Source organism: Rhopalosiphum maidis, chromosome 1 (genome assembly GCF_003676215.2).
Source record: "Rhopalosiphum maidis isolate BTI-1 chromosome 1, ASM367621v3, whole genome shotgun sequence".
Taxonomy (NCBI): domain Eukaryota; kingdom Metazoa; phylum Arthropoda; class Insecta; order Hemiptera; family Aphididae; genus Rhopalosiphum; species Rhopalosiphum maidis.
In genome coordinates, this window is record NC_040877.1 from 31,271,016 (window position 1) to 31,343,104 (window position 72,089).

The 72,089-nt window shown below is 25.2% G+C and overlaps 7 protein-coding genes across 8 annotated transcripts; 2 read left to right on the top strand and 5 right to left on the bottom strand.

Moving 5' to 3' along the window:
• Positions 1–10,285: 10,285 nt before the first annotated feature.
• Positions 10,286–20,274, bottom strand: LOC113555539 (origin recognition complex subunit 3). Of its 2 annotated transcripts, XM_026966538.1 has the most exons (16): positions 20,248–20,274; positions 19,206–19,355; positions 19,023–19,131; positions 18,782–18,954; positions 18,535–18,710; positions 18,067–18,226; positions 17,519–17,632; positions 17,290–17,454; positions 17,090–17,206; positions 16,899–17,018; positions 16,636–16,818; positions 16,323–16,565; positions 16,138–16,260; positions 15,675–15,745; positions 13,420–13,528; positions 10,286–10,347 (listed from the first exon to the last, which is right to left on the bottom strand). In XM_026966538.1, exons 1-15 carry the CDS (start codon positions 20,272–20,274, stop codon positions 13,423–13,425), a joined length of 2,037 nt encoding a protein of 678 aa, XP_026822339.1. In that variant the 3' UTR covers positions 10,286–10,347; positions 13,420–13,422. The 2 variants fall into 2 exon arrangements, with proteins under 2 accessions (XP_026822339.1, XP_026819456.1); XM_026963655.1 differs by lacking the exon at positions 10,286–10,347 and having other exon boundaries at positions 13,295–13,528.
• Positions 20,275–21,845: 1,571 nt separating this feature from the next.
• Positions 21,846–31,050, top strand: LOC113547744 (CLK4-associating serine/arginine rich protein-like). Its single transcript, XM_026952115.1, has 16 exons — positions 21,846–21,944; positions 22,006–22,103; positions 22,186–22,358; positions 22,422–22,649; positions 22,722–22,897; positions 23,079–23,152; positions 23,223–23,384; positions 23,518–23,658; positions 24,129–24,176; positions 24,239–24,337; positions 24,399–24,435; positions 24,618–24,693; positions 24,839–24,944; positions 25,007–25,114; positions 25,191–25,706; positions 30,470–31,050. Exons 1-16 carry the CDS (start codon positions 21,846–21,848, stop codon positions 30,489–30,491), a joined length of 2,163 nt encoding a protein of 720 aa, XP_026807916.1. The 3' UTR covers positions 30,492–31,050.
• An 885-nt stretch (positions 31,051–31,935) lies between these two features.
• LOC113561111 (T-box transcription factor T homolog 1-like) lies at positions 31,936–36,786 on the bottom strand. The gene is made up of 5 exons (XM_026948211.1): positions 36,507–36,786; positions 33,785–34,049; positions 33,106–33,237; positions 32,474–32,594; positions 31,936–32,388 (listed from the first exon to the last, which is right to left on the bottom strand). The coding sequence occupies exons 1-5, from the start codon at positions 36,656–36,658 to the stop codon at positions 32,153–32,155; spliced, it is 906 nt and encodes a 301-aa protein (XP_026804012.1). The 5' UTR covers positions 36,659–36,786; the 3' UTR covers positions 31,936–32,152.
• Positions 36,787–43,557: 6,771 nt separating this feature from the next.
• On the top strand, positions 43,558–45,307 carry LOC113549133 (mitotic spindle assembly checkpoint protein MAD2A). The gene is made up of 3 exons (XM_026950300.1): positions 43,558–43,830; positions 43,970–44,116; positions 44,800–45,307. The coding sequence occupies exons 1-3, from the start codon at positions 43,758–43,760 to the stop codon at positions 45,192–45,194; spliced, it is 615 nt and encodes a 204-aa protein (XP_026806101.1). The 5' UTR covers positions 43,558–43,757; the 3' UTR covers positions 45,195–45,307.
• A 1,770-nt stretch (positions 45,308–47,077) lies between these two features.
• LOC113549491 lies at positions 47,078–55,940 on the bottom strand. The gene is made up of 5 exons (XM_026950818.1): positions 55,749–55,940; positions 54,957–55,071; positions 53,527–53,618; positions 52,289–52,439; positions 47,078–47,893 (listed from the first exon to the last, which is right to left on the bottom strand). Exons 1-5 carry the CDS (start codon positions 55,812–55,814, stop codon positions 47,745–47,747), a joined length of 573 nt encoding a protein of 190 aa, XP_026806619.1. The 5' UTR covers positions 55,815–55,940; the 3' UTR covers positions 47,078–47,744.
• A 1,919-nt stretch (positions 55,941–57,859) lies between these two features.
• On the bottom strand, positions 57,860–61,892 carry LOC113549489. The gene is made up of 5 exons (XM_026950817.1): positions 61,591–61,892; positions 60,687–60,888; positions 59,623–59,714; positions 58,884–59,009; positions 57,860–58,621 (listed from the first exon to the last, which is right to left on the bottom strand). Exons 1-5 carry the CDS (start codon positions 61,657–61,659, stop codon positions 58,373–58,375), a joined length of 738 nt encoding a protein of 245 aa, XP_026806618.1. The 5' UTR covers positions 61,660–61,892; the 3' UTR covers positions 57,860–58,372.
• A 1,847-nt stretch (positions 61,893–63,739) lies between these two features.
• On the bottom strand, positions 63,740–68,062 carry LOC113549045. Its single transcript, XM_026950193.1, has 5 exons — positions 67,751–68,062; positions 66,048–66,219; positions 65,846–65,937; positions 65,598–65,759; positions 63,740–64,557 (listed from the first exon to the last, which is right to left on the bottom strand). Exons 1-5 carry the CDS (start codon positions 67,817–67,819, stop codon positions 64,315–64,317), a joined length of 738 nt encoding a protein of 245 aa, XP_026805994.1. The 5' UTR covers positions 67,820–68,062; the 3' UTR covers positions 63,740–64,314.
• Between the last annotated feature and the right edge of the window lie 4,027 nt (positions 68,063–72,089).

Consider the following 72,089-nt stretch of genomic DNA (forward strand, 5'->3'; position numbering starts at 1 on the left):
CGATATTGAGATTATAATCGAATGTATTTCACTCGATTTTGTAGACTTGTGGTACCTAAACAAATCTATATTTACCAGTAAAATTTCATAAATCGAACAATTTTTACATTAATGTGTGGCCTGTAAAACACGATTTTAAAGACGCACATGTTTTTCAATTTTTTTTTTAAATTTAATTTCAAACACTGTATACAATAAATAATAATAATATATTCGTTGAATTTTGTGTGTGCGCTCAATTTCCTATTCTTGCAAACGCACTTTATATGCGCGTAGAAATTTTATTCGAAATTTGGCACACATATTGCGACTCTATCCATGGTTATATGATACAATATATAAGTGAACGTTAGTAGTAAATTTCGAATCTAGGGCAAACTCTTTCAACCCCAAACTCCTCCGGGCAATCGATATTTTATTACATAAGTGAATATACAATATAAATTATAGGTATTGCATATCCAAACACATATATAAATATAGCGGATGATCCATTTAACATGAAACACTCATCATTCTTTCAAAAAAATATTAATATTTGTTTTTTACATTGTTTTAAGTCATTAAAAAACAATTTTTTTCACTATTTTTATCATTATTTTCATACATTTTTAATTCATTTTTCCAAAGCGTAATATTTTAAGAGTATTTTAATATATAAAAATTTAACTCAACGTTTAAACGAGTAGCTTGTGAATTCTTATAATTATTTAAAGTTTAGATGGACTAAGTGGTTTAGAGGTAGAGTACCTCTGTAAGATGATGGTTCACTAATGCGCTCATCTATAGTTTAAATGATATCAATACAAATAGTAAAAATATTATTTTTTCCAAAGATATTCTTTAATACTCGCTAAAAATTAAATAAAAATAATATTTTCAAGAATTTCAATGTTTTCTGAAATAATGAATATCTTGCATTAATCACCCTGTATATTGTGTATTATATTCGGTATTTTTATTTATCTGCCAAAAATAATTATCACTTGTATACTTGAATGGTCAAATAAATAGTGACTAGCTCACAATGAGCGAGATATGTTAATAATATTTTAAAAGACGTTCTATACTAAATTTAAAAAATATAAAATAATTCGGTGAAACTGTGATAGCCATAATATTATAACTTTATCTAAGAAAGAAAACATTCTCGCTATTCATTATGATTAGGTTACACACTATTAGTATATTACAAATTACATTGTAATGATTTTAGCATTATAATATTACACTATATTTATTGGTACCTACATGTATCATATCACCTATAAAAATGATTATAAATAGAACCACACTCATCACTCAAGATTACAATAGTATAGAAATTTCATATTTCATACTATCCATTAAAATATATAGGTATTGACTGCATTTGCCCACTACATCCTTTGATAAATGAGCGTAGGTATGTGTGTACCCTTGATTTTTATTTAATGTTATAAATATTTTATTTCACAAATCATCGAAACTACAAAGTATATAATCATAACGTAATCTACATAATATACAATTATATAATTGTATAGAGCAGGGATGGGCAACTTGCGGCCCGTGAACCTTTTTTAACTGGCCCTGTTACATGTTCCAATTACTTTATTAGATTTTATTTTATTATATTTATAAAACTGATATGATATTTATCGTTTATCGTGAAACATAGATATGAATTATCCGAAAGACTCGGGATATATTATTTAGTGCTATTTAATAAATTATGACTAATAATGCAAAACCTTTTCTTTTTCGAGTTGCACATCTTTGCTATACATAAATATAAAAAAGTTTACGTATATCTATGTATAAATATTAAATATATAATATATATATATATATACCTACATGCAAGGGGTATATAAATAATTTACATATATAATAAAAAAAAAATCTATTTATGCGCAACATTTTTGTTGGGTGTAAATTATATAAGTAAATAAACAAATTATATAAGCAATGTACGTGATATATGTGTATAAAATAAGGTAGTTAGTCATCACTTCACTAGTTACTGCGGAGAACACAGTGGATGTCAGATTCAGAAAAAATCCGTATCCAACACTTCTGGAAAGTATAGACACAATTTAACGGTTTAATTAGGACGCGTCCGTTAGATTATCGTTACAAACCGATTGTATGTCCTCGTAGTGACTACAGATTATTTCCGATAGTAATAATATAATACCGTTTTAAACTCAAAGTGATAAACAAGATGTATGTATCTATTATGAAAATAAATGTGGGTCAAATTATAGTAGTTAAGGTTTTTACAATTAGTATTTCGCCTTTAATACTATAATGGCTCTATTGACAATTTAATAACACAATTAGATAATTCGATTTTGATTACTAAACAGACATAATAATATAAATACCTACTTATATAACTATAGTTATATAGGTATAAGATTTTTACGCATAAACACATATAGTATAATATAATTATTAATTATTTAATATTAAATACAAGACCGACATTTCATTATAATGAAAATACTTTTACAACCTAACATAAAATAATTTGTCTTTCAATTAATTTCCAATAATTTTTCACGAAAAATACAAATAAAAACATAGAGTTATATAATTCAATACATATTAGCAAACATAAATTATGCAAATATTCTTGTGACGATTGAATCTATATTTGTGCAAATTAAAAACATAGCGAAGCATTTTTACTTGTCCTGTACCCAGTTTAAACAACAAGTATAAGTGGCTCAACTGTGGCGAATATAACATTTATATAATAGTACGATTTTAACTGTTTCGGGTTTTAAGTAAATATGATTATATAATTATCCTTTGCACCATTTGATACGTTTGGCCAATTAAGACCCTAGCTTTGACTATGGAGCATTTTTGAATTAAATATGTCAAATATAAAATCTTTTTAATGTAAAATACTTTAAAATATTTACTTGCATAATGCATATTAATTGTTATTGTTTTGAGTACTATCAAATCCGTTTTCTAGTTGAATAAAATAGAATATTACCAAACATATCTGAATTTCTGTGTATGGTAATCACAAAATAAATTAAATTTAAATATTTATATACGTATAGGTATATTTTTCAGAAAAGCTGACTAAAACTTGAGAACTAGATAAAAAAATACATTCTATTAAGTCCAAATACAATTTGTATTCTTTAATATTTTTCGGGGGTGTCCCGCTTGGAACAATTACCATAGAAATGGACTGGATAGAAAAATACTTTCCTCTCATAGATTATGTCTCCGTTTACAAACAATATTTATATCAGCTATTATATAAATTATATTTTAATATTAGTATATATTATATACACAGCATGCCATTAAAAAAAACTTTTATCGCAATGCATGGTGTAAAGAACGATTCTAATAAATTCATCAAATATTTTAGGAAAATAATTTATTTAAGTAACGCTAGTAATAGGTATTATAGCAATAAACTTAAATGTGGTATACGAATTAAATGAATAAAAACTTGTTTATATAGGTATATTTATTTTTTCATTTAACCATTTCATATTTTGGCACACTGTTTATGATTACCAGCTCCGTTTTCGTATTATCCGCAAATGGTAAATAATAAAGCGGTTAGGTTATTTTAATGGAAAAACGACTTTTCAAGAAACAACGCATAAACTATTCAAACACTGTTGTTTGTTGTATAGAGTTGCCAATCGGAATCCCGGGGTTATTGACCTCAATACCTTTGTCGGGAGAATCGAGAATTTTACTTTTATAACAAATAAACGAAATAAAAAATTATTAAAGATAGTTAATCGACTAACTTAACAGTTTCATACATCGATACGACGATATATCAGTTATATTACACTTAAGATAATTTAATTTCATATTAAACTATCTCGCGTGATATACTTATTTAAAAAAAAAAAAAAAAATTATATTATATTAACATTAACACGCGTCGTATTAGTTATTATAGCGATCATACAAATGAAGTATAGTACCTTAACTTGTAAGTTTTAATACCTTTGAAAATTACTATAGTGCCAATAATGCTAATATGACTGCAAGTCTGCGACCATTACTATAGGTATATTGCCGAATTTCGGAGTATTATAAAAACGATTTTGTCGTCACCTGATGGTAGGTACATGATAAATAATCATATACCTACTTATACGTAATTCGATATACAAGTATGTGAGAACGGGCAGCGGACGTAGAAATATTATTTCGAATACTTCGTAAATCGCTTGTGTTATAATATTATATATGCACAGGCGGCACGACACAGCACTTAATTCACAAAAGCATTAGTTATTATATGTACCTGTTACCGGATTTTAATTTGTACACAACGTCTGAGACAGTAACCTGCCGTTTGCCGTTGAATTACATGAATCATATAAGTGTGTTTTACGTATTTAATCATACGTCATGTGTATTATAATGATTTATAGGTAATAAGTATACCTACCAACTACGCATGTATAGTAAAAATTATGTTTTCAACTGATTGTGAAATACTTATAGCAAACTCAAAATACATTTTATCAGAAACTATTTTTTTATAATTACAATAAACCACCTAAATATAAAATATATCAATATATAATATATTTATAATTAATTTTAAACTGTTATCTCTAATTATGTTTGTTTTTAGTAGGCTCTTGAAGCCGTTTAAGTTGACAACTCTAAATTTAGCATAGTTCATTATTTATTCTGAAAACAGGATAAAACACTTGGACACTATATAGGTGTATAATTTGTGCACCTATTCTTCGCGTATCAAAGTTTTCAACCGGGTTGCTATGCATTTTTGCAAACATGTTTGAATTATGTGTTATTTTTTAATTGATGTCATATTATTATTATTATTTTATTATATTATACTGTTGGTTACTTATTAATATGAATTAAATTGATGCTAATGAATGGGTTAAATATTTTAATATTTTGACTGTATAATATTATTGAGATAAAACCTAAATTTAATAAGCAAATATTTACTAAACAAAATTATAGAATTAATGTGGAAAATAATATACCTACATTTTTCGAAAATAGAATGGTTTTATAATTGTATAAAGTATAAGACAGTGAAATATTCTTCATTAAAAACGGTACAATAGAAATTGCCAATGCCACAAACAACAAAACAGGAAATTATTACGAAATAATTTTTAACCATATAATAATGATCTTTAATAATAAAATTGTCAATTACTGGACTACAGACTGATATTAATACTAACGCCCAAATTTAATGAAAATTGATTACCTATATTTATTGATTAGAAACTGAAAATATTTAATACTTTAAATTTAAAAGATATAATAATTAATAATAATTTATTGTATCTAATTAAAATATATTTACACGTTTACCGGTGCGTAAATATTTAGGTATACTTATAGGTGAAAATAGGTGAGTAGGGACTAACAAAAAATATTATAATAGACCCTCAACTGTTCAACTCATTTCTTATGTAGCAATTAGCAACCTATACATTTTTTATATCGTAATCTAGAGCAGTAAAATTTACTTTTTTTTAAATATTTAATATTAAACAAACCTTTTTTATACATGCACGGTTTATCATGGAAATATCACAATTTAACATTAAAATTACATTTGCATATATTAGATAATTGTGATACACTCTGTATATATTATGTATTATAATAAGTTAATATAAGAGGAGTAGAGTGATAAATGATAATATAGATTACCTCACAGATCTAATGGTATAAACTAAAAACTACTAAAGTAAAATAAATATTAGTAATATAAAATGTTAAGAGTTTCTTATAAGTATCTTAAACAGTTAAATAATATTATTGTTCCATTTAAACTATTCTGATTTATTTTTTTTACAATAATAATAACCAGGACAAATATAAGGTTTTTGTTGCTACATACATCATAAAATGACGAAATTAATGCAATTATTATATAATTATGACATAAAATACGTATGATTTACAGACTGTATTTTGAATTTTATTGCAGACGTCTTGCGTAGGTACGACTATATTTTTATTTATAAACATACGATTTTTTTCCCCCCAAGCGAAAACTATTCTATAAACGTATCTATTCTGTCTATACATGTACCTACGGGTCGTTGATCTTGCGCAGACCGTACCACGCTCATCAACGAGGATGATAATGATGATGATGATAGTCATTTTTGGATTTTTCCGCAATGGACAGTTGTATTATGGGCGGAGGTTGGCGATGATTGAAACCAACTTTTCCCCATAAACGGTAGAATAAAAAGATTAAAATTATTCGATTCTGCGCGCGAGTTAATGACTTATGAGTTATGTATGTTATAATATATACCTACAAAAACGGTGTCTTGGATCCGGGCGTCACGGCAAACCTGTATAGAGCTTTTGCGGCCATTGACCGCGGCAATTCGCGCGGCACTCTGTACATCAGAAACCATCCGGTTGTAAATAAATATTATTATTATTATGAGTTTATGAGAATTATGTTAATGTTATCGGTGCGAAGGGAAAATATGTAGTATTATGTCGTCTCGCGTTCCGTCCGATGTATTACATAGTCAGTATCGTTACGCGCTGTGGTTGATTACTATTCAGATTTATGCGAGAGAATATTATAATATAAACACGATTCTTTGCGATTGATCATATTTCATGCGTGTATTGTGTTATTATTACAGGTATAGTAGGTAGGTATACCTATATAAAATTGGTATAGGTCCGAATCAACGCTTTTTTTTTAAATATCGATGTTGAATGAACTACTTCTGCCCTACATAATTCTATAATAATTATTATTATGTTTATATATTTACAAATGTCAGTTCTTTTGGTCAAAAAAACATCCATCTACACGACCACAGATGCAGTATTGGAAAGCTTGGGTATGCGTAGCTTTTCATAATTTATACCATTTGTTTATAGTTAGTTAGTTTATATTTTATATTAATAAATTAGTATATTATATTGTACCTACTGAAACGGAGATGAAGTTACTCAATGTAATTTGTATCGTAAGTTCTTTCATTGAAACTCGATCCTTGTATGAATCGTTTTAAAAAAAATTATTTTTGGATGAACTCGTATCTTTTATGATATCGTTTGTTTTTCACTACGAAACAAAATATGCGAGTTAATTGATATTATTAATTAAATAAACACTATATACTAGATATTATTTTATTTTTATTTAATTCAAATGTGTCCACGAAACCCCTGGATTACTTTCGCAGAGGCTCCATTGAGCACAGTCTGAGTACCATTGGTGTAGGGTGTAGGGTGTAGGTAACAAGAATTTTGAGTTATTGTTTTAGTGTTTTACATTTTTTATTTTTCATGTACCAATACACCATATAGATATTTTTACCAATAAATGTGGTAAAAAGTAAAAATTTGAATAGATATTTAAGTTTAACTTTACCTACATAATAAACTTATCATCGTTATACGTTAAATATTTTCCTGTTTTATACTTTATATTAATGAAAATGACGAAATAACTTTTACTTATTTTGATCATTGTTGAACCGTATTTTTACTTGATGACGTTATTACAGTAATACCTTATCATAAATTTAATTTAACATCATAATAGACGTATTAATATATACGCAATGGCAATATACTCGTATACTCACTGGATGATTTTTTTTTTTTGGTAGACACAACTAAACAATACAACTATATAACCCAGTATACAGCCGTGTTGGAACATAATAAATAGTAATTATATAATATAAGTATATAAATTAGTTATTATATTACATGCACAATATTGTGTGCTAGAGACCAGTAGTTTACGATGGCGGTTCATCATACAATATTAAGGTTACCGTAAAAACATAAATTATCATCATTAAACACACACATATTTTATAGCCGCATATAGTAACCGTAGCAGGAGATACAACAGTTATGCGAAAAGTCGAGGTAATATAATTATGACACCGCTGTCACAAAAACAACGTCACTGTGCGGTAGTAAATTACACGCGAGCTCGAATTTCGGTCAAAATAAATGGGCCAAGTGTATATGTCGGCAAAATCGTAATAATAATAATATGTATCGGGTCAAATGGCAAATGTTAATAAGTAAATAGGCGAGCCGTTTATTATACACGACGTGGTATGTATTTCGAAAACGACAATTCGCAATACGTGTTATAGTAACGGTCCACATTACAATGTCGCTTGTTACATTGTTGTAATACTATAATACTACATTAGGCATTAATGTCTGTATAATATATCGGGTATCATTTTTTATCACTAAAAACTTAACATCCAGTCGTCCATTAATTCAAAATATAAATTTTGGAATTATCAGTCATATATAATATTTTAAACTTTAAAGATTATTTTTTTTTTTAAATTTACATATTTATTAACTTATCGACTTAAATAAGGCTTTCAATATAGGTTTTATTTGAACTGGATTATAGTTTTATACAAATCTATGTACACACTTCACTAAGAAGTGTAAAAATATAAATTCTAAATAATGGTCGTACGTTTTTTCAAGATAGTACTTGCAAGGAGCTTATGAGCTGTGAATAATATACATTGATAACTGATACTATACGTCTTATCTTGACGTACATCCCTTGGTTTATAATGTTGGAAAACCGTTGACTCATATAGGTGGACATTTGATTGCATTTTTAAGGGGGCTATAATAATCCAATATAAAGTGACTTACTAGGGCAAAGCCCTCGCAACCCTTTTTTATACACGAGTATAACATATTACCTTCGATTTTTTTAAGGGGGGGCAAAGACCTCCTCATTCTTCCATAATGTCCACATATGCGTTGACTGTGGGATGATAGCTGACGGTCGAACTAGAATTAACGAGGCTCACAAATATAATATGTGTGTAAACTGATTACAAGACTCGTTTCGCCGGGCTGTCGTCGTACTGCACAACACTTTATGCACTCAAGAATGGTGACGTAAAAAACTATTTAATCAAGAATCGGACGGCGCGACCAATTTGATCGGCAGGTACCGTTTTCCTACTTTAAAGCCATAGGGTTCATAGCTATGTCGTGATCGTGTTCAAAAGTTGAGTTAAGCCCAACTCTGAACATTTTTTAATAGATCATAATTAGTAAATAATACGATAATTATACAATGGCCAGTCAGAATACGATAACAAATAAAAGTCACACGACACGACAGACGACATAGCTGTGAATACGACTTGAGGTATTATTTTTCAATGACGGTTCACATCGTGTACGGTATATCAAAGAACGGGTAGCCGTAACTATGATATTTTCTGTTATCGGTCAATCAGTTTTTAGAAAACACGATACAGACTTTTTCTCCTGTTCGAGTGTTTTTTCTGAAAGATGCCATAACTAAATTTATTATTTACTAGCTTCGTCGTTCAATTAAATACAAAAAACCTACGTAAAATCATCGTGTAATACGCTGTAGGTAATTATAGATATAACGGTTTTAAAATAATGTAAAAAGATGATTACACAAAAGGTATATCATATTATGGTCCCTTTGTTCATTATAATAACTTCTATATCAGAATGTAATATGATAAATTATAAATGTACAATGTACATACTATAAATTCATAATATTAATATAAAAATATAGGTATTTTTTTTTAATTTTAACAGCTCCGATGTATTGGCAAAATGTAAAAGGTATTTTTTTTCTAATTCTTTGTCTATGTACGTACTATATAATAAGCACCTACACGTTGAATACTTATCTTTAATTTTATAATGAAACTGCCACCGATTTTTTTCCGTGATTTACATTTTTAAATGAATTTTCATTGTAAACACTTATCAATAGTATTATTTAAATATTTTTAGCTTACAGCTCGCGATTATTGTTTAAGTGTAAGTATCTAATTCAATTTCAAGGTTTTTACTTTTATCTTTATTTTGAACTGTTGCCAGTCATTTTATATATGTTTGTAATATATTATATATAGTATATCTATATAATAGCCATCAAAATAAACAACAATGGTCTGTATAATATATAGATTTACAAAGTCCAAGTAAAATCTTCCATTGAGTTTTAGTGTTTACATCATATACCAATATATAATAAGATTTTATATCTGCAGCACGACGGCCTACTGAATAAATTAAAAACATTAAACACCAATTCTGAAATTTTTAATATAATTAAATCCTTCCTCTCTAATCGGTTATTTAGTTCGTATAAATGACACCAACTCAGGTACAAAAAAATAACAGCCGGTGTGCCACAAGGATCCAAAATTTCTCCTCTGCTTTTTAATCTGTACATCGCGGACTTTCCCACTACGTCAAACACAAAAGTTTCTTTATACGCTGACGATAGTGTTGTCTATTCAATCTCCAGTGACGTCAACATTGTCACTGAAAATATACAGAACCACTTAAACAAAATAAAGTGCTTGGCGAAAAAATGGAAAATTATCTTAAGCCCCTCAAAAAGTACAGCAGTATTATTCACACTTCGTCGCCCCAAAACCCCAACCACTCTAGAACTTAATGGTGACAATATATCCTGGTCTACAACAATAAAATATCTAGGCGTTACCTTAGATATAAAATTAACTTGGAATCCGCACATTTCTTCGAAATTACAACAAGGTTATCAACGACTTAAAATTCTTTACCCTTTAATCAACCGTCGAACCGCCTTAAGTTAAAACTGTTCTCTACTTCTTTTCAAACAAATTCTAAGACCATTAGTACTGTATGCTGCCCATATCTGGGGAAACTGTGCCAAAAAACCACATAAATAAAATTCAAGTATTCCAATCTAAAATATTACGCACAATATCCAACGCGCCTTGGTTTGTCAAAAATGAAGTACTCCACACTGACTTCAGACTCCCAATAATTAAAGACTACATACAAAATTTCATGATCAACATCTTTAGTCAACTTTAAAAATGCAAAAAGCGCAAAATATTTTAAACTCAGTGATAAGTCTACCCTTCGACGACTCAAGCGTGGACATCCTCATGATGCCCTATCTCAACATCAGTAATTCTACTTATATAATTTATTTTATTCTTATAGTTATGTCTTTATCCAGTTTTTTTTTTATTATATAAATATTAAATATACTCATAATGTAAATAATTTGTAAATAATTATGCTTTATCAATTGTATAACAGCTAAAATGTTAATTAATAATTATCAATAAATTGGATAATTCTGTCAAGAAAACTTTATAATAAAATAAAAAAAATATATATATATCTGCAGTTGCAAACAAAAAACTCCACTTAGGAATGAGTGCTTCTCCGAACACTACCGGTTCGGCGACATACTATTAATTTTATAATAAACTATAATATTTTATACAAAATATAATAAAATCATTGATAAAAACTATGATAACCTTGCTTGAATCTATTGATATTTTTATGAAAATCAAACGAAAACTGTGAATTTGCATCAGGCCCGTCAGGGTTATCCGTTTTGGGCTTTTGAATTTATATAGTAAATATATGAGATATTAATTACTATTGATTCTGTATGGCTACATAGCATTGCCCGTGACAAATTAAATAACACCAATAGATTTACCTTGTCTTAAACTCTGATAAATGTAGACTATACACATTTTTGACACATTCATTTGGGTGGTTTTGACTAAGTTTAAAATGCAGGTCTAAAACTATATCTAATTATAATAACTTTTATTATCTGCAACCTTATCAAACAAATATTCATTTTTCATGAGCTAACTAATCCCTGAGTGAACTCCACTAACACTAACTCGCTTACACACACAAACATTGCTTTTTATTAATATAAATAACTTTTATTTCATATAATATTTGTATAGCCGATATAGCTTATAAAATAAATAGGATATGGTATTCATAAATAGCTTAACATTAATATACAAGTATTTTTTAAATTGCATTGTGTATTTGTTTATACTATTAGAAAATAATAATTTGCGTATGTGTGCCTATACTAGGTACCTAAATGGTGGAAAAGTTTCGAGTTCTTAGTTCCTACTAATAATATGTTTGAATCACAATTAAATAACTAAAATCAGTATTTTTCTCTGTTTAAATATACAATTAATTTAAAATAAATTTGAAATACCTGTAAAAAAGTTATACACAATTAAATATTTTTGAAATTTTTAAATTGCTCTGAAAATTATTAGTCAAGAATCTTGTTTAATTTTCAAACTATAGCTATTAAAATTATTCAATACAAATTTTGATCGTGTACTTTCGATATTTTTAGATTATTATAACTATTATAAGAACAACTTATTAAGGATCTTGTATTTAATTATCAAGGTTTTTTAAAAAAATCTAAGCTTATAATATGTCTTATATATCAAAAAGGATTACTCTGTAGTCTGTGTTTATATAGGTGATACCTCATACCTAATAAATAAGCAGTACAGCAAAAACCACAGGGTCAATGCCTCTTTTATTGGCCTCCTTAGCGTATGCTTTGGCGTGTCCAGAGTCTCACCGACGAAGAAGTAATAATGCTTTGATTTGAAAATAACTGATCACGTGAAAATGTCATTTAAATAATTTTTGTGATTATTGACAATATATTATAATGAAAACTTTTGAATTTAATGCTTTACACGAAGAGGAAATTTATTTTGGGTGTTTATTACTAGTAAGGTACCTATTACGAATGCGAATGTCTATACATGAGTTATATCTATATTAGAATTCACTACCTCAAATTCCAAACCACTAATTTTAGGACCCCCATTTTCTATCTGTGTCTGCGAGGAAAGTGACGAAATCTTAGTTGCAGCATTGTCAGTTATACGTGTGCAAATTTATACCATATTAATAAAGTATACTTGTAAAGTTGCCTATAAATAAAAGTCCGGGTTCCGACAGTCTGGCTACGGTGACGGAATACACTCGCGAATTTGATTTTAAAACAGCTTAGTTTTGGCTGGAGATAATTAATATAACACGGAAGGTTACTCTCATTTTATAGCAGTATTTCGAACAGCCTACAGGTACTTGTGGTGTCTGCTGCAATATTCTTAAGTATAAAATAGAACATAGGTACCATTACCAACACTTATGACACAGTCTCATTGTCTCTTCCTTTCAATAAAACACATATTCATAATATGTGTCTATAATACGTGTATATATATAAGACAAGGAAATGACCTGAATCTGTGCCGAATTTATAATTAACAAAACGATTATATCGAGGAACTTGTGGTTAATTATTAGACTCCATAGGGCCGCTTGCGCGTCCCCATTCTGAACATAATAGTAATGTTGACTTTTTTGTATTGAATATAAATAATATTTATTAGATAAGTACCTACTACAAATTAAAAAAAAAATAATATTAAATGCAAATAAGGAAAATAATTATTTTTATTTCTTTGGGTAAAAAGTGAGAAAAATAAGTAGAAATTAAAATCCAGTGATAAATAAATAATTAAAATTAATCATTACTCATTAGCAAGATCCACATGTAAGGCGCTGCACATGATCTGTTTTGTACTTCGACGGTCGTATGTACCCCAAATGCTGCAATTCATTTACAGCTCGCACAAATCGAGATCTAATACATAAAATGCTTAAGGAAAATTATTATTTTTTAAAGTATTATGAAATATTTATCAACCTAGAGATTTATAATATATTAATTTAAAAAACAATGCATACTTGTTTGAAAACTTAATTAATAAAAGATAAAGATATTATATTATAATTATATAAATTGAACTTGAAACATAAATAATAATATAGAATTGAAAATATTTGTCATGAAAGTAAATAGAAGTCATTGAATTTTGTAAATATTAAATGTGACTGCTTTAAAACTATCATACACAAGATACTTAAATACATTAAAATAAAAGATATACAAAGAATCACAGAAAAGTCATGAATATATACTATATATTTAGAATATATATATATATTAACTATGTATAAACTGATAACACATAAGATTCCGATACAGTGAACTCAAAGGCTTAGTAAGAAATAGTGTAAATACAATAAACAAATAAATAAAAATAAGAATAATGACTTAAGTAATTTTTATAAAATTAACAAGTATTTATTTTATAATACTTCCTATTAAAAACAAACAAGTCCCGGTTCCAAACTAATAATACTATAATTAACCTATAACTCAATTGGTGAACCATAAAAACAAAGAAGTTCTAATCATTTATCTTTCTTAATATGATACAGTATAAAAGTAAAAATAATAAAAAAAATATCAAATAATATATCTTAAACTTCAAAATAAGATGGGAAAGTACTGCTCTGCTGTAAATTAGGTATTGAGAGAGTTGCTGTAATGGATGTGTTAAATTTGAATTTAATAATATCTTATTGTAAAAGAAAAAGATTCTGAGCAGAGACGGTCAGCTTGTATCACCAAATATATGTTATAATACATTTGTTGATATAACTATTAAAGTAACTTACTTTACAATTAATATTATAGTAGATTGATTTAATATTTGCTGAAAACATGACATTTATTATATTATTAGTATTTAATTATTATGATAATATATGTTTATACCATATTATATTATTGTTATTAATGTTTGAGTCAACACCACCTAGCACGGATCTAGAGGGGGAGTGCTAGTGTGCTGGCTACCTTTGGGATGTTGCTTCTTGGAAAACTCTACACAACATGTAATTTTCAGTAGGCTGGGAACATTTTTAAACAAAATTGGTACCAAAAAAACAATACATACTAAAAAGCACATAACTTTTAAGAATTAAAAAAAGGTCTTCCCTTCAAAATTGAGTATACAGAATATGAGACTTTAACCTTAGCACTCCCCATAAAAAAAAATACTAGATCTGCCACTGATAACATCAAACAGCAACACAGTATTAATGGACCCATAGTATACATAGATAATATCTTAAAATTTATCTATATATTTTGAAAATATCATTGCATATAGTTAAATTCATAATACCTAAGTAAAAAAACTAATAAGAAGTTTTGTATTAAAGTTTTAAATCTTGGTTATAAAGAAAAAATTTAAATAAATTTCAAAATAATTTGTATATTTTTGAAATTTTGTCAAAATTATATCTTTAAACACTTATAAAAAAATATTGTGTCTATACAAGTTCAATATTTTTTAATTAGTAAATAAATAACTTATGAAGAACCTCTAATTAAAATTTTTATCCGTATTCATAGAAATTATTTTAAATGTCTATAAAAAGCTCATAAAAATGTTAAAATATTTTGAAAATTATAACATGTATAGAAAATACTAACATTTTATGAAAATTTTAAGTATGTAAGGTTATTAGTTTTTAAGTTCAATAAAAAAAAAATCGATTTGTTCCAAAACTGGTTTTTTGGTTTCCTAAATTTCTTTTGGTTATTTTGAAAACTGTTAATAATTATACCTCTCCAAAGTACAAATTAGATCCCATTTGCTATCAAAACCACCCTTAAAGTTAAAAATTAAAGCATTTTATCTTGTGTACACATACTCAAGAAAGAAAAAACACACATCATTATAAAATCAATACTTTCTTGCTCCATTTAGAATCTAAAATATGAAATAGCAGAAACAAAAAATAAACATAATTTATGTTAGAGTATAGCCAGTAAATAAACTTGAATAGTTATAACAATTTTAACCATTCATTATAAGTTATTTAACTAAAACCTAGTATACAGAGAATTATTAAAAAATGTATTAAAAGGATACTGTAATACTGGATCTATATCGTCATCATTATCATTGTCATTTTGTCCTGGACCTACAATTGAAATAAATTTCTAAAAAAAAATAAAAACAGATACTTTTAGAAATAATAATTGAAAAGTTATAATATATAACTTACTACTAATACACTGAAACCTGTTTAATAGTTATATTATTTATATATTTATTTAAAATGGCTTAAAGACAAATTAACATAAAAGCAAATAATGAAATAATAAAAATTAATTTATAAGTATTTAAAATAAAATTAAACTTTTTAAAAAATAAAAACAAAATAGATTAAAATAATAAAAATGTTATAATACAATTAAAGTAGGGTGTATTAAGCAATTATTAATACTTTAGAGTTTCAAAAGTTTTAGCTAATGTGAAGTCAAAATAATGTAATAAAAAATAATTTAAAATTGACTTAACTATTAAATTACATCATTTAAGTTTAAGTTACCTGTAACCAATCATAAATGTTAATCTGGTCAAACCTTGACTCTAAATGTAATTTATACACAATAGATATATCTGGCATAGTTTTAAATATTTGTTCTGTAAATTCCAATTCACAACAATCACACTGTTGACATAATATTTATTTGTTGAGTACACACAAATAAATTACATATTAAGATTTCTTACGGATAAATAGTGTTGAGGGTTAACAAATGCTATATATTGAGCAGCTCTGTCTTCTCCAACAATTTTACGTTTAATTGATGGTAAATCATCAAATATCAACAATTCATTTAAAGGCATGGTTGTTGGAGGTACAAGGAATTGACGTAATATTATATCCGTAAAATGATCCAAACTTTCTGAACGTGCTTTTTCAAACTCAGTCATTGGCCGACTATCTTCATGTTTAATATTGTCCATAAGTATCTAATAAAATAATAATAATAATAATAATAATAATAAAACAATATTAATTTTTAACTATGTTAAATTATACTTTTTTAAACTGTGATCTTGATGTAGCTTGAAAATTTTCTTTGGGTTTATCTTTAGGTTTATGGTTTTCAATAACTAAATTATTTAAATGAGACTCTTTTAAACGTTTCACATAACTTTGAACTAATTTTAAAGCAATTGCTGTTCGTTGATTATTTTTTACATTCTTGAAAACATGAATTATCTAAATAATATAGAGGAAGTAAAATTTATAAATACTATATCAAATATAAACAATAATACTAAATTAAGTAAGTTAATTACCTTGTCAAATTTCGCAAGTATATCATCTTTGGACAAAAATTTTAATAATTGTAGACAAGTTTTGTAAGATGTATTGTCAATTATGTGTTTTTTCATTGCAGTACAATACATTTCTCTGAGCTAAAAATGTAACATTTATGTACATTTTAGAAATAACAAACATTGTTATAAATAAATGTAAATTTGTATACTTGAGTGCCTAATGGTGAATGTGGTAAATCTGCCACTAAAATATGTAATACTCTTAATCCAATATGAAAATCATTGATACAAGCTTTTAAATCTCTAATTAACTGAAGAAAAGTTTCCTGGAATTGTCATTGAAAATAAATTTTTAGTATAATTAATTGTAGTTTTGAATAATTTATTATTTAAGATCATAACGTTATACTTTAAAATTGCTGTCAATTTTTAATTTATAATCGACTGAACGCAGCTTTGTGATTTCTTCTAGTGCGTTTTTATCTAAGGAATCGAATAGAGCTTCTTGTGCTGATTCATGAGCAATACATATGCAATTAAGAGGCTTACAGTAAAAATGTTCAAAGAGGCAAAACTGTAAGAATTGTTATAAGTAAAATTGTAAATTTTCAAGTTATTTCAGTTGTTATTCATATTACCTTAAGACTTTCTATAAACTGTTTAATAGAAAAATTATAGTATAAAAATACTTCAGTCATATATTCCAAAATACGTCCACCCAAATAGAATGAACAGTCTGGCTTTAAAAATACCTAAATAAAAATTATTTTAAAAAAAAATGTTCAGTCATTAAACATATGAAATATGTTAAAGCCATAAGCATAACTAAGGGGGAGCTTGGGTAGGCTTTAGCCCCCCCCCCAAAGTTTTTGGGTAAATTAATGTGTTTATAAACATATTAGTATTACATTTTTTTTGCCTATAATATAAAAAAATATTATATTTTATATAAACGAATAATCAGAATAATGATTCAAGTCAGTTGTAAACACCAATAGAAACAATAAAGAATAAACTAAAAAAAAATGTAAATTTGCTATAAAACATTTTTAAGAATCTAGCCCCTCCTAACTTATAAAACTAGTTACGCACATGGTAAAAGCATACAAATCTAGTTTATACTTATATATAATTAATAATAAAAATTAATCATGCTATAATTTATTGAAAATATTATTAGTCATACCTGATCTATAATATTGTTTAAAAATACCATAGATGCTTCACTAACAAACATTTTCACTTTAAGTTTGGTGACCACATGATGAGGAAGAGAATTGTGTAAGTTTGATATAGAAGTAGCAATACCAATAGCCATTACAATTGGAATTTCTTTAATATAATAACTACAAAAAAAAAAAAAAAATGTTTACAATATAGTATATAAGCCTAGATTAAATAACACTATATTTCGACAACACCCATGCAATTATTTATCGCTTATTATTAGAAGATGAATTTGACTCATTAATGAAGCATGATGTCTGGAAAGGGGAAGTAAATATCTTCTATATCTTCTAGTCTCCTTCCACTAGAGAATCAAATCCCAGCAAAAATAATAAGCCATAAATTATTACTTTGATTTTGTGTATTTATAATATTTTTTAATCTATGGATAAACAAAAATATTATAAGTGAATAATATCACTAAAACCTTAAAAGTAAGATGAAATTTTGCAAGACTGTTTGTTGACACATTTCATAATCTTTTACAAGAACTGCAATACGAGTTCCATTTGGTTGCTGACTATACCATTCAATTAAAGTAGATATAGTACATTCAGATCGTTTAACCACACTATTTAAGCTTTCATCCATTTCTTCATCAGACTAAAATTCAATTTATTTAATTAATATTTTATAAATAAGCATAATATATAAAAAAATAAATAGAGGTATACATCGGATTCATCATCATTTGAATTTAATAATTGTGACACCATACTTATAACTGCATTTTTAACACTAGAAAAGTGCTCAGAAAATAATGTTGCAACAATAACAGGCGGCTGAGATTGTTCTAAATTGGTTGCTAGTAATCCAAATAGTGATTCGTGATCTGGTAAATTGACTCCTATTTAAATAAAAATATACTACTACATAAAAACATATTTATACCTAATTTAATTTTTAAAACTAAACCTGTAAGTAAACATGCTGTTGGAATACTTTGATTTGTAGTAATGTTTGATGTTGTCATAAAATCTACTGTGTCTGAAATAAACTTAGAGTATATTGATCCATTCAAATCCTAAAACATTTAAGTAATATATATTAATGTTTTATTTGTAAATAATATGTGTTAATTAATTAAACTATAACTACATCAATTTTAGATTTAACATTATTCCAAATATCAATGTATGTAGTATGCCATAATTCAGTTTCTGGTTGATTGGTTGTCAGTTGTTTTTTACTTTTACTTTTTCTTTTATTGTTCTTTTCCTTGTTTGGTTTTTTAAACACAAAACATCCCTAAAAAGTAACAATCAAAATTATTTAAAACTTATATTAAGTTAGTTTATACATCAACAATTGATATTTAATATTTAATATAGGCAATAGGTACTATAAGATAAATATAATCTAATTTTTAATACTAATTGTTTTGAAGTTTAATAAATTTGAAACAATAACAAATACAAAGTCTTCAAGTTACTATTTGCAATTATGCCTTTTCTTAAATTGAATTATAAACTTTTAGCCTATTTTCTTTTTTTAATAGAAATAAGACATTCCTAGCCATAGGCTATCTATATCTATGGAGATTTAGACAATTTAAAATAGTTTAAACAGATTAACATGAAGATTATAAATATTTTTACTTAAGAACTGGGATAAATTACAGAAGTAAAAAATGTAACAATATACTAATATTTACAATAATTTAATAACTATAAGTATAACAGAGTGATTAACATGTAAGAGTGCTTTGGGAGAAGCACTTGTCTAATATGAAGATTTAAATGTTGCGAGGGTGGATTAGCATAGATGATCGTGAGGATGATCTGGTTTTAATCGAAGTTGAGTTGGGTGAGTAAGGAGATTATAATGAACTGCACCTGATGAGTTTGTATAGCCTATTATAATTTAGTGTTTAAACAAATATCATACTATGATTTAAAATAATAAACTAAAACTGATTAAATACAAATCAATAGTAATATTATTTTAGGTACCAGGCTTTCAGTTTTATATTCAAGTTTATTATATATAAATTTTTATAAAAAAAATATTAAATCTATGCCTTAAGGTACAATATGAATATATGCTAAAAGATTATTTATATAAAAATGTGAGAGAAAAACACATTTAACATTAGCTAGATCTTTTATTTATATATACAAAAGTAAATTTAAAAACTTACCTTAGACACAGAAAATGTTGAATCCATAGTGGCTACACAGCTAATGATGGCAGTAACCGTAAAGTGCCGTTAAAGTAACTTAATATTCTTATATGTCTAACTGCAAATGCTATCTCCAGACCACAGACTGTAGTTGTAACTACTTTAGTAAATACTAAATAGTAATTGCTGCTATCGAGTATTCAATAATCAAGTGAAATGAAAACAGTGTAAGTCTAACCTGAGATAAAAGTACTAAAGAATATACGAAATGAAAATATGGAAGTACCGACAATCGATTAACCAAGTAATAGTATCCAACTATTATATTATAATCAAGTATTTAAGTGACTATTGATTATCAACTTAGTATCAAGTAGCGTAATACAAAACAAAAATACAAAATTGAAAATATTAATTAATAACAAAAAAATATTGGGCATTGAGGTGATAGCTGCTGGGCGAAAATCCGCGGGAAATGCATTTGATAATATGGCTACCATATACCAAGTAAAATATTGTTAAGTAGATAACAAAATAAAAATAATTAACCACCCACAATAATATATTATTCTGACTCGTTATAATAGTAATAATTATCTTAACGTACATCTTCATTCTCATCGTGTATTTGTGTTCATTATTTTACTAATTAGTAATTACTATACAATATGCGTCCAAAGGCCTTTGCACTCTGAAATTAATTCCATCGTATAGAGGATTTTCTTAACTTTCCGAATATATAAGTAAGAACGATAAGATGCATTACAACCACCTTTTTGAATCGCGGAAAAAAAAGTCCCACACAAGGAAAAAATTTCTCGATGAATATATAAATACATAAAAAGTCGTAGAATATTATAAAAAATGTTTTCTATTATTTATTACTTATTATCGTAGATGACAAATATATGTACAAGCATTTTATTCATTACACTTACACACTAAAATACAAAGCATGACACACTATAGAACTGTACAAGTACCTACAAGAATAATATTTTTTTTTTGGGACTTTTTTTTCCGATTACCATTTAAGATATATCTCTAACCGTTTGTGCCATCATAACCTAACGGTACGCTTCGAACACCATACAGAAAATAGCAATTATTTGTTGTTACTACAAATTTTGATCTTAGATAATATGACATATTATAACCATGAATTAAGATCTTAATTCATGGTTATAACACATTTAAATTTTTTTTTAATTTTTGTTTATCTGGTGAATGTCATAGCGCTATCTTGTGATTAGATTATACTATAAATGCCTGGCGCCTGATATATCTGTGGATGCAACCGAGTATACAATGTTTCTTATCACTATAAAATAGTCATTGTAGTATTACTGTATTAGTAGTTAGTACTTTTGTAGTGGCAGTGGTTATACGAAATTCAACGAAAAATTCATCTAACTTCACTATTTCATATCCGTTTATTAGTACATTAATTTCTATCTCTACTTCATTATTCATTGACAAATAACTGTTAGCATTTAATTTTTATACGCGTTCTGTACACGTTATGACTAGTATAGTTAACTGTCAAGCGCACACAGATGATTCTAGTATTTTTCGTTCTATATAGTTGTTTGGCATTCTAACTCTTTAAAAATATCATGTGGCACGAAGCAAGAAAACAAGAGAAAAAAATCCGTGGCCTATTGGTTGACTATCAAAGGCGAGCCCAGCGTCGAAAGGATTATTATGAAAAAATTGTGAGTGCTTTTTTTTTAAATCATATCAACAACAATAAAATTATATCTTATTAATTTTCAGAAAGCTGATCCTACACAATTTTTACAATTGCACGGTCGTCAATGTAAAATACATATCGATCCAAGCATTGCAATAGCTGCCAATAGCCCTGCCACTATGTAAGCATTTGAACAAGTTTTTCTAATTTTTATCTTTTTTGTTCTTTGTATAATTGGATTGATTGTGTTTTTCTTATATTAGGATGCCCTGGCAAGGGAATGAAGAAATAATGATTGACCGGTTTGATGCACGAGCTCATCTAGATTTTATTAGAGAACCTAAGAATGATGATGAAGATGAGCAAATGTCATATGAAGAACGTCATTTAAACTATGAACGTTATCGTATTCTTGTTCAAAATGAGTTTTTAACAAGTAAGATTCTTTTTTAGTCATCTATTTTTATTTAATTAAAATTAAATATATTAAAAATTTTAGTTTCTGAAAGTAAATTTTTACACCAACTTTATCTGGAAGAAAAATTTGGCCCCGTAACTAAATCAGATGCAGATGATGCTAAAAAAAAGTCTACCGCTAATGCTGCTATTCCATATAAGTATAGCGATGAAGACACAATTCAAACTGATGATTCCAGAAAGTATTTAGATATAAAGCCTAAAACTGAGGGTTCAGATGAATCTGACGAAGAGAGTGAAGTTGATTTTGGTGAGCATCAATGATTAAAAATTAAAATTGAGTATAAATTGTAACTTAAAATTTCTGTCTTTTTTTTCTAAGATTTATCAATTGATGTTAGCAAAATTGGTACTGACCAAGCAAATGAGTTGAACTCTACTGCACATGGTTTTGGCATGACTACTAATGATTTTTACAGTTTTCTTAATAATGATTTGGAAGAGGCTGAAAATATTCAATTAGCTCGTTTAGCTGAAGAAGAAAAAGCTATGTTTGCTGTAAGTTTTCTTATTCAAATAATAATCATTATTCTAATAAATTATTAATTAAACTTAGGTATTATTTGTCATGTGTACATATATATAGGTTTTTTCCTATGATTTTATTTGATTCATTGAATTAAGTAAAAATTAACAGTGAATTTGTATCCATCAATAAAATTTAAAATTTTGTATTTAGGGCAGAAGATCTAGAAGAGAACGTAGAGCTTTTCGATTAAAAGCATTAGAAGGCAAAGCATTAAGTCCACTCAGGTATTTACTTTTAAAAATTGAATTTATTTTATTATAATCCAGTAATAAATTATATTAATACATTTTTTAGTTATGCAACAAGAAAAAGTCCTAGCTATACTGATTTTGATCAACTATCATCAATGATGACTTCTCGTTCACCTACTCCTGAAAACTCAGGCCAAGTAACTTACATAACTAGTTTTGGCGATGAAGAACCTACGACAAATGACAAATCGAAAACAGGCACAAAGTAATTATTTTATTTTATTAATAGTTATGTTATAGTATACTAAAATTAAAAATGTATCCAATATTTGTTCAAGCAAACAAATTAGATCAATTATTTTAATTATTTTTTATAATTTCAAATGTTGTGATTTTAGATCAAAATCTTCAAAAAATCATTCAAGAAAAAAACGGTGTTCTCGTTCAAGATCTCCTCGTCGAAAATCTAGATCATTATCTAAGGGTCATAATCGTCGGTATAGATCACGAAGTCGAAACAAATCAGTGTCACCTATCAGGTTTGAAATTATTGTTTATTTATAATTTAATATATTGTAAATTAACTCATAAATAGATTTTACTGTTAATCAGTTAGTGATGATATAACAATTAAATCTTTACAGTCAAAACAATTTTCACTTTAATTACCTTTAAAAACATATAAATTATTGACTCAAAGTATTATTTAATTATTATATCATTGCAAATCATTCTATTCAGTTTAAGAGTATACTGGACGGTAGACAAAAACTCGTTGTTTCTGCTCATCTTCCCACCTGTTCTTACCTGATTGTTACCGAATGATCAATCAGAAGAGTCTTGCAACATAAAGCAGTCATGCTAGTAGTATATGTACTCTTAAACTAAATAGAGTATAGTTATAAACTAATAATCAATTTTCAATGTTCCTTAATATTAGTTAAATTAAAATTTTAATTTAATTTATCTATGTTTTTAATATTATAATTTTATATTCTTAAATGAATAGGAACAATGTACAGTTACCAGCTGTTCAAAAACCACCGCCTGTTCAACGGTAATAATAAATCTTCATTGAACTAATATTTTATAAAATATTGTAATTTTTTTTTTTTTTAGATATTATGGTCGTAGAGGAAATGATTCATCATCAGAATTAAGTATTTCAGATGATGATGACAAAGATAAAAATAAAAATACAAATAACATTAAACCTCCGTAAGCTGCTTTAATCTTTATGAATACTATTTTTTTTTATTGAAAAACGTATTTCTTTCAGATTACCAGATCTCAGTCTTTCTTCTTCCAGCAAAAAAGTCAGTAATTTGTTAATATATCGCAAGAGTACATTAGCATGTTGCGAATAAAATAAATCAGAATTCTAGGGGATTATGAATTTTAAAACAAATGAAAATTTATAATAATAAATAATCTCTTTAATATTATATTGATTATAGTTTGTAGATTTAGATGTAATTGTAACATAATATGTTTACAGCAAGGCTCAAGTGACAGCAAACCAACTCCACAAGAATTAATGAAACGAAAAATGAAAGTTTTGCTTAACAAACAATGTCAGTAATATTATTAATAGTTCACTTTTTTAGTGAAGAAGTTTTTTAAATCAACATTTTATTATATATATCTACTTTTTATACGTTAAAAAATATAGTTATTTTATTTATTGTTCAATATATTAAATATCTAATTGGTTTTTAGATAAAGCCGATAAAAAAGCTCAAAGAGAACGAGAACTTAAAATGGAAAGAGAGCAAATGGAACGAGAAGAAGAAATCAAAGAATTGTCATTAAAAATGAGAAGAAAGTATGTATTATACTATTATTTATATAATTATTAATTTTTTTTTTATTATTTATTTGTTTTAGGAGACGGCAGTTACGTCATCCTGAGAATAGTTCTTCATCATCAAGATCTAAATCACGTTCAAAATCTAATAGTTCTAGTAGCTCAAGTTCAAGTTCAAACTATTCCAGGTATAATACAACTATATATTCATAAAAATAAATTGTTTCTGTTGATTGTAATATTCTTATTTATATTCATTTTTAGGTATCGAAGTCGTAGACGTAGATCTAGATCAAGGAGTGGTGGACGTAGGTCTAGATCAAGAAGTGGTGTTCGTCGAAGGTCTAAAAGTGGTGATCGACGAAGATCTAAAAGTGGCGATCGACGTCGTCGGTCTAGAAGTGATGATCGACGTCGTCGGTCTAGAAGTGATGATAAAAGAAGGTCTAGACGGAGTGAAGAACGAGATAGATATAGAAGAGATGATAGACGGGATTACGATCGCAGAGATGATTATCGTTACCGTCGTAGCCCTGAAAGGAAAGATAGAAGAGTAGACAGAAGAGACAGTCCAATTAGAAAAGAAATAAAACAAAGGGAGAGTCCCGCTAAAAAAGAATTTAAACAGTATAGGGAAAGTCCAGTTAGGAAGGAAATTAAGCAAAGGGAATTTCCTGATCGTAGTAAAAGAGAAAATATAGATCGCCCAGTTGTCAAAATAACATATGAAGCAAGTCCAAAACGATATGTGTCAAATACTAAAGTACAACCCAATTTAAAGTGAGTATTGTCTAAACTTAAGTCAATCATTTTTACAATTGCATTAAAAAAAAAAAATTAATGTAAAGAAAATAAACTAATTAAGTATGGTGAGCAAATATATAAATTAACTATAAAAATAATAAGTTAAATATTTGTCTCTTTGTACATTCCAGTTTTAAGATTATGAAGTTAAAAAATATTAGTTGTCATTAAAAAAAAAAAAAAAATGGGTACTGCTCTGCTGTACATTAGGTGTCGAATAGACCGCTATTATTATTATTTTTTTTGTGTTCAATTTTAATTCAATGATCTATCAATCTACACACTAAGTATATTTCATAATGTTTTTTAATATAGCTATTAAAGTCATTTATTTTATATTTTAATATACGGTAGGTTGATACAATTTTTTCCAAAGATATTACATTTATTATATTTTATTAGTTATTCATCATTATAATAATATAATATATTTATATTATACATTTATCATATTATATCTACTTATCATTTTAATGCTTATATTATAAAATCAAACAAACTCCAACTTTATGAGCAATCTTACAACTCTCCTGAATACCCCTCATTCATATTGAAAGCCAATTTTTCATTTATCCTCTAACCATCTTAAGACAGTATCTCACTCTATAGTCAATAATATTTTTTCTTATTACCTTAACATTAATTTTCTTAATTTCATATCATCTATACTTATGGCTTTGTTTTTTCCTTCTAAATACCTGAACTTTTAGTGACAATCTACTATCCCCTTCATTCTTATAGTATTATGATATTTAGAAAACCCTTATATTTATTTCAAATGTTGCCTTTAATAATTATTATATAACCTCCAAATCTATGTCTTGTTTATAATCCCTAAATCTAATCTCTTTAATTCTAAACTATCCCCTCTTGATTTTCATGGCAAATCATTTATTCAACTTATGTGGCTTTCTAGCTACATCAGCATACATAGTAATGAATTGGCTGATAGGTTTACCAAATCTAGCTCCAACTCAATTTTACCTTGGATCGATTTTATCCCTATTTTATATAACTCTTTCAAACTTTGGAATAACCTTATCTGCTGGCCAACTTTGCTACCAAATACAAAACCATTATTCCCAACACTTCTAATAAAGAAATCAGATTGAACAACTTAGATTTATCAAGATCTACTATTATCTATTTCAATTGACTCCATGTGAGTCATTTGCTTCTATCCAATCACACTTATAAACTAGGTTTAAATAACTCTCCTCTTTGCACACTACACTTAACTGAAAGCTCTGCGTTTTCTCTCATATACTCTTAATCTGTTCCTATTTACATACAAAGCGTATAATTTCACTACATTACCCAAAATCCTCCCTAATCCTTTATCCATGAAAACTTTAAATCTACAGTGGTCATCAAAAAAATAATTCATTTTATATTGGAAGCTGGTTTCATTATTTAATATTGTATTTCTGTTATTGTTTTTTTTTCTTTCTATATCGTCATAATTTTGTATTATTAAAATAATTGTCAAGCTGTTATAGTCAGGTTAAAAGCTAATAAAAATAAAAATATATCTACTTAAATAACACAAAATTTAATAACATCTTTCTATCATGGGACAGTAAAAATAGATTTATAGTATAAATAGTTAATATCTTGACATTTATCAAAAATGTCATTGCATATATAAAAATTCATAATAACAAATAATATTAATAATAATTAGTTCTTACAAATAATGTTTTCAAATTACTACAAAATAGTTAACATCGTTATTTAATGTTGAAGTAAGTAATCTTGTCCACATTTAGGCTTAAAATTTCTAAATAAAATAATTTTTTTTATATATTTATTAGATTTTTATAGTTTAAGTATGAACTACTTATGAGGAATCATTATTAAATTTTCTAAATTTTGACATAAAAACATTATAAATTTCTAACTCCAAAATAGTTAACATTTATTTGCTATTTTGATTAATTTTGTCAAAATGCTAATTTCAAATCCATTTAAAAAAAAATATTGTACTTATGTAATTTAATATTTTTATAAAGATATAAAAATATCTTATGAAAGATCTTTAATTGCATTTTCAAGTATTTTGACCCAGTAAATAATTTTTTATTAACAATTACAAAAAAAAAATTGAAACTTTGACATACATATAAATAGCTCAAAAAGAATTAAAATATTTCAACAGTCTGTCATGTATTTAAAATGATAATTCAAACATTTGATGACTCCGCTGGTTTTTTTTTAAATACAACAAATTATCAAAAATTGTTTAAGGAGAGATAATTATTTAACAGGTGAAGAAAAAAGTTGATTTGGTTATCTGATAGAATTTTTTTTATATATACTTAAGTTACAAAACTTTGAAAGAACCTTATAAAAAAATTTAAATTTTTAATAAATCTTGTCAAAATTATAACTAAATAGTTTTTATTTACAGTATTTTTTTTAATCACCATTTATAGAAGAAAACAATTGAAAATTGTATCGCAAATAAAAATATAAATATTTGGTGGAGATTCATGTATCTATGGGGTTATTCATTCTCATGTTAGACCAATAAAACAATTGATTTTGTCATAAATTTGATTTACATAAAAATTCCTGTTTTTTCTTCATTTTTTTTTTTTTTTTTGTTCTTTTCTGATTATAAAAAAAAAGTACTGGAAATTTTTATTTTGACCTCTCCAAAGTATAAACTAGATCTAATTTTCTATCAGAAACACCCCCTCCTCTTTTAAAATCAAAGCATTTTATTGTTTTTATTTGCGTTATCATTTATTGGATACATGTGCACACACAAAAAAAAACATAATTAACTAGGATAATGATCTTAGTACAATTATTCAGTATAATATTATATTACTATTTTTGTTTTAGGTTATTAGTTTTGTATAAAATAAGTCAGTAATAATCGTTATTTATTTAAATAAATTATAAATCATTAGATAAACACTTTTTAGTAAATATAATTAAATATAACACATAATATAAATTATAAAGTAAAAATTAGATACTTTTATAGGTGAATAAACAAGAAAAAAAATATAATAATAATGAAATAATAAGTTACAAATATAAGTAAAAACAAGGTATAAGTAGGGCTCAAAAGTTGTTAAAGTAACCAATTTTACTGTATATTTTCAATTTATTGTTGATCAAGCTAGAAATCTATTTTTACATTGAAGAGTTTAAAAACAAAAATTAAAAAGGCATTTTTCTCAAATTTATATAATTGTATTCATATTTTAATATTTTATCTAAAAAGTCTATATTCTCTTTTAATATATATGATTTTATTATTTTATTTTCAGTTATTTTACTAAGTTATTTATTTTCGTTGTCTCTATCAACTAGTAATTTAAAAACAACACAAGTATATTAATCTTTATTGCACTAGCAATATCATATTATCTTTTATATAAAACAAAAAAATTCGGAGTATTAAGTAGTAATATTTTATAACTTTTAAATATAATAATATGTGATATTTTTTTTATATACTTAGTACATTTTTACTGCATATTTTATATTTATTTGTGCATGATTTGCTATTTTTAGCTCCTTTAACTTCTGAGCCCTAAAAACAAATTAATATATGATGTATTGGATATTACTTTTTAATTGATTTAATGAAAGATAAAAGACATTAATTTTTGTTGGCTGTTTATTCACTTCATTTGGTATTCAATTTATAATTTCTTTGAGATGTGTATAAAATATTGATATTTTATATTTGTGTGCAGCACTGGAATGATGAAACATTTGTTTAGATTGGTTTATTATGTAACCTAAATGTATCTTTAAATATAATTTGCTATTTAGAATGACTACAAGATTTTTATTGAATTTGGGTCCATTATTAGTTTACTTTTTCACATCGCTATTGAAATAAATGTATTGTTTAGTTTTGTCTTACAATATATTTCTTTTCTTTTTTTTTAAATACAATATTTGTTGGATTTACATTCACGTCATTAATTGTGTATCAATTGGGTAAGCAATTTATATTATATAAATTATTGCAATCCTCGAGATCCCTTTAGTACATAAGTTATGTAACATAACTAATTGCATTTCATCTATATAAATTACATGTTACAGTTCTCAGGTACAAAAATCATTTAGATAAAAAGCAAATATACCTGATGATAAAACTTCATCTTGCCAATATCCTGAAGTTGGATGAGTAGGTTTAGAAAGCGTGTTAATTTACTCTGTGAATGAATTTGAACAAATTAAGTATATTTTTATTGAGACCTATATTTTCAATTTTTTGGATAATTATGTTGTAATTAACTAGGTCATATGTTTTGCTCATATTTGTGTTTGTTAAGTCTACTTTTTTATTTTTAATAAATGCTTTATTAATGGAACTGGTGAATTTGAAAAAGATTGTTGACTGTTGATTTGCAATATTAGTTTATAACTTTAATTAGTTTTGAATCTGGTTTAATTTCTTCATTACTAGTTTTTAAAATAAATGCGTGAATTAATTTTAAATTGTAATAGGTCGGTAATTATAAGTGTTTTATTTTGATCTGCTTCTGTGTTAAGATGTATATATCCTATTATTTTCTAAATATTTAGAAAGATTCTTAATTTTTCGGTTGATTAAAAAGTAAATGGATTTGTGGTTATTATTCTATTATTTTTATAAACTGAATTACTAATGTATTTAACTCATTTGTCAATAAATTTAACGCTTTATTCTTAATTTATAAATTATTAGGATAAATTATACTTATTAATTTTTTTTATTTTTTCAGGCCACTTGTAGATTATGATTGAGTGCTGGAAGTGAATTTAAGGTTTATTTATCAGGATTAAAAGTAATCAATAACATTAAAATTCTTGTAAAATATTAATTTTAAACATTTTGTTAAGCAAGAATATCAATTCTTTATCTAACTATGACTTAATTTGTACCAATGATTTTATTATTTTAACTTTTTAAATAAACTTTTTGAGTTTATTCTTTTTAAATTGTATAAAATTATCAACCTCTAACGGTATTAGCTTAATACAAACAAAGAAAAGGTATATAATTAATATATTATTGTCGACACGTGTAATTTGATACAAGTTATAACCATTGATGATGATAACTGATGAGTCGTTGTCAAGAGTGACCAAGCAATAATGAAATAATTGTTTATTTAATATCACATCATAATTCCATAAATGAAGAAATTAAATAATATATATTGTCTTAGCATTGTCAATGATTGTGATGCTCTTTGTCAGTGTGATTATGGATGGGCAAACCATTTAAACAACTAAATTAATCATCATTCAAATATTATCACATGGCTAATTATTGCATTTTTAATACATATTTATTATTAAACATAACAAACATACTTATTAGTCTTATATTTGATTTTTAAATCCCTGTAATTCAGTGATTTTATTTTAACTTGATACTTCCCACAAAGTTATCTCCTTTTGTTAGGCCTATTAAAATAAATTTCAAGTTCAAAACAAATTGTATGATATGTTTATACATAGGTGTACATTGTATCTGTACATGTTATGGTAATTATATTTATACTCATAAATTATGATCAAATTTCTTTCTTCGTTAAACTTTTAAATAAATTTAATTATGCTATTATTATAGTATTACAATATTAAATATTGTAATACCATTGATTATAGATTAGTCTATTCTATGATCAATGGTAATACTAAATCTCTGATCTCTCTAGTCTTAGCAAAATAATAAACAACTAATTATTTACCACCCGCTCTTACAATTTCGGCAGAGCAGCTGCTCCAAAAAAAAATTATCAACACATAGTCACAACCCTAAATATACCATGAATATTTACAAACATTTTTACAGTAGAGTATATTTTTTCAATAATTACATTTACACATTATTATTTTATCAATGTTTATTATTATTATTCATTAAATTATAAAAATAAATATATATATATATAAATAACAGTATGGAGAAATACTACCTAAACAATATATTAACTGGATTATGATGATCCTATTATTTTTATTATACATTGAGTGTAAATATTTGAGAAAATATATTAATGTTGAAGAAATCATAGAGATTAATAATTATTAAACTATTTATATTTAAAAATAAATTATTTCTTTTTCATTAAATTGGGTAGCTCAAGAATTGTATCAGAGAAAAAATATACTTGTTAGTAATTATTTAGTTTTAAAAATAAAAACAAAAATTGATTTTGTTGATGCACATTGAGACAAAATATCGATTAAAATTTAAAATTAATGATTGCTAAACATATGAGTAGAAATTTTTTTCACCTCAACTCTTATATTATGTATTATACATATACATCAACTTCAACAATGAATAATAATATAATTTGTACAAAATACAACCCAAATCAAATAATAATTAATTAAAACAGTCAACATATCAGGCTATGAAAATACATTAATAATATGTGATATGTTGTACGTTATCCTCCTAATTGTGTCCAACTGTAAGATGCTGGCTGATATGCAGTGTGTTCATCGTCCTGGCCAGAACTATAAATAGGGACACACTTTTTATGATTGACTTGTGGCTTAACAAAATAACAAGCTGTACATTGACATCTATTGATTGGTTCTCTTTGACCTCCGTACTGAGATAACCAATCATCGGATGTTGTTGTATTATAATTCTCGTGGTGAGAAAAATTCAAGCTACTTTCTACATTAAAAAAACAAAACAATATTATGATAAATATTATTTTGTATGAGAGTATTAGACTAAGGCTTATGATAGTGTATCATACCGTATCCAAGTGCTGGCTGATAAACATCTTGATGTTCTCTTCTATCCTTTTCCTCAGCTTTGACTTTAGTGTCTTTAAACGCCTTCGCAAATGGATTATATTTGATTTTAAGTTTGGTCACCTAGAGAAATTATTTTAATATATAATGGCTCAAATAATTTTCAACATAATATTTCTAGCAATTGTAATATATTATATTCAATTAAACCAATTACACTAATGTGTACCTAACCTAACCTGATGTATCACTAGATCAATAGAAACCAATAGAATGGATGTAAAAGTAGAAAATCATAAACCTCTATTAGTATGAATGACTATTACAATAATAAAATACCTATACCTATAACCTATGTAATATATATTTAACAAAATACTTTATAGTATTTAGAGTAGACTGAGTAAAGACCTCCTAATGGAGATACTTACTTGTTGTAATATACTATGATTACTATGAAGTATTAATTGTTAGTAAGCCGGTATATTTATAACTGTTTTGTACAATATGCAACATTTCCTTTAAATTACTAATGGACTTTTAGGTACCACGCGTTGATAATTGATAGGTTTATTTAACTGTCCAATACTCAAGTTAACCATATGATAAGTTTTAATGTTTTGCTGTTACCTACCTCTTCGTTTTGATATGCTGTGACTGCCATAAATCTGGTTTGAGGCATCGCAAAAATTTGTACATCATCCGGATCTCCAACTTTGACTATATGAAGTTTAGTCTCATATTGATGTAATGAATTTAAATGAGTCTATAAGATACAATACATTATACATATCAAGAAATAAGTAGTCGATCGATTTCATTAAGGCTATAATTCTTTAATTTACTCTTCCAAATAAAAAATCGTGTTTTTTATGCAATGTGCTTTATGTACTTATACATAATTAAGTAATAATTAATAAGCCTATGTACTATATAGGTGGGTTACATAATGTTGGTTTAATAATATGATTCAAAAATGTAATATCATTTTTTCTTTAACAATAAAACTGTTCTAGTCAGTAGTCTTCCAGATTCGTGTGACTAATAGTCAGAATTAGAAAATAAAAACGTTTCCTTCGCATTATTTTTACTATACAAAAACTTTTAATTTGATAAATGTCCAAAAATGAAGAAAAAAATCATTTACAACTAACCTGAAATAGGTATTCAAATACACGACTACCCGAGTGTTTCTTACTAGGTATATATTACACGTTGATGGGTAAATAATTAAATAATAATTACAAACTACCTAGAGGACTTTCGGTTTTATATTTTATAATATTAAGTATTAGGTATAGATAGCGGTATACCTGTCCCGGGTTATCCGGTCTGTTGGTAAGTTTAATTTTAGCAAATGAAATCGGTTGATCCATCCAATGTTTGCCAAAATTTGGTGACTCCGGGTGTTTATAAAACGGATTCTTTGTAGCCGGGTCCGACGTGGTAGTCGGCGACCACTCACTGTTTATGTACTTCCATCGTTGTCCAACCACTTGTACAAACTCTAAAAATACAGTGTACATATCTCCCGGACACAACCCGGTAACTTGCGTTTTAATCACTGGGAACATTCTCCTATAAAATATACAGTTGTAAATTATAGTGAATATGTTTTTTTTTTTGGGTTTTTAATTATGTAAGTATAAGTTCTACTATAGCCGAAAATAGACGACAATTTATTATTATTATTTTTTTTTTTTTGAGGGGAGGGATTAAAAAAACGTGGGACAATTACTTAACCCCTTACCAAATCCTTCAAACTATTGTTATCGGCTTACAAATAAAAATTATTATTTACATAATTTACACTCAATAACTATCTATAAAACAAACTGAGTAAAATACACAACTGATAATTACATTTTATTTCTTAGGTAGGTACCTACAGTTTAAGAATTGTAGAAAAAAATGATATTTACTTAATACTTAGTGCCTACTTGATAAAAACTTGATTTAGGATACTTACAGAGTTTATTATTTTCAAGTAAGTTAATTATGATCATTTTAAAATGTACAGTTTCAAAAAGATCATAACTTACTTAAAAGATAATAATCTTACCTTTAAATTGTATAATAGGTCAATTCACTCTAATATAAAAACTAACAGCACATTATTGAAACTGGTGAACGAAAATTTAGCTGTCGTCGTACAAGACGGAGACAACACATGGGGGTACTACGTTCTTTTAAATTATTTTTGAATAATTTTGATGTTAAAATGTCAATAATTGTCAAATGAACTATTCAATTCAAAAGTAATAATAAGAATTATAGAAAAAAAATTGTCGTTCTTTCGTACCTTTATAAATTCTACACTCCATTTATTTTAAATAATGAATAAATATATTATTATATATTATTGTGACTTGTGAGAACTGAGTTGCAATGTGATTTCGATTGTTTATATAAGTTAGTACCTACTACCTAGTAATCCGTCCGGTATATGTACTCATTAGTTAGGTATTACTCATAATATTTGTTATACCTATCAATATAATATAAAAATTCATATTTCAAGTGTTTTATTATTATATAGGTAGCCATGTAAATATATTTACTCAAATTTAGGATCAATGGACAATAGGTCATAACTCATAATGGTTAAACATGATTGGCATAAGCAAAAATTCACCAATAAACAGTGGCGTATTTATGCTGAGGTCTCCAAGGCATGTATACAAGTTGGTGAACACAAGACCTTTTAATGATTTAATCCTTATATTAAAAAATAAATTACTGAACATTTTTTTTTAAACTATTATGTTAAGTATAATTTGATTTAAAGTATTTAAAAAAAATGTTTAGTATCAGACTCTATTTAGCATCAATATCTAATAATTTAATTTCTGTGTTTAAGAAGGGCCCCACCTCTAATATACCCTATTATCTTAGGGCCATCAAGTTTCATACTACGCCACTGCCAATAGTTACACAATCTTAGAGCCTTATGCCTTTATGAGTGTCTTAGTAAAAGAAAAATATGTTTATATCGTACTATCGTGTCACATATAAATATATGGATCCCAACAAAAATTGTAAATCTGTTTTGCGTCATCCCCATCGTACCTACTTGATTTTCATATTAGATAAAAAAAAACTATATCTAGATAAGATAAATAATAGGATAACAACAATATTGTTGTTGTCGGTGCTAATTTTTATTTGGAGATGTAAAGCTCGCTAGCACCTTTGAGATTTGTACAATTATTTGTATCTGTGAAATTATACTTATGGATATTAAAAAAATATAAACTTCTAAATGAGATATTTTATATTAATGTCGTTGTGTATTAATAATATTTAAAAAAAAATTGATACTAATATATAGTAATATCATATAATGTATTATATATTTATATCATGGCAACATAATATATTATGTATAGTATAACTGTATAACTAAATAGCTATACTGATGATGTTACAGTTAAAAATATAGGTATTTACATAGTGTTGTCAACCTATTTAAGTATACCAACATTATTTAACGACTGATTTTCCATTTAACTATATTCAAATATAGTATTCCTACATAAACGACAATTTACAGCATAATATTAATATTATTACATCTATAAATAGAGAATCCAGAATATTTAATTTTTACTTTAAAAAAATAACTATTCTGACATAGCTGTTATCTGTATTGAATTTAAATGAAATATATACATTTATGTCCTCGCGTGTCTAACAAAAAAACTATTATTAAATTATTTTTTTTAATTTTGATTAAATCCCTCTACAATCTACATTAATATTGTTCTAAATTCACTTCTGTTCTCAACACTTTTTGTGTACCAAGATTTATAAATTTGTTTTTCTTTAATTTGTTAACAAATATAATAGGAATAAAAATCCATATAAATATCGTAAGGTTTCTCGTAAGAGTGCACGTGTATACACTATACATCGTACAATTATAATAAACAATAGACATTTTACACAAGTTATTGTAGTTAAGTAACTTTTTTTTAAAAAATTTTTTTTGAAATATTTGTAAATAATTTATTAATAGATATTATACGAACTCACCTCCCTGTTTTTGTGACAATCATTTCATTATTGATGGCTAAAAATTCGGACCAAAGTTGAGCATCCAACAATCTTGATCGCACTTGATGCCTTTTGCCCCAAGTCAAGTTCTGTAATTCGGCAGTAGTCATTTCTCTCGAATTAATATTCATTTTTTGTTTTTGTTTTCTTGATACAAACACAATTGGACCAAGAATTATTCAATACACGAAAACACAATTAACAAGTAACGCACATTTTTGTTTCTCACATTAGTGTTGTCTCGTTCACACCTGAGTGCCCAGTGACTGGGCAGGTAAAATTTTAGAAATTTTCGAACGGTCCCACCGACAGAAATGACTTGGTGGTCAGTAGGTGGAGACTTCTTTTATTTTATTGCACCCATTATAGTACATTATACCAATTGTTTGTTGTAAACGCGTGCGTTTTATTGTTGTGTGAAAAGAGATATATTATTATTCTTCATCAATGGGTACCGCTCGAATATAATATATCCTTTGGGTCTGTGAATTGTGATCAATTTACACCTTAAACATTGCTAAGAATCGTGATACTTAAATTAACACTGATGCTATAATATATTTTTTTTTAAACACATATTATCTGCACTTTAATAACATTACGCGCGATTATTATTAACACCAAGGTATCTTGATATCCACGAGCTATCTAAAAAGTATAAACTATAGGTATGTATGATTTTCCGTTCAAAATATATTTTTAATTAAATATATAGATATCGGTAATATATTAATATCTATAGGTATAAATTACTACAAAATTGAAAATGCAATCATACACTGATGACTCGAGGCAAGATTTGTATGTCCTAATAATATTCTAAATAATGTTATTATTATTATTTTTTATAGTATTTACCTTTACTTTTTTTTGAAAAAAGTTATAATAATTTTTCATCGATTTATAATAATTAATATTTTACAATACAATTTTCAAAAATAATAAAATTATTATATTATATATTATGATTTGTGTTTTATAACAAGAACAACGTAAATAACAAATTTAATACAATTTTTATTGTGTTCTAAAAGACCAAAGTTCTATACGTTCACTTTACAATCTCTTGAAATTATAAATTAAAACTATAGTGTTATATTTAAAAGAAATAAACTAATAATATAATGTGTTCTATATAAGTGCCTACAATTATATATTCAATTTTTTATGAATTATTTGATCAATGAGTGTGGTATACAAAATTTACTACATTAATACATAATACTGATATGGTTACTAACAATATGGTCACTAAAATGTTAGTATTATACTTGTACTGTCTTTTGTTAGTTTTATTGTCCGATTAAAAGAGATATTCACTAACATTATATAAATATGCATTTTTAAGCAAAATAAAATTTCGTACATACATAAGTTCCAAAATGAAACGTTGAAAAACCAAATAACTCAAACAATCAAGCCATATACCTATAATACTACCATAATCTGAGTAAAAATATGTAAACACATATTAATCTTGTCTCTATAATATGGAATGATTGATTGTACTTACTACTTGGCCATATATAAATTGTACTTAAATATGTGTGATGTATGTCTATTGTCTATTGATATACATAGGTGATGATATTGTGCTATACGTTTTTACATATTATTGTTTTTCTTTATAATTTATCAATAATTCAAATCACAAAATTCCATAACTGATAAAAGTGAAATTTAATAAATATTAAATTTATTGATATATAGGTAATCTATATTATTTACCAAAAGAAATATTTTCAATACCGTGTACATAAAATTAAACACTATTCCAATCTTTTCTGGGAATCAGTCGTAAATTGCAATGCATTCTTAGAAAGTTATGTTATTAAAACGAATAGGCGCATATTTTTCGCATTGTATTATATTTATATTATAAAATCAATTATTTTGTTATGTCATTTTATGTAGGTAATGGACCTTGTAATACTATTTACTATTATATTACAGTGTTTTAATTTTATTATGTTTGTTTTTACATTAAATTTTTGTTTCTAAACACATATTACATACAATAAAATATAATTTATAATATATTCATAATGACCCGTTCAAACCGGAGAATAAATTACTACCTACTTCAATAATCGACCTCTAATCTACTGTTAGGTATTCGCACAGATATTATTATATTATATACTTCTGTAATGTTAGTAGAATAAATATTTCCTATAGGGCCACCTTATCCGCAATAAACGATTATACTTATACAGTTATACTGCATATTATTACTCATTAATGTTTATTATCTAGTTAGATTACCAATTATATTATATAATTATTTAATTTTTAGAGTATAAGTATAAGAACCGAATAAGTAAAATTGCAAAAATGAATTTCTCCCCTAATACTATGATATATTGTATTTCGTTTAATATGTCTGTTTACATATTAATATGTATATTATTTTCTTGTATTATATATTGATTTGGTAATAAGCGTCGAGCGAGGTGTAAGTACATTTAGTATGAATAAGTCGAATAAAGTGAAACATTTTTTAATTATTTTGTAAACATAGAGAAGGCGTAACTGCGTAAGATAAACAAAATAGCCTTTCACAACTCACCTTGGCGATAAATTCTATTCATAGGAACTTTCAACTCATGTATAATAATATATAGGTACACAGACACACAGTATAATACACACCATTTTTCACCGTCTCCTCAAATCTATGAAGTCCGTTGCCCGTGTCTTTATAGGAACTACGTTGCAGGATATTTTCGCCCCCTCCGCGATCCCGTACTATAACCACAATAAAGCTGCCATAACAATAATCTGAATGACTGGATCGCATATAGCAATTTCCGCAGTCCGTTTTATCAACCTTTTAGTGAGGTGCTTATATACACACATAATATATGCGAGTTGTATGTGTACGCACATACCCCACGTGTGGTCCAACCGTTTATCCTTTATGTACGGGATTATGTTATTGTATGATATTATTGTATGTATACAAACGTCTCCGACCACGGACTAAGACGTATAAAATAATTACACGAGACGTGAGTTCCTTTTGTCGGCAGGTGCATCTCTGTGTACACGAAAATACGAAATGATTCATAAACGCGTTGCGGGTTCGATACATACACACGCGACCATAAAACCATAAACATTGCCACACGAAAACACGACTTAAAACCGTATATACGATGCGGCTACTACCACCGTCCATCAATACATTATATATACAGAACACGATTACACATATAATGTAGTATTATTACAGTAGGTATATGTATATAATATATATAACTATCACTGCAATAGCGCAATCAGTAGGTATATATATATAGCTTATATAGGTAAATAGTAGGTATAGCTGGAAGGGTAAATAATAAGCACAATGTACAGTAAACGTACATGTACACAAAGCCAAGCCTAATATAATATTAAGTCTTTGCAGGCCACAGCGTACAGGAAGTTAATTCAGTGGGTCGTGGAATATTACTTTTATAATTAAGTTATTAAGTTTATGTTATAGGCTCTTATTTTAATAATATAGATTTAAGAACCGTGAGATGGAAAAAAATCTGTAAATATTGTTCTCGAGCCAATTCGAATCATAGAAAATGAATTTTTATTTTAATTTAACAATTCAAAGTAATAACATTTTTTTTTTGTAAAAACACTGACTAAAATTCACATAAGTTTAAGCCGTTAATTCAGTGGCGTAGCTTGGATTTTTCAAAGGGAGAAAGGACCAATAAAAAAACCTTATAAAAATTAATTTTGTATTATTTTCACTATATATAGTCACTATAGAGATAATTTTTATACTTAATATATGACCATATTATGTAGTCCAGATAAATAATACATTAATACATTCTGCCATCCTTTCTGGCATCCTGTTGAACTGAATCATATTCAAAAACTTTTTCTTTAACTATATTGAAAAAGTGGGTAATATTTCTTTTTCTACATAGTCATATTTGGAAAAAATATAGTCAATGGAGGAGTCTGGTTCTTTGCCATTTTTTCTTAATGCTTAACAACTTTTATTATTACAGTAATATTAGTATTTTATGTATAAATTATTATAACATAATATATATATATATATTTGACTTCATAATTGTTAAATTATAGGTATGTAAAGTTGGCTTACAGAATTAGTATTATACAATTATACTTAGAAAATATTCATCAATTGTTATGCTTTACGACTTACGAGTCTTTGATATGGTAAATAGATATTAACTGTGTCTCTTATTAAATAAAACACTATTAACTTGTTTTTCAGATGGCATTACCTATTTTCGATAAAGAAAATCTATAAACATATTGAACAAATAATTGTGATGTTTACAGTACATAATTTGAGTAGGTAATCCATTAGCGACATAATATGATTGTTTAAATATATTCGTTCAATTTACTGCTACTGGGCAATTTATCAAACCCAAAAGTCAAAACAAATCAGGGTATAATGTAAGTCGTTGTTGATCATTGTTTGCGATATTGAGAAAATTCTTGAACTGTTGGAAATACATTTTTATGTTGTTGATAATGTTATAAATGTTATAATGATATTATGGACAAGAAGGTTGGTGAAATAGTTTGAAAATTATATTTTTCAAAAACCATCTATCCCATAATTTTGTGGGAATTATGTTAGTGGAGTAATTTTCAAATTTTAAATATTACATATTAAATTATTATATCAGTTATATTATGTATAATTTCAAAGATTATTTTTTGGAAGTCGATTACCTTTACTCGCTTACACAGTTACACCGAACAAAGACATAGTTCCCATGTACCTGTACTACAGTCTAAACTTCTACAGTACTTACACGAAGAAGAAAATACAAAAATAAAAAAGTTTTAGTTTAATGTTAAGATTATGAATAATTTTGATATTTTACATTTTATTAAAGAAAAATATATATTTTTTTATATTTCTATTTAACATACTACATTATATTGAATTCTTAGGTATAATTAAAACTATTTTTTTTATACTTATATTACATAATAAAATTGTATATTAAAAACTATATTGAATATTTTTTGGTCAAAATATATTCATTTTTGCGACGTTTATTAATTATATTGTTATATTAATATATTTATATAAAGAATTAATTAGAGTGGTTATAAATGTAACCTGTGATAGAAGGGTAGAGGGAATTTAATGCGTCGTTGACAAAAATCCTTAGAATAGACCCTGAAACAAATATATGTGTGAATGTAATAGGTGAATTGGTAAGTATTTTATTACAGACGTTCAAGTGTAAATTATTGTTTTAAGAAACGTACAGTGTATTTTGTAGTTGGATTTATATATGTATACATTAAATAAATCATAAAAGAATTACCTATATATAAACATATTACCGACATAACTTATGATGAACTTAATATCTAATACATTGTGCTAGGTATTCTTATATATATATAATATATATTTATACGAATGCATGGCCATAACATTTTATGTTTTTACACATTAAATAATGAAAATGTTAATATGTTATTATGTTATTAAACAATTAAACATGTATTTTGCTGTCAACATTGGTATATTTTTCTTTTTATATTATGCTACATTTGACATAATGTAAGGAGAAAACATTTTGAATAAATTTGATGAATTCAAGTATTGTATACATCACTCGACACTCATCATATAGTATATTTAAAAATTATTATTTACCTATTATTATTGCAGACACACGAAACACATGAAATAATAACATTTTACTCTGATAAGATTTATATTACATAAATTAGTTATGCTTCTGTTATTTCTATTTTCTATTGTGTAATAGTTACCTAATCCTCAATCAGAGCCCCCACTAGGGAGGGGGGCTGATTGACCTTGAATACAGGGGCCCGGCTATTTTAAGGGTCCGTGGGCCAGTTGAAATTTTTTTGTAATTTGTATAAAGTTTTATAAAGGGCCCGGACAAACATTTAGTACCTACAGGGGCCCGATATTGTATGTGGGGGCCCTGTCCTTAACTAATAAAAAACAATATATATGTAGTTATTTACTACAATATTTCAATATATTATATGTACCTAATGGTTTTATTTTTTGAACCGAACACACAATATATTGCAAATGTTAAATATGTTAAAATTTTGTTTTTAGCATTATTTTAATGTTTTTTGTTTATACTCTGCAATATTGAACATCGTATATCTAAGGTCAATAGTATTCATTAGCTTCTACAGCCCTACAGGTATATTAAATTTGCTCAAGAGTAAATAAATTATTTAATAAAAAATAATAATAATCAAATTAATAATCATTAATAAGTTTTAATTTATGGCTTCGTTTAAATATTATTTTATATATTTGAGTATAATTATACAGGTTATACATATTTGAAAAAAGTTGATTAACTATATTTTTATATTGTTAAGTATTTAGGTACCTAATGAAACACAATAAATGTATTAATATTTAGAATATGTATGGAATACGTATGTAATATTTAATAAATATTTGATAAAAAATAACACGAACAGTTATTGTAGGCAAATACATTAAAAAGACAATCAATAAAAGTTCAACAATATCCGAGTCTTGTTACACGTGAATTATACGAATATAAAATACGAATCGCACGAGTGAAACAGCGTTCAGCGCATAATTTGCCGCGGTTCAGAAATGCCAGGGGATTGTCCGGCACAGCTGCTATCAACTTGTATCGGTTGAGGAAATGAGGAATGATAACTAGACATCGTTTTCGGTATGCGCTAATTTTTTTTGGAATTTCCGATAAAACGATTTCCACTCGACAGACTCGAAGCATTACCTTACGCTACACTAAGTAGGCCACTAGCTCCTATATAGTGCTCTTACTCACCTAGTAATGATAATAATAATTTTAGACCGTGAACTATCTATATAGTATTCACTTCTACAAGTTACAATCATGGTCCATAAAGTATATTCAATGCTGCAACCATGGTTAAAATATAAAACTAATTTTGCCGCCAAAAATCGTTATCAATTTAACCTAAAAAAACTGATAGACCACAATAATATTAACAGAACATACACAAATCGAGTCTCAGGATTTTCCGTTACTTTTGTGTTTTCAATATATTACGATTTTATGATTTCAATCTGTATTTCGTTAATATTACGCATGTTTTTAATTTCACTTTCACAGTTTCACTTTTAAGCTCTATTCCATTAAAACTGAATGTACTACTCGTAATTTATTTGTTTCTATTTATATTACCATTTGCAAACATTAAACAATGGCTACCAAACAACAGAGCCAAAACGCCATCACTCTCAAAGGGTCTGCGAAATTGGTTATGGACTATTTAAGTAAGCATAATATAATAATAATAATAATAATAATAATAATAATAATAATAATTATAATAATTATAACTATAACTGTTAAGATTTTCTACTTGCTATAGGTATAATATAGGATTATGATTTCATTAATTGTTCATTCTAGATTTTGGAATTAACAGTATTCTTTTTCAACGGGGGATTTACCCACCGGAATCATTCAAAACCGAAGAACATTTTGGTCTATCAATTCTTGTGTCAACCGACAATAAAATTCAACAGTTCCTACAACCTGTTCTCAACCAAATGAAAGGTATGTTTTATTAATACAGCGGTTTGTGGTTGAAAATATTAATTGCTTTTAAAAAAATAATTTATTTTAGCTTTATAGTATGTATGATATGTAGTCTCTATTTTACCAATTCATAACATTGCAATTTTTACGTTTGGAATAATCTACGGTACTTGAATATGTTTAACAAACAAATCATTTGGTAATTTGATAATAAAAATATAGATATACTATGTACCCCAAACATTTATCTAATTTAAAGTGACACTTTGGGTAATGGATTTCCATAATCCTTCCATTTGAATGAAGTTAGACATTGTGGGATACCTTGTAGGGAAAATGATTAATTTTTTAAAAAGATAAGCTTTTAAATATTTTGTTTTTTTACATAAACAATTAAATCAAACATTTTGTAACTAGTACATACAATTATATACTATTCCTTGAAATTTTTAAAGTAGTTGTATTTCAAATAAATTGGTTTGTAATAGTTAAAAGTTATAAAGATATGAAAATTAAAAATTACAAAAATATTTACAAGCTATACCCAGGTGTATATAAAATTGATAAAATAAAGTTAAATAATAATTAATAATCAAAAAATAATATAACTTATACTTAAATGGCTTCTATTCAAGATTATTTTTTTCATTCTTAACAATTTGTATTTTTGAGTTAAAAATTAATATTAAGTTTTTTTTTAGATTGGCTATTAGAACAAAAAATTCAAAAGATGTCAATGGTTATATCTAATGTTAACACCAAAGAAGTAATGGAACGTTGGGATTTCAAATTGCAGTATGAAGGATCTGGCGATTCCAATCCAGACTCTGTTGGAAATAAGGAGTTATCAATAATCCAAAAAGAAATTAGAGATGTATTAAGGCAAATTTGTTCTACTGTTAGTTTTTTACCTTTACTTGACTGTCCATGTGCCTTTGACTTGCAAATATACACTAAGCCTGATGTAGATGTACCACAAGAATGGGCTGAAACTGCTCCTAGTTATATTGCTAATTCCCAAGAGTTACAGTTGAGATCATTTTCAACTTCATTGCATAGAATGGATACTGTTGTGAGTTATAAAGCAGACTTTTAAAAATGATGCCTGTTAATAAGTTGATCAAATTAATTAAGTTTTTTTTTAATGCTAATTCAAGCTCAGTGATAATTGATTTTTATATTTTAGAAGTTAATATTTTTTTGATAAACTACTACTTTAGCTAATCATAAGTTAAATAATAATTGTTTTTGTTAATCCCATTAAACTATTTTTTTTAACACAATATTATAATCACAATATTGTAAATTATTTTTTACTTTGGTGTAAGTATCTCCTTACTCTATTCTATAGTATTAGATAATCAATTTTCATTTTATTTTTAATATTATTTTGTTATTATATTTTTACTCTTTAAGTTGTATACATCAATAGTAAAAATGTAATAGAGATATATAATTATATATATTTCTTAGATAAAGAAATATACACTTGTTTGTAATGTTTTTATTTAATAGTATGCGTTAATAATTCTATAATAGTATAATTACAACAAAAATTAAATTTTTATATTATACAATTATTGTTACATGATGTAATGTATTTAATGTGGATTTTCTATATTGAACCATATTAATTTACACTGATTTAGACATTGTTTTTAAAAGTGCTAATGATTAAAATTGAAAATTTATTTGTTACAATTAAGGTAAACCATACATTAAGTATACTAAAAATATTTAAAAAATTAAAGCAGTACACTCTGTATAATAAGTCATGTATCATTAATTAAGTATGTTTTTACTATCACTACATCATTAAATGACATAATAGATACATAATAGTATTTATCTATTATATTAAAATATAGTAATCTAAACAATGTAATTTCAGGCTTAACTCTTATTAAGTATTATTACGTATGACCATTGTTTATAAATACATATAAATTGATTATATATTATATTTATACTCAATGGTAGTATAGTACCTATGTCCTATTCACTGTATGTTATGAAAATTTATATTGATTAATTGGATCAACGAAGTAGGTTGGTATGAAGGTATTAATAAATAAGAGACCATTACATCGGCTTGATGTGTTTTTTTTTTTGAAAAAGTGTTTTACGCAAAATAATTTTTTTTTTTTAGGTTTTTGACAGATCTTAGAGTAAAAACACCGAAATATAAAATTATTATTATAGGGAATAATGTTTTTGACAATATGGCATATTAGTTTGTGTTAATATTGTCTCAAACCACATTAGTAGAGTTTTTTTATTTTTAGTCAAATAATAATAAAATATAAAACAGATAATATGTAAAACCCTCAAAAATATTATTAAAACATTGATACAATTAAACAGTTTTTATATTTTAAACCTACCTATTCTTCAAAGAAAAATTAAAAAACAATATTCAAATTAAAGGTATTTGCTTCTAAATTATATTTTCTATTTTATTTTAGTTAGTGTCAGTCAATTTAATTAATAATTTATTATTTTTTATTTATTCTGAACTGTCGTGTTTGAGTATAGATATTACTTATTAGTTGTTAGATGTATACCCAAGCATGTATTAAAGTGGGGTAGGAGGAGGCGTATTATCCCAAGGCTTTATTATCCCTTTCTACAAAGTACCAATTTGTTTAATACTCATATTTCAAAAAATGACATAATATTTGTATCATGAAAAGTTATTAAATGATAAATTCATAATAATGTTGTTTTTTAGTATTGTATATACGATATAATTTTGGTTAGTATACATAAATATTTGATGAATGTAATAAAACAAGTCATAAGATACAATAAAATAAATAAAGAATTAAACTAATTAATAACACAATTAAATAAATTAATAAATGGATTACAAATAGATACAAGAACAGGGTAATTAAATTTTAAGTGTTGATTAAAATAGTAACAAGTTCGTAAATCAATGATTACAAACGCAATTTTAAATTTTCCATACACAAAATCTTTTTGTAATACATTGACGTTAACATTGAAATAATAAAAATGGGAGTTGTTCAGGGGCGTTCTTAGGAATTTTCTATGGGGGAGGTTTAACCTCCCATCCCGTGAGTACGTCCATGGAGTTGTTAACAAGGTTTTTTTTTACATAATAGGTACGTAATATAATGTATTAATGTATATAACAATTACCTACATACTTATATAGTTTTACAAATTATTTCATTTTTAAATGGTTATAATTGTGTATAGTTTTTTTTTTAATGATGAAAAGGTTAAAATTGAAATTAACATAACTATGCCTATATCGGCTGTATCAACTAAATACTATTATATATATATATATATATATATATATATATATATATATGTGATGTATTAACATAATTTCTAAAGTTCAAATTGAATCAAATTGGATTTGCTCATCATCTACGCTTAGCAATAAAATCTTGTATTACTTATATTGGTATTAGTTGAAGTTAAAAATGATTTTTACATTTAACAACATTTAAAAGCTTAGTATGTAGACTATACCTACCTCAATAGTCAATCAAAATTTTTACAAAAACATAAATTTAATAATAATAACATAATATGCCCATTATAAAGATACATACTAGGTAGGTATACTTATGTCAAAATAAACAAGAATAATACAAAAATTAAAGTTATATTAAAGATCTACATTTTGAAACTCTTCTTCATTTTGTTCTTCAATTTGTGATGTTAAGTCCGAACGCAGTCTAGAGTAATTGGTCTCTTCAATTAATTTCTCTTCTTTATAGAATGACTGTACTACTAACAGCTGGTATACTAAAATAGCTAAAAATAAAATAAATCATATCGTTACATTATCCATGATATTTTCATCGTTATGAAATCAGTGGGTGATATTCTTTTTACACAGATATTTATATAAAGGCAGAATTTTACAATCATTTTGCATTTTCTTATGGTCAGTCAATGTGTTTTGTGGAAGGGAGTGTAATTATAAAGAATAATTTTATAATCTCCTATAAATTGACATACTCGGTTTTTTTGTTTACTAAAGATTAGTATTGGCTGGAGAAAGTCTACACAGTCTATACAACCTATAATAAGGAAACCACTGGTGAGTATAGTATAAAACAAAGGTTTTAAAGCTGTGGGTCACAAACTCACAAATCACAATAATATTTTTGGTGGGTTGTGTCAAGTTTTGAAATATTCGTATATTTTTTATAATATAAAATATTTAATACCTAAAATATTGATGCTATACAATAATATAATGATGTATGTTATTGTATTTTCTATGCAATTATATTATACCTACATCCATGTTAGAATTTAGTTTTATAATTGATCATTATTCGTGTAGATTAACCTTTTCAGACCCAAGGGTCATTATAATGACCCATCTTTTCAATAATTTTTAACTTAAGAACAAATAATGGTAGAATTTAAATTTTAAGTTTATTTGATAGCTTATCTCATGAGGAATATGAATAAAAAAAAATATAAATAGTTTTAATGATTTTTAATATAAATATTTATACTTTTGTGAAAAAAAAAAATGAAAAAAAAAAAAAAAAAAATTTTAGTCTTTGTTTCCATAATTCATAGAATATCTGTTAGAGAGCATTGTTTATTTTAGTACTTATGCTACACTAGCATTAAAAATAGATTTCATGATAACCAAGTGTCGCAGTTAATTCCCCCTCCATCAAATCGCATTGAATATGTGGTACATTATAATGACCCACCGGTTATCGCGACATTAGCTGTCGCCGACACTTTATTATTATTTATTACACATTTACACTATTATTGGTTTTGTGTAGCGTTGCGCTTGTAAGTTGTTTGTACATTATAGATAGCCGATTTCGCCAATTTTTTGTTTTTTATATTTTACGTATTATATTGTGAATATACAAAAATGGCTCATAAAATATTATCTAGCCAAAATATAATGGACTTGTTAGACGGTGACGAATCGGAACTGGATTTTTCTTATGATGAAGATGAATTCCCAAATGATGAACTAGACCAACTTTTACAAGAATTTAATAGTAATTATACTCTTGATACCGAAATAGATAATTCTAATATTAATAATATTAATAATGTCCCTACTGATAATAATATATTGCCTATGATCACATCAAAAAAAAATATAAAATGGATACAACAACCATTTAATACTCCTAATATTGAATTAGATGATCTTGATATTACAGATCCAGTAATTTTTTTACGTAATCCGATCGATTATTTTATGCACTATTTTAATGATGATTTTTTTGAAACTCTTGCATTCAATACTAATTTGTACGCTATTCAAAAAAATTTAACCAATTTTAAAGCAACAAATCAACAAGAAATACGAGTGCTAATTGCAATACATTTAATTATGGGTTGTCTTAAATTTCCTAGAGTTAGGATGTATTGGGAAGAAAATTTTAAAGTACCAAGTGTTTTCAATTCTATGTCAAGGGACCGTTTTTTTCAACTCAGACAAAATTTACATATAATTAATAATTTAGACATTCCAAATAACAATCATGATAAATTTGTTAAAATTCGTCCACTGTACGATCTAATAAAAAAAAAATGTAATGAATTACCAAAAGAAAGAAATCTTTGCATAGACGAACAAATGGTACCTTTTAAAGGTAAATTATCTGTTAAGCAATATATGCGCGGTAAGCCATGCCCATGGGGTGTTAAAATATTTGTTTTAGCTTCAGAAAATGGAATGATTTACGATTTTATACTGTATCAAGGAAGTTCTACCGAATTAAGTCAACATAATTTAAATTTATTTGGTCTTGGAGCATCAGTTGTCTTGCATCTCGTGCACACTGTAAAAAAAAATTCGCATTTTTTATTTTTCGACAATTTTTTCTCCACATACAATTTATTTGAGCAGCTCTACAATCTTGGTATTTATGCGGCTGGAACAGTAAGACCAAATCGTTTCGCTAAACCTCCTTTATTACTTGATAAACAAATGGCCAAATTGGGTAGAGGGGCCACGTTTGAAATAAGATCTGACGTTAAGAATTTATTTAGTATAGGCTTAGTAAAATGGTATGACAATAAGGCCGTTACCTTAGGTTCAAATTTCATTACATCAGGAACAATTGATACAGTACAAAGATATGATAAAAAAAAAAAAGAATATATCACTGTAGAAAGACCGGAGATCGTAAAATTATACAATTCAAGTATGGGCGGAGTAGACAAAAGCGATCAGTTAATAAGTTTTTATAGAACTTTTATTAAATCTAAAAAATGGACTTTACGCCTTATCACCCACGCTTTTGATTTAGTTGCTAGCAATTCCTGGCTTCAATACAAAAAGGACGCTACTGAATTGTGTTTACCAAAAAAAAAAATATTAGATTTGTTACATTTTCGTCTACAGTTGGCAGATGAATTAATACGTTCTACGCGAAAAATAGTGACAGCAAAGAAAAGTAAGGTGGGACGACCAACTAGATTAACTTATAGTTCACCAAATTTTGATACTGCAAGTACAAGTTTTAGTCATCTTCCTTCACCTTCCCCTACGTCGTCATCATACTCTTTAAACCAAACAAAAAGCCGTACTGACAGTCCAATCGCTTCAGATGCTGTTAGGTATGACCGAATAGACCACATGCCACAAATGGATAGCTTGAAAAACGCGACAAAGTGCAAAAATCCAACGTGTTCAAGAAACAATAGAACACATTTTTTTTGCAAGAAATGTAATGTCCACCTATGCTTAACGAAAGACAGAAATTGTTTTGAAGAATATCATACTAAAGTTTAAACAAAAGTTATCAAAGACAACAAATTTATTTTATAATGCTACAAAGATTGATTTATTTTATTTTATGCGACAAAGGTTGATTTACTTTATTTTATAATTAAAAATAATAAATATTTATTTTACTGGTGTTATTAGTTTTAAGAAAATGAGGATATTTACGAATAAAAATAAATTTTAAGTTGTTAATACATTTAAGATTTTAGATTTAATTGTTTGAAAATTTAATAAAAAAAAATTTAATAAAAGTATTCTTTTGTGTCCTGTGGGTCATTATAATGACCCACTTCAGGTCTTGGAAAATTTAAGTGCAAAAATTTTGAAAATTTGCAAAATGATTACTTTTAGGATCCTAAATTGAAATATTAAAAAAAAAAAAAAATTTATCGGCCAAAATAATTATGGGTTTGAAAGGGTTAAAAAATTAATATTATTGCTCTGTTGTATATTAGGTGTTGAGTAGATCACTGTAATGAATGTGTATAATTCAAATTCTATAATATGTCATTGACAGTCTATTAGCCTATATCACACTATAGCCAGGCGCGAACGCAGGGGGAATTTTGGGTGTTTACCCCCTCCCCCCAAAAAATATCAGAAACAAAAAATAAATTACCTGACCTACAAAAAAATATTATGATATTTATGAAAAATTTTCACATTAAAACAGTATGAATAGGTTCATATTATTCATATTTCATAAATAATATATTAAAATTAGTCGACATAGGTATTTTGAAAATGTTATTGCATAAAATAAAATATATAATAAACAAAAGTTTTAAGTCCTCATCATAAATAATGTTTTTGAGTTAAAGAATAATAATAATCATTATTGTTATTCATTTTTAAAATACGTAATTTCGTTCAAATTTTAACTAAAAATATATATAAAAATAATTGTGTTTGTATATTTTTAAAATTTTTTAGATCCAGTATGAAATATCTAATATTGTATCAATTTTCATATTTTAGCTATAAAATATTTTAGTACATTTTTTACAAACTATACTTAGAACTATGTATTAATTTTTGTAAATTTTAGGTATAAAATATTTTGAAAATTACATCATATTATATAAAACATGAAAATTTCAAGGAATTAATTTTATCAAAAACTGGTTTTTTCTTACTATAAGTGCCAATTAAATCCAATTTTCTACCAGAAATCATTCCAATGATTAAAGTTGAAGCATTATTGGATACTGCATAAATATAACGTGATGAGACAGACAGAAAAAAAAGCTTATTAGGTACTATAGTACCTATGTTATGGGTCATCAAAATTTAAAAATGTGTAAGCGTAAACCACTGAAAAATCTTTGGTACAAGGCATAAATGGTATAGGTAGTACTTATAGTATTCTTATCAGCTTATAACTTATATCAAATGATTTGTATAAATAAAAAATATATTTTTACCGTCCAAAAGCGCAAAGTATGTGATCAATCCAAATATATTATGTTTGACGAAATTTGAATGTTTCATTAGTACAACAATCTCAATGGTGAAAACTGTACCAAGTTGAACATAACCAATCAAAAGCCATAGATAAATCTTGTGTGTAGCATTCTAAAAAAATAATAATAAATAAACTTGAATACCTATTGTAATTTGTACTTAATTTCTATTATCTATAATATTATATAAGTGGGTACCTTTTTCGATTAATTGAAAATTCTTAATAAATAGGTATAATTATTAATATATATTATAATCGGTTGTATAATGTATCCTATACAGATTAACAGATATAAAATTTGTAATTGAGGAATAACATAATATATAATTATACAGAATTAATTGGGTGTAACGTGTATGATAAATTAATACTTTATTCGAATTTATATGCATGCAAATAAAATATATAGGCGTTTTTCTAATAATTAATATGCATGATGTACATTGACCAATAACGAATAAAAGAAAAGAATTTCAAAGTTTAACAACGTTTTAATCTGAATAAAATAAATTTTTTACTTTTTTTAAATCAATAAATATCTACGACGTGTAACACAAATGTTACACCAATTTGAAATCAAAAACTTTAAAAGCCAAATAATCTAAAAATGTATTTTGGTAATTTGCACTATTTTTAAGGTTATTGTAATTAGTGTCACATAAAACTAAATAAAATGGTATGTTTTAATCTGCGCATATATGTGCTATAAGTATATAACTGATGCCAGGTAAATTTTCAACTATCGAAATTGAAAGTATGGCACAGGTTATACATACGCTATTTCGTTTTCTGTTAAGGCGAAGATTACCAAAATGGCAAAATTAATATTTAAATGTGGCGAAAAATGTTGTTTCTGTATATTTAGGCCAGGATACATACATACGTACCTAAATGTACCTATTGGTAACGCAAATTACGCAATTACTCGTATATGAATTGTCGTGTAATATTACATGTTATCTCAATACATTTTATTTCTCAGTTTTGTAATTGTATTATAATTTAAAACTTAGACGCATTATTATTATTTAATTAAATATATCTAATATTTAACACTTAGTGTTTAACTTGGTTTAGGATGACGGCTGATATATAGGGTCTTAAAAAGTTACTTTTGCTGCCATGGTCAATGAGCTCATGCACGTTAATTATTCAGATAGGTATATGTATACTTAATATGTCGAACTTTTAGCGTACATTCGATGTTGCTTGTTTCAAGCCAAAACTTGCGAACAGTGAAGAAAATCCAACGAGCATAAAAACTAATGTGATGTAATTCAAAACCATTTCTAAAAACAGATAAATTCATATTGTATTAGGTATGTTAAAAATTAAAATATTTTAGTAGATATAAGTAGTTACAATAGTGATTATGGGATATAAAAAGTAATAGCTGCGATAGAAATATTATTAGGTTACTAAATTCATAATTTTTCTAATTTATTTTCAATTTTTTTAACAACAAAGTTAAATTTAAAAAAAAAAAGTTGTTTTATTATATCTCTTAATAATTGATCACTTGATAATTTTAGATTAATTTATGTAATTGCTATATTATAATTTAAATTAATTTTAATTATTAATAAAATATATTTAAAAATTAAAATACAATTAGTTTTAGAAATTCAATTTTTAACATTATACAATATAAAATGTTTTAAAATATATTTCTAAACGACAAACGTTTTAAGTTTTAACTATATTCTGTATAGACTTTTCATGTAGGTAAACAGAAAAAAATGAGGGTTTTATATATTCTAACAAAATACAAATTAGAAATAAATAACTGGAATACGTATAAATAAGTAATATTTTAATATAAAATTTCTCTGTGGGTGGTTGGGTATAGGAGTTGAACTATTCACATAAATTATGTATTACGTTCTCGTATAGATCATTTTATATTTTTCTAAATATTTTATTATGTTTGTCATTTTTAAGTCTTATGATGCCTACGTTTTTTTATTTTGAAAATAAATATAATAATTCAGCAGGTTTAATTAGTATAAAATACTAAATAAATTAGTTAATTAATGTATTTAATTAATTTTATGATAAATACGTAATAAAATGTGTGTATTAAAATAATCTATATGTCATATGCCTAAATATTATTTATTATAATACACAAATAAATTATACTATATTCACAAAAATATTATATATTATTTTGATAACAAATGAATGAAAAATATTGAAGTGATATGCAATAGCATCGGAAGATTTTTTAAGAGGGTTGTGAACATATTAATAAGTTAGTAGAAATTAACTATAATAATTTGAAATACACTTGGATTGCTTATTATTTGCCTTTACGAAAACATGTTGTCAAAAGAATGTTATCAATTTTCACTGTTTTGTTTATAATCGTTTCACCTAATTTTATACTTTTGAAGAAAACAATACATACATTGTCTATTGAATTAGATAATAAATTTAAAAAAATGTAATAGGTGATATTTCACTGTTATTTTTATATATTGTCATTGATGTGATAAACTAAACAGTGAAAACATTTATTAAAAAAAGTCCACAGAGGACAATTTCCACCTTGCAGCATATGCCCGTGTTAATATATGTATACAAGAATTAGTTATAACTAATAATTAATAAGTTAATTTATTTACTGTCTGTAGCTTCAAATAACTGATCAATTTCATTGAATTCCAAAGTTTTGCTTACCGTTGAGTGACTAAAAGTATAGTCCCAAATGTAATAACAAATATAACAAATCGATGCGATCTAAAAAAAAAAAAAAATATATTTAATAAATGTACATGTCCATGTCATAATTATTTCATTTTGAATAGGTAGTAGGGATATAACTAAAATATTCAGTTTGAAAGTCTACTGAAAATAATTATTTAAGACAATATTCCCAAGTTTTGGGTGGACAAGTGATTCGCTAGGTATTACCTAGTCGCTAGTGTGTACGTCACACGTAGGTTAGGCAAACATTATTACATAATATAAATTGTCTACTCGTATTATTACTTAGTAAATAGTAATTTAAGTACACAGATTTGATGTAGTTTCAATCTTGATTAATTTACACTAGTCAAAGGTATCAGAATTTATAATTTAGCTGAATGCGTAATTTTTATTTAATTATAGTAAAATATTAAAATTATAATATACTCGTGTATGAAACTCTTGTTGAGTGGGTACGGTAAGTAAATTATTTTATAAGATTAGTTTTAATTTCATTTCACATTGTTGGGTCAAAGGCATAAAGTTATAAGTCATAAGTTCATAACTTCATATGTAATTGAATGAAAAAATAAGTTTCTTTAGGTTGACAATATGGTAAGATATTCTATCACTCTGTAAAAATGTGTACTAATGAGTAAAATATATATATAATTGAAAGGAATTTATTTAAATAGTAAAATAAAAACAGCAATATTAATTTAACTTACCAAATTAATAATCGCGATAATATTTGTTCCTGTTCGCAAAGGCAATCCAAAGCACGACGAAAGCATATTTTATTATAAATAATTTACAAACGTGAGTTTAAAAAATAATTATTTTCTACAAAATATATAAAATATTTGTTCAAACTGGATGAGTATAGAAACACAACTAAACAGTGTTAGTTTGAAATTATCAGGAAGGAAACGATTGATAAGTTGACCTTTGCGTTTTATCGGGTCGAATAGAAAATAAAAACTTGATACGTCTATACAAAACATAAAAATATCCGTTTTGTTGTTTAATATAAATAAATATTTCGTGTTTATATAAGATAATAACGAGACTCGAAACAATAACAAATTTTACTTATATCAAAATTATCAAATATGCAACAAATATAACATAATATATCTACCTCAATTTAATAACATAAAATATATCTAAATAATAATATATTTTTTACCTAAATTTAAACATGTGTAAATAACCATCCGATAGACATTAATAAGTAATTAATAATTATGTATTTTGTGTACGATATGTACGATATGAGTAATTACTTATTATAAAAATATGTAGAATATATTAATATATATAATATAAAATATAAATTTTAATTCGCAAACAAATTGTAATATATTTTTGTAATATATGAATCTTTCATCTTCAGTACTTGAGTAGGTATATTTATAAAAATATAATATACCGTAGTTTCAATAAATACACATTATAATTTTATTTTTGTATTGATATTTGTTGTAAATGTTATTAGTTTATTACCTATATTACAGTTAGTTAACAAATGGTTTTAAATTAATCAATAAAACAATATAAATTGTTTAGTTCGGTACTTACATAGGTAACATATATATACATTTTAAATAACTAATCGTAATTCACACATTTTATAGACTATTCATATAATATAACAGTGCCAAGTACCTACTTAACATACTAAAGACATCAAGAGTATGCTATACACACGCGTGTCTCCGTCTTACAAACGTGTAACATAGCAAATTTGCGTTCAGTACAATCAATTGTGCTAACGTGTTAGCTTTGATATTGCTGTTGTTAAGTTTGATAATAGGTCAATTTAAATAAAAAAAAATAATATTAAAGCTAATAGCACACAATTGATTCTAAACCAACAAAGTGATTCTACTGAATGTAAATTTGCCATGTTCTATGTTTGTAAGACGGGGACAACACATTCAGGTTAAGTGTTCTCTTAATTATAATTATGTGTAAGTATATGGTATAACTTAACTTAAGTTTACATCCAAATGTGTTTGTGTTTTAATATAAGAATACAATGTTAATTGGTGATTATATTTGATTATATTTGATTATATTTACATATACGTATACACAATACACTATACACGTCATGATTTAAAACTCATCGTTTTAAGTAAAAACTGATAAGATTATTTGTATACTTAAAATTGAATAAAATATCTAATAGGACATAGGTCAAGCGTTTTCAAAGATTTATATAGGTAGGTTTATTATAATATTGAAACTTAACATATTCTTTACTGCTTAAAAATTTCATTTGCATTGATTTAATTTTTTTGTTTTTATAATGTATAACAATATTATTTTGATCCAAACGATTATTTGAAATAATTATTGTACAACCGCAATAACACAATATCAGCTAATCAGAACTTTTTGATTCCTTATACTTATTTTGAAAAATCTCTTTTAAAATTCCTTTCTATTTTTATCGACATGTGTTTACATTAGGCAATATGTAATATGTATAGTTCCTTTTTTGCTTCCCATCTTCTCAAAAAATTATATTTTAAATAATATACCACTTCGCCGTTGTATGTTTGTAGGAAATTCTAACTCCTCATTTCTTTTCGAATACCGTTGTAATTACTTATATATTATTAAAATTGTATTTGGTATTTATTGAAAAAGAGTTATGATTTATATTTTGTTATTAAAGTGTTTCGTTCATATTAGTTATGACGTGTTACTGTGTTAAATATGTTTATTTTTTTGTAAACCTGAAAATGCACTAATTGTCCGTACTTCGTTTGTGTCATTAAATTAAATTAATACTTTTAGACAATGGTTTGCATGAACGAAAACTAGTAAATATAATTATTATAATTCATACAAAGTGTAATTTTATTCTAAAACTGTTTGAATTTAATCACTTAATTGTTTAATATAGGTTTTGACGTTTTGTTGATAATCGCACGTAGGTGTAATTAATTGAGATGACTAGGCTCTTCTATAGTGTCTTACAATTCTGAGTATTAGTTGAACAATTAGAAATCAATAAGATTTTTCACGTGTACATAGGTATTAGTAGATATATTTAATGTAATATTATTTTCGTATTAATAATTCAAAAATTATTGATTTTATCATAATATAATTTTTTGTTAAAAAGGCATATTTTAGTGATTTCAGTTTATTTATAATTAATAATTATTATGTACACAAATAAACTTTTCTTTATGTGAACCCATTTTACGGATTTAATTAAATAATTAATACTACCCTATATAATATAGAGAGTATGAAGGATGCTTTATTGTGTTCTACATAGCAAACTGTTACTATAACGAAATGCCACCCAAAATTTACTAGGTATATAATTATTTTAAGAATTTGCGTTGCGCAATTCTTTTACAAATATTGGGATGTAATTGGATTGGTCTTGTGTTTGATCAAGCGGATTCTCCGATATTATTATCACTTCAGATTTATTTTGGTCTGACTGCATCTTGGAGTTTGGTAAATATTTCCATTTTAATTGAACAAAATCGTTAACAGCAGCTAACTTCTGTTGTTTGTAATACGATTGCACAATGTAGATTTCGACCACAAGAATTATTATTTCAACGAAACCCTGAAATGCAAAAGGAATTAGAGGTATGTATTTAATAATTTATAGAAGTTCAGTACATGTAAAATAAAATATAGTTAATAAATTATAAACATTTATTAACAATTAAATATTATTACATATTTTTTACATTATTATAATGTATACCGATTTGTGCATTAATAAGGGAATACTTTTAAATATAATATGCATGCATCTATAGGTAACAATTTTTTTTTTACTGAAAAACATACATATTTAAATAATGATAATAAATTGTACAAACCAAAGAATAGTCTAATAGTTCGTCATCAAACAACTGATAGAAGATCACGTAGAGTTGAAAAATTGTTCCTGAGACTAAGTTAAAATAATAAATCACTAGCCAAGCATAAATTCTTTCTGGAGACACCTATGAAAAACAATTTAAAGAATACCTATTATTTTTAATTAAAAATACAATTTTATAGTATAAATAATAATCAACATGGATTATAACTTTAAGTTTAATAGCTATATAATTTTTATATTTTATTTAAACTAAGGATGCCGCAAAAGTCACAACTCACTATATTAAACATTTTGTTGAAAATTAAAGGACAATTACTAATATGAAGTTTCATTAGTATTTTGTTAAAAATCTGGTTTATATGCAATTTTTGGAACATTTCGTCTATTATTCTATCGAATTTTTTTTTTATAAAAAGCTAATACCTAAATAGTTTATATTCTCAAACGTTTTATTCAGAAATTAATTATGATAATTTGAAGAATTATTGAAAAAATTATATTTTGTGTTTTAAATATTTTAATTGATTTTTACAAATATCGTATACTTATTTTGTTATACTTATATGTATTTTTTTAATTGTCAAAAAGACAGAATTAACAAATTATTATGTAATGATATAATTAATTATTATGTAGATACTATAATGTTCTATTGATTATTATAATATATCTCAATTATGATTTGCACGATGTACACAATTATAAACATATGTATTATGCATATAGGTACTTACTGAGTAAGTTGATTCTTTGAGGCTAATGTTTAAATAGAATTCCATCACACTCCATCCCAATTTTATTATAAATACGCAATCCATGAACATTTCTATAATTATTCAACAAAATAAATTAATATGATTAATACATTAAGGAATATTGTACACTTTATCATTAAATTATTTAGAACAATATCTAGTTGTAGTCTTGTCACAACTTTTAGCTATAGTATTTCAATTGATCGCTATTCCTCGGTTAGTGTATCGATAAATTGATTTGTTGAATACTGTACCATAATCGGACGGAAAAGCTACACTTAATAATTATTATTTGTGCTATAAATTAATGTATTAAAAAATATAGAATGTTTACAAACAATTTTAAATTATGTGAAAATTTGCAAGAGAAGCTAATATAAAATATTTATAATTATTACATAGATATATATAATATTATATGGCATAGCAATTAATAAATATGATGCATGAAATATTGAAATTGTACATATTTATATTTTTAAATGAAAAAAAGTAAATAGATAATACACTAGATTGAAAGTATTTTTATTTATGCAAGATAATTTTAAATTTAATTATTAAAATATCTACATTTTGGTTTTTTAAGTCCATGCGCCTTCGATGGAAGGCTTCTTAAATCCAATATTCAAGCCATATAATTGATCATTACTTACACTTATTGTTCTATTTGTAACAAATATGGATTATATTGTATAAAATAAAGGTCTTATAATATTTCAATTTTTCTTAAATTCATAATTTTCCTAAATTTACAATCAATTACAGCATAACAACATATAACTAATTATATACACTGACGCTTAATACATTCAACATAGAATTTATCGTGAATCATTTTTATTATATCTCTTATTTTGAATTTTTTATAAAATTCATCAATTCACAAAACCATTGAATTCACAGCCCCGCTTATAATTTATTTTAGTATGAAACAATAATATAAGACAAGATGGTGTTTTTGTTAAATTTTCAAATACAATACTTAATACCTAGTTATATTATTTGTACGCTACCGATTATTAAAAAAATAAATAAATACTTAACACTCAGGTCCAGCCTAATTTGTTTTGACTGATAAAAGTCTTTGTCCGTGGAATTGAAGTTTAATAGTATATCTTCATCGGGATAAAGATCGGGAATTAATGTTTGGGATGTAGTATTTTCAAAACTGGTATGCTCATGTGGTTGAAAATAATTTGATAAACGGTATAAGAAATCGTTCATTATTACTAATGTGATCCAAAACTAAATAAATAACAAACAATATAATATTTAAATATATATATTTAAGTATAAGTAAAACTATTCAGTGTTTTAACTCTTCTAACTACGAATTAGTAGTTATCATTAAACTTAAAACATTTACTAAATAAATTAGTGCAGAGAAATTTTATTTTCAGATAAATAAATGGTTTCGGATCAGTCTTTACGAAACTCAATATAGGTACAATTACTATATTCTGTTGCATTAATCTATGTTAAAAATTAATTTCTTTTTCCGTCAAATTATTATTATATTGTTTTCTATGATTATCAATAAAATAGAAAAAAATGGTTTTAAACATGTTGTAAATTTCGAATCAGGTTTAAATTTTAATAAAATAACTATGATTCTAAAATAAGCACATTACACATACACGTATATATAATATTCAAAAGCTATACGTTTTTTACAACTATTAAAGGAATTATTGAAACTGATGTGTATAAATTATATAGTATTAAGCATTTACACTTAGGTACACCTAATGTAGTATTGTAATTCAATTAGTTTCATATAATGTATTAATAAGAATTATAATATATCATGATTACTAAATAAGGTTTAAACCTTAAAAGAAAAATAAATGGTAAATGATCATGTAGTATAATATGTATCTATTATTATAGGTATGCGTATTATTAATATTATTTAATCATTATATTACTACGTACTATATTACTTACTATATTAAAAATGTAAATACAACTAACGCCATGACGAATAGAACAGCACCCAAAACATGAGTTTGGCATGATTATTACCGTGTGTATATTATTAAATGTTTTAAAAACGAAGTGAAAGTATTAATATGCAGTTTAAAACCATATCATACCACGAATTAATTATATTTTTAAACGTAATCGTTCACTCTTCACTATATAAATCAACAATAGTTATAAAAATGAATGAAACATTATTTATTTTTATTTTATACTTATGATTATAATTTAACAAACTATAGGTGCCTATCAACTGACTACTAGATACTAATTTAATTTATAGTATGTTAGACGAATGTTTCCAAAATAAATAAAAAGTTCATTTGTTAAATCTACCTATATTATACAAACATGAATTTTGTACCTTAGTCGTCTGGTTATCAATAATGTAGATAAAAAAATGAGATTGTACCTACTATAACTATAATATTATTATATAGCTATAATTAATTATTATTTATCATTGGTAAAATGATAAATGGTAACGTATCTGTATTGTGTATCTAATTTTATGTACGGTGAAAGAACTTTACATTAAACTAGATTTTTTAAATTCCAGTAAAAAAAAAAAAAACTTTTGAGGAAACATGTATTGCATTTTCAAGATTAAGGTGCTGTTAAAATATGTATTAGATATTAACTAAAAATAAATACTTTTTCGCGGTAATAATAAACAGTACTTATATGTAATTTTGTAATTTCTTAACTACTGTTATAAATAATTATGTGAACCCTTGTATCAAAACATTAAGTCTTTTTACTTGCTAACAAAAATACTATCGTAAAAATATAAAATAAAACTTTAAAAAGCCAAATATTTGAAATAAATATATCAAAACAAAGCAAAATATTTTGAAAATGATTTCATATTTAAAGAATTATAATAGTGTGAAAATTCAAAGTCTTTTCAGTTATTTATTTTTGAAAAACAAAATTAGTTTTGCGTGAATATTCTTATTTTTTTTTAATAAATTATTTTTATACTTGTCAATTATTTTGATTTTTTTAGACATTGAGAAATTTTTACTCTTAATAAGTAACAAACATTTCTAACTTTCTACATTTTTAGTAGGTACATACAAATACATATTTTTAAAGATAAGAATGTTTAATTCATTGCAGACAATTTTCGGATATAACATAATATTTTACAAGTAACTGATATGAAATATTACGAGTACAAAGAAAAAAAACACTACTTAATCTAGCTAATGAGGTTCAAACTTAGAATATACGTTATTTTATGGATAAATTAATTTTTTATTACCTAATATGTTTATTACATTATATTATATTAATTAGGAAAAAAACAATTTAAATAGTTTGTGCTTGAGCTCATATTTTTTTTTTTTAAGTGTAATAAGGGAATTTTGTCCCATCTGTATTTCATTTCAAAATAGACTTATCTTATCTCAACTGTGTTATTCTGTAAGACCCTTTAATAACGCAAGACAAATTTTTTGAAAATATATTTGAATTCATTATGAAGTTTACTTAAAAGTAATTTTATCACTCCTAAACCATTAAAAATTAGATTCTTAAATTTTGTACACTAAGAATTTTAAAATAATAATATTAAAAAAATAAAATAAATTTAAAAATGTGGGAATATCGTTTTTAATAAAATGTTATGACTAATTAATATTTAGGTTAGTTAATCTTTTAAAAAATTGTTTTTTACACAGTCGTCAGTTATACACACTAATAATTTATGATTCATAAGTTATGAATAATGATCACTTACTATACACACATTTACACGACCACACGCACACATTTAGAAAATAAAATAAAGAAAACAATATTGAATTTCTTTAAACAGTTTAAACTCTTTTCACTATGTGGCTTTATAAGCGGTTAATTTCGTACGTGAAACACTTGCTAATATGATAAAAGTACACTTATATATGAATATATAATTATTATAATATCTTATATTTAAGAAAATACTATATGAATATTTTTCTATTTTCGTTGACATAAAAAATTGATTAGACTATATTTTTCAAGAGAATATAATATTTTAATTTTTAAGTAATTATTAATAATATTACCAATCAATTTCGGTTTTACTTATTTTATAAGATTCAATGTTGAAATAAAAATAAAACAATAATAGTTACAATATAATTTAATAAGATATTGATATTAATAGTACCTATAATATTTAGGTATTTATATTATATTAATTATAGGTTTTACTTGTTTTAATTAATTATAATGCATGCAAGTACAAACAATGTGACTATCACAATATTGACTAGGTGACAGTTGACAAAATCAAATAGGTATCTGCGTGTCATTAAATAAGATGATTTTGAATTATTTTCTTAAAAAATTATTTAAATAATTATAACTATTTTAATAATAATGCATACATAATAATTCATTAAATTTACAACGAAAAATAAGGATTTTAGGTTATGTTAAATAGTTGGGTGGACTCGAATACTTAATTTATTATAATTAAATACCTAATTATCATACTATAATTGTATTTAATTTAGGAATAATATAAATCAAAAGTTTTAAATGTGATGTTTGATTTAGAAAAATTAAATTGACAAATTTTTAAAATCCATAAAAAATAAATATATTTTAAAGTGCATCATTCTATGCATTTTTGTCAATTTTATCTGTTGGGTATGGAAAACTATTTTAAATAATATATTTAAAATATCATATCAATTAATTCTGTATAACGTTGGTTATGTAAGGTGGAATTCTAGATCCATCTTGGGTTTGACCTGATGTTGTAGCATTGAAAGTTGATGAAGAAGAATAATCGACACCTCTGGACACCACTTGTCCGCGTGATACGTATTTCCATTTGAGTTGTACGATGTCATTAAGCATATTTTTTTCTTCAAAAATATAGTACGAGTGGATTATAGTGATCTCAAGGCTTATAATAGTTATGTAAATCAATTTCTAAAACAATAATTATAACACAAAACCATGTTAACATTTCGTTAAAATTAATAAAATAGGTATAAATTTTATACTATAATAAATCATTTATCGTTGTTGTACCGAAAAATTAAAAAAATACCCCCAATCCTCCCACAAAAAAATAACAACAACTTAAAATCAATTAATTAGTTTAAAAAAGTGTAAGAAATTAGTGAATTAAATCTTTATAATTGTGTAAAAATTTGTGTAAAAGGAATATATAAAACATAAATACTTATTTTTTCAATTATTTATAGACTTGTACTTTTTAGCTTATTTCGTTATTTCAGAAAATATTAAAATATTATTATGACATTACATTTTTATTATAATTGTATTTATATTGTATTCATATCTCTCGTGCGTTACTTGTTATCAATATTATTACAGACATACAGCGATACATTTTTATAGCCTCTGGTCAAATATTACAAAACATAGGTATAGAGAGTATTTAAAATTAACTTATCTATTTTTTAATTCATTTAAACATATACAATAATATATTTATTATAACACACATTAGAAGGTAATTTATGTTTAAACCATACAATATGTATTTAATTGCTTTTTTAATTATAACCATATTTTTAACACATAGGAGTTCTTTAATAATTTGTATATATATATTTGCTAATAGTAATCGATAAATACGAAAATATTATTTTGTAAAATTTGACAATTGAGATATTTTTCTACAGCAACAATGCTATTATTTAATAATAGTTTTAAAAAACTCATAAATAAATAGAATATATATAAATATAAATAAATAGTTATAAAGTTGAAAATGTTCAAAGTTTTTTTTAGATATTTCAGGGGAAAAATGAATTACAATATCGTTTAATAACATCGGAAATAAAAACAAATGTGATAGGCACATTACAATACTATCGGTATGAGGTACGTATTAATTGTTTTTAATTTTAATACTGACCCGTATAATGTTATTATGATATTAATTTTATTGTTATTAATGAAGTCTTAATTGTTACGACCAATTACTCTATTATACATACCAGAAAAACATGACTAAAATGTTGGTGCGCCAGTGTTAATAATGTATACATCAGAATTGGATACCGTATCATCAATATTATGTAATGGACCAAATGCAATATCATAAACAATAAATTTGCGTAATAAACCACTAGCCAGGCGTAGATTTTTTGAGGAGCACGCTACAATGTATATACACAAAATTATTACGAGGATTCGTTTAAATATTTGTTATGAGTACTATAATATATATATATATATATATTACTTTGAAGGTGGATTGCTTGAGACAGCAGTTTGAAATGAATTCCAAAACGACCCAACTGATTGAAATTATAAATATATAGTCCATGTATACTCCTGTTGACCAATTCAAGTTCATAGTTAATCGATATGACAATTTTATTAAGTATATACAATGTATAAAATACATTTTGAAATATGTTATTGGTTAGGTTTTAAACACTTACCGCTCATGACAGGTATTCTTTCCAAATCTGACCAGTAATCTGGTTCTTCTGTAGTGCTATTGTCATCAGAAGAAACTGAAGAATTGTTATTTGAATTATAAACCCAATCATATCGTTCATATTGTTCACTGCGATGATGAATATGTTTGAACACTTCCGTAATATTCCAAATCTATAAAAGTAAAAAGACTAAAATAATATACTGATACTATTAAGTATACTTAACGAACGATGTAACTTTCAATTTACGCGGGGGGTATAATTTTTTAGTCGTACATCTATTATCGTCACGTTTTGGAGCAGCAAAACATATTTTAATTTCGAATAAACTAATGTTTTTGATAGATAATTAGATTTAATTGGTAGATACTTTGGGAGGTCAAAAATTATAAATTTCCAGTACTCTTTACTTTAAATAATTAGGAAAAACCAAAATTTATAGACCATAGTAATTTTAAATTTTCACTAAGTATTTATAAGAGAAATTTTCTAGGCATTATTTGTTTTTAAATATTATTATTTATTTTATTTTTATAGAAATTTGAATTTCTAATTTAAATAGTTTTCAATAACGGAGTAAATTCAAAATATGCAGAAGGTTGACGATTTCCTTAGTTTTTCAGTTGTTTAGCCCATTGAAATCTATTTCCTAGGCGTTATGACAAAAAAATATTACATTTTAATTGATATTTGGTTTAAATACTCATAGGTATGGCATTAATTTTAATAACGAAAAGTTAAAGATTTTTTTTTATTAAATAATTATTTGAATCTATTGCTAATTGATTATGAATATTGTAAATTATATGCACTAGTAATAAGCATAATATACTTCATGTCGGTACATTATAACATTTTGAAAAGGCTATATACAATACACTTACATCAAATATATATTTTAGAGTAGGAAAATCATTCTCTGTTGATCTAATATTTAAATATAACGTGTCAATTTAAAATACCGATATAGATATTTAGGCATCAGTATAAATGATAACATTGTTAACAATGAATAAAGATTTGTTTAAATTGATTTTGTTATTTATTTCTTATCTCTAAACATAAATATGAACAATAATATGATGGACAACAATATGTGTATTAAAATGTGGAAGATTTTCAGGATTGTTTATATTAGATATGGGTAAGCAAGATGTAGGTACAAAGTTCAAGATTTTTTTTATTGTGTCATAAACTTGTAAATGCGTATAGCAGTTAAATTTATATATTATTATTTTATTATGTGTAAGATAGAACTATACAAATGATTTATCCTGGACAAATATCAGTAATAACTAATAATAAATTATACAAAATTGTAACTATTATTTTGCATCGATCCCGTCAGTTTAGGTTGTGTTAGGTAAATTTTAATTTCAAATTTCCTTATCAAAATAATATAAAAATATTTTTATTTTTTTATTTTAACTAACCATGATATTATAATATTGGTACTATTAATTATATAACCACGAACTATTCTATGTTATCGATATAAATATAACATAATAAACAAATATACAACAATTATAAAAATATAATATGTAAAATGTAAAATTTTAAATATGATTAAAATAACAATTTTTATAAATGTATAATAATAATTAATAGAATACAATTTATAACATTAAAATTCATATTTACATTTTGCAGTTGTAAAACAAATTGTTTATAAATTAAAGTCAATAATTCAAAGTTCTTACTATATTTATAAGGGCGATCGTACTGACGCCGTGTTTTAGTGGACAACATCCGAAACAAGTCTTTAACATAATATCAAGAAAAAAATCACAACTTAAAATGTTTATTAATGAAAAATAATTTATGAAGTTAATAATTCATTAAGATAATTATTATGTTATAGACATATAGATTTATTATATAGGTAATTTAAAAGCTAAAAGTGGTACTATGTGTGTTATTAGTTATTATTTGTACACACGCCAACACGATTGAAAAACGACTAATTTATTAGTGATGAAAAAAATAACTGAGAGAACATTTGTAGCTGTGTTCTGTCGTACTGCAAACTTGCTTATGATAAAAATATTATAAATATATATTATGTATACATAACATTTTAATAAAGCTGATAAAGTATTGCACAGTTATAAATACAAAAGATGATAAGTGGTGGTAATGTTAGTTCATATGATCTAAACGTCCTGTTTCATTGAGTTTTACTTTTACAATGCTGTACAAAGTGCACGGCACTTGTACATCATTTGGGTTATCAAAGGAAACGCTTTTCGTTTGATTTGGCAAATATATAATTATTATAGATTTAAATATTTTGAATAAATTATTCAATTATCAATTATGATAACATAAAATATTACAAATCATAAAAAAATATTAATAATTAAAATTATATTAATTTGTTAAACTTTATTGTTGTCGCTTGTTAAAAATATAATTTAATGATCGCAATCTGATAATGTATGATATCTAAAAACAGCAAAGCACTAATAATGATAAACACTATGTTCCACTAAAATATCATAGTGTTGAATATAAGGTTCGATTAGTTTTTCTAATTAATACAGATTGATCTAATAACATAAAAAAAATCAAGCCTTTATTTTCAAAACCATTGCCTTGAATAGATCCAAAATAGCTGTGGTTGAGTATCATTAAATAAATATAACTCTTTGCATTTATTTATGGATTATTGAAATTTTAACATTGGCACTCCAAATAATGACAAAAAAAAAAAGAAGAAATTTTAATATTCCAGCTAGAATAGTTATAAAAGTATAAAAGACATTATATATCATTATAATACAGTATATTAAATAATTTTATATTTTATAATATATAGCGTTACTATAAAAAGGAGTAAGTTTTAATTCTAAACATTTTTCTTGTAGAAAATAAATTGTTGTACAAGTGTACCTAATTGATAGCTATTTCATATCATAATATTAGTCATAGTTTAATTTACTTTGATCTATATTGTAATTATTGAATCAGCCATTTTTTTCCAAAGTATTGTAATAAGTTATCGATATGTAAATTGAAAATTTTGTATGCCATATACAATGTTACTAAAATAATAATGTTCTTTGACTTTGACTTAAATTTAAAATAATTATTCAAATTATAAAATAAGTATAATAAATACTAAATAGTGTATGAAATAAACCTAAAGTGTAGGTAATAATCAAGTTGAATAATGTACAGAAATATTTTATTTTATTATGATTGAGAAAACGTACATCATACTAAATTTGTGTTTAGCAGAACCAATTTTGTGTCGGTAGCTTTAATATAATTAATTAAATCATAATCAAAATCAGTAGTCAAAATGGTACCATATTACATGTCTTTGTATGTAAGTTTTTTTTAAATATATTATTTTTTAAATGAGTTAACATGCGAATATATTAAAATAGAGTCTAAGTTATAAATTGGCTAGGTAAAAAATATCCACATTTTCCAAGGGAAAAAATGTAGTAAACAGTATTTTAGTATGATGGTATGAGTTTTGTAGTACATCTCAGAATTGCGTTGTTGCAGTAAATTACATTTATTTATTTAACTGGATTTCGCTTAGGAATATACTGAGCCTCACTCAGTACTATAGTACTATGAGTGTATAGTATGCATAAATCTATATTATATAAATAGGCGATTAGCTAAGTAATATTAAATTAACTCAAATTGTACATCAACGATAGTATTAAATTATTTAAATAATCCATACTAGTTTAAATTGCCTCGCAATTAAATAAAATACGTTTTGTACAACTTCAACAAATTTATAATTTGAAATTTTGTTGAATAATTGTATTTATGTAACACTCAAGACATACTTAATTTATTTTTATTCGATAATATTACCTCGGCCATAATTAATTTCAACATTAAAAATAAGAACTCAATAAATAATTATACGACTTTCTGCGTAATTTGACTTGATAGAGTAATAGCAATACACGACGTAAGACATGCGTCGTGTATATGCTGATTTTCCAGACGGTATTTCGTTCTATATGACTATAAGTATGTCTATATCTATAGCGTTGTCTTGGATATTGAATCTAAGCTTTTTTTAAGCAACGTAGCAAAGTTCTTTTATGATAACTATACTATTGCACCAACAATTATTTTAATTCAATTTCACAAAATACTGAATTTTTATGTATGCCCATCGTCTGTTACATGTAGAATTATTTATATAAAACGTAAATTAAAATTATTAAATAATTAATGAATACATTAAAATATTAAAATTACTTAATAAAAATTTAACTTAAAATATCTTGACTAATCTAAGGTTGTAAAATTGCACTTGATGCGAAATTGTTATTATTCATCCGTAATACTATATTCAGTACGCAAATTAAAAATTGATATGTAGAGTGTAGACACAAGTTAAAGCATACAAAACATATTATTGTAATCAATTTTTATGATTTTTGGATTTATTTTCTTATAGTTACTACTAATCGGGTAAGGATTTCATAACCTTGAAAAAAAAAATGTATAAATTACTTTAAAATCTCAAAAAGTGCTATTCAAATGCGCTTAAAATACATTTCCTAGAATTTAAAAAGTAAATAAATTATTTTAGCGTAATTTTTAAATAATGCTCCAATAAGTGAAAAATACATTAAAATTATGAATAAGTAAAATATAGTACTAGCTTATAAAAAATTATATTAAAAAGATTAGCATCACCTAATCCATATTTCCTCATTAAGGAATTACCTAAATTTCAAAGAAAAATCTCAGCTTTCATTTTTAATATTTTTTAGACAATTCTTTATGGCAACTTATCTTCACATTTACAAAGACCTTAAAATTTATTTTGTTGTTTTAAACTTGTTCGATTTTTAATTTTAATTTTTAAAGCAGATTAAGTGAGACTTAGAAATGTAATACAATGTCTATCATTATATAAGTTGCACTATCATTGGTATAATATTTAAAAGAAACATCTTATGTTGCATAAACATTGCGCCGTCCTAATTTTATACCTAGTAAAAGTACGATATTAATATATTATTATATCAACTGTTTATCATAATTTTAAGCAATTAATAATCACCTTGTGTAACGCTAATCGATCATTGGTAAGAAATTGCTTTAAAGTCAAATAACGTAGAACAAATTTATATTAGTCTTGTTAATTATTTATCAATAAATACACCGATACCTAAGGCCATGACCATTCATGCAGAGCGATGAATATATTGATTTTATAACGATGTGTTGTTTTTGTCTGATATTATTTTTTGGGGCAGTAAAAATATTTCAGTTTTCAACTTTGAAGGTGGTTTTGAATAGAAAATTGAAACTAGTTTATATTTTGAAGAGGTCAGGATTAAATATTCCTAATTATTTTTCGAAATAACAGGAAAAAAAAAATTAAAATATTGAAAACAAGGCATTTTTAGGTAAATAGTGTTCTAAAGAAAACCAATTGTGTTTTTTGTGTAACTGGACAAAGAATAACCGTAAATACTTGAAGTTTTCACTAAATATTTTAACTATTTTTTAGTCATATCTATAGTTTTATAATTATTTGAAATTTTTAGTTTTTCATTTTTTTTTTTTTTTTTATATAAAATTACTTGTTTGTAAAAATACTTGAAAATTAAATAGAAGGTTTCTCATAATGTATTCCATTACCAATTAAAAGTACAAATTACAATTATATAAATTAAAAATTAATAAAAATTTACATGTATTTAGAAATTTGTAAAATCTAGAACATCAGAAAATTATTTTGTAGTTAAAAATTCATAACGTTTTAGTAAAACTAAAACTTTTAGTTAGTAAAGTTTTTTTTTTTAAATTTTAAATTTTAAAATTTATTTAAAAGTTTTTATAAATATTTCAATTTTTATTAAAATTTCTACTGGGATATCAAATTGATTTTTGATGAGGGTATATTTTTACAAAATTCACTCGTAAAAGAACAATTTTTGATATTTTATTTCAATTAAAAAACTAATAGCCATAGAAACTTGAAATTTTCACCAAACGTTTTTATGATCATTTTTTATACATGCAGATAACATTTTTTTCACTCAG

Bases quoted from the DNA above. Each gene is read 5' to 3' on its own strand.
- LOC113555539 (XM_026966538.1), bottom strand. From the start codon at position 20,274: ATGGATTCAACATTTTCTGTGTCTAAG. The intron at 19,132-19,205 runs GTAGTTATAGTT...TAAATGTTTTAG, and splicing joins ATGTTAAATCTAAAATTGAT to GATTTGAATGGATCAATATA. The intron at 15,746-16,137 runs GTAACTTAAACT...ATTTTTTTTTAG, and splicing joins ACATTTATGATTGGTTACAG to AAATTTATTTCAATTGTAGG.
- LOC113547744 (XM_026952115.1), top strand. From the start codon at position 21,846: ATGTGGCACGAAGCAAGAAAACAAGAGAAAAAAATCCGTGGCCTATTG. The intron at 22,359-22,421 runs GTAAGATTCTTT...TAAAAATTTTAG, and splicing joins TCAAAATGAGTTTTTAACAA to TTTCTGAAAGTAAATTTTTA. The intron at 25,707-30,469 runs GTGAGTATTGTC...TTATTTTTTCAG, and splicing joins AAAGTACAACCCAATTTAAA to GCCACTTGTAGATTATGATT.
- LOC113561111 (XM_026948211.1), bottom strand. From the start codon at position 36,658: ATGAATATTAATTCGAGAGAAATGACTACTGCCGAATTACAGAACTTG. The intron at 32,595-33,105 runs GTAGGTAACAGC...TAATTTCTCTAG, and splicing joins CAGCATATCAAAACGAAGAG to GTGACCAAACTTAAAATCAA. The intron at 32,389-32,473 runs GTATGATACACT...TTTTTAATGTAG, and splicing joins TCAGCCAGCACTTGGATACG to AAAGTAGCTTGAATTTTTCT.
- LOC113549133 (XM_026950300.1), top strand. From the start codon at position 43,758: ATGGCTACCAAACAACAGAGCCAAAACGCCATCACTCTCAAAGGGTCT. The intron at 43,831-43,969 runs GTAAGCATAATA...TGTTCATTCTAG, and splicing joins ATTGGTTATGGACTATTTAA to ATTTTGGAATTAACAGTATT. The intron at 44,117-44,799 runs GTATGTTTTATT...GTTTTTTTTTAG, and splicing joins TGTTCTCAACCAAATGAAAG to ATTGGCTATTAGAACAAAAA.
- LOC113549491 (XM_026950818.1), bottom strand. From the start codon at position 55,814: ATGCTTTCGTCGTGCTTTGGATTGCCTTTGCGAACAGGAACAAATATT. The intron at 55,072-55,748 runs GTAAGTTAAATT...TTTTTTTTTTAG, and splicing joins TTATCGCGATTATTAATTTG to ATCGCATCGATTTGTTATAT. The intron at 52,440-53,526 runs GTACGCTAAAAG...TTATTTTTTTAG, and splicing joins TGAAACAAGCAACATCGAAT to AATGCTACACACAAGATTTA.
- LOC113549489 (XM_026950817.1), bottom strand. From the start codon at position 61,659: ATGCCAAACTCATGTTTTGGGTGCTGTTCTATTCGTCATGGCGTTAGT. The intron at 59,715-60,686 runs TTAAGTATTTAT...GAATAATTATAG, and splicing joins AATTAGGCTGGACCTGAGTG to AAATGTTCATGGATTGCGTA. The intron at 58,622-58,883 runs GTTTGTACAATT...TTTGCATTTCAG, and splicing joins AACTATTAGACTATTCTTTG to GGTTTCGTTGAAATAATAAT.
- LOC113549045 (XM_026950193.1), bottom strand. From the start codon at position 67,819: ATGTTAAAGACTTGTTTCGGATGTTGTCCACTAAAACACGGCGTCAGT. The intron at 65,760-65,845 runs GTAATATATATA...TATACATTGTAG, and splicing joins TCAAGCAATCCACCTTCAAA to CGTGCTCCTCAAAAAATCTA. The intron at 64,558-65,597 runs GTATGTATAATA...TTATTGTTTTAG, and splicing joins ATTTTAGTCATGTTTTTCTG to AAATTGATTTACATAACTAT.